Source organism: Lactuca serriola, chromosome 5, assembly GCF_051521515.1.
Source record: "Lactuca serriola cultivar US96UC23 chromosome 5, Lser_US96UC23_V15, whole genome shotgun sequence".
In the NCBI taxonomy this organism is placed as follows: domain Eukaryota; kingdom Viridiplantae; phylum Streptophyta; class Magnoliopsida; order Asterales; family Asteraceae; genus Lactuca; species Lactuca serriola.
The window spans coordinates 53,364,296-53,428,240 of record NC_136412.1 but is presented as its reverse complement, the minus strand read 5'-3'; the positions used below and the strand labels follow the sequence as shown (position 1 = coordinate 53,428,240).

At 40.1% G+C, this 63,945-nt stretch overlaps 1 protein-coding gene and 1 pseudogene across 1 annotated transcript; both read right to left on the bottom strand.

Moving 5' to 3' along the window:
• Positions 1 to 37,291: 37,291 nt before the first annotated feature.
• On the bottom strand, positions 37,292 to 39,811 carry LOC145052476 (putative UDP-arabinopyranose mutase 2). The gene is made up of 4 exons (XM_079000302.1): positions 39,364 to 39,811; positions 38,421 to 38,671; positions 38,008 to 38,176; positions 37,292 to 37,792 (listed from the first exon to the last, which is right to left on the bottom strand). The coding sequence occupies exons 1-4, from the start codon at positions 39,682 to 39,684 to the stop codon at positions 37,463 to 37,465; spliced, it is 1,071 nt and encodes a 356-aa protein (XP_078856428.1). The 5' UTR covers positions 39,685 to 39,811; the 3' UTR covers positions 37,292 to 37,462.
• A 6,058-nt stretch (positions 39,812 to 45,869) lies between these two features.
• Positions 45,870 to 51,403, bottom strand: LOC145049515 (ubiquitin carboxyl-terminal hydrolase 3-like; annotated as a pseudogene).
• Between the last annotated feature and the right edge of the window lie 12,542 nt (positions 51,404 to 63,945).

The following is a 63,945-nucleotide window of genomic DNA, read 5'->3' as shown; positions in this document are numbered from 1 at the left end:
GGATACCGACCAAAACCAGGTCACTAACATAGCATCATCCTATATACCAGGATACCGACCTAAACCAGGTCACTAACATAACATTATCCTATATACCAAGATACTGACCTAAACCAGGTCACTGACATAATATTGTCCCAATTACCAGGACGCCGATCTAACAGATCAATAAGCACATCAACAGTACAAGTACAAATATCAAATATAACTATCTCACAGATCATCGATCATAGCAATCTCTCATGACCAAGGCATCGACCTAACCAGGTCACTGACATACCAATCCTAACGGATCACAAGAGCATAACAACATACTGTCTATTCTGATACCAATCTAACAGATCATAACCACATGGAGCATACTATAACCAAGATAACAACTAAAAGGCTCGGCCTTGGTGCCTTAGACCCTATTGATATAGTGAGGATAACTCACCTGAAATTGTTGAGTGAAAAGATAAGACCAAGCTGCTCCAACCTTCGACACAATCGCCGCCACTGAACACTACCAAAGAACCAACTCCATAAATACCAATATTACCAAAGTACCCTTGGAAGTCAAACTGGTCAACTCTTGGTCCAGGTCAAAGTCCTCAGTCAAAGTCAACCTTCCTGGTTGTGACATCCCCATTTTTCACAGCCAGAAAAGACCGGTTTCGTTTATGCTTTGTAAAAATCAGAGTACTTCTTTTCATAAAAATGTTGCGGAATTTGTACCCAGAAAAACACGATAAATACGTTATCAAAACATTTTTGAAGAAACGTATTTTATTCATTTTAAAACGTTTGGGATGTTGTCGTCAATACAGAAACATAAGCATAAACGAAACTTACATTTATTTACACTAGTGATCTATATCTCTTTAATCTCTCAGTGTAATGTGACTTCATATCAACACGTGTGATATAAATAAACTGAGTGGGTCAGGTTGGGAAACCTGGTGAGTACATAGGGTTTTCAACCCACAATAATATAATTATTATGTTTAAACAATCAAACAATCAACCCAATTACCCATCCCCATTATCTTCTTTAGTCTTAAGGATCTACCCTAAGAATCAGCTATTCCTCGTTTATTTATTCCTAAGGATCATCTTAAGGGATCGGCACGAAGTCCATCGTTACCAAGGCTTATAGATTATAACCGGTGAACACGTAGTCCAAAACATCTGGTAAACACTTAGTTCAAAAGTAACTAGTGAACACACTTAGTTCAAAATACCTAGTGAACACACTCAGTTCAAAAATACCCAGTGAACACACTCAGTTCAAAATACCTAGTGAACACACTCAGTTCAAAAATACCTAATGAGCACCTAGTTCAAAAACACCTACAGGTTACGAGCCTGCTAGCGTTCCACTGGACTGTCTAGTATCGTCCATGGTCGTCATCTATACTACACTAGATGACTGGATCACTATCAACATTGATGTCTTTCATCGTGTTATCACACAACAACTATTTCATCTACCCATGTTTTACCCAACACATTTTGTAGACATAAAATACATATACAGTTTAAATCATTTAAAACATGTATAAAAAATCTTTCACCCAACATAGACAACAAGTATTCAAACAATATGCACACATAGCACGTAATTTATATTAAAATACTTCATATCTATGTGTAAGATGAAAGGGACTGTGCACTCACCTGGTAAGGTGGTGAGTCGGCACTCGGACAGCACTTCGTTACTCTTAAAATAATTATCCCTTGACGAAACCTAGTATCATTACCACTAGAGTTTAGTCTAACGTTAACCGCGACTAATTAATAGTCTAGCTATTATTACTATTATATAAGCGTTAGGAAACACTCTTATATAACTCATAATAATAGCCCAAATACTCATTATAAGTTCTTAATAACGTTACTATATTAAAACATAAGCTATACTAAAGATAGGGTAGGCATAACTCACTTACAGCGAGTTTTTCTCAAAACCGGGCGCTGCAGGGGTAGAACTTCCAAGCCGAAATCTCTTCTTCTCGGAGCCTTTTGGCGCTCCGGGACTCGCCTCTAGCCTCTATTTATAGGCTATCTGGGCCAATTCAGGTCGTGAAAAAGGGTGTTCACGTCGTGAGTTTTGCGTAGGCTCCAAGGCAAAGTCTGGTGTTGACAAGTGGCGCCGGACGCAGGTAAAACATCCAATCTTTAAAAATTCATAACTTTCGCATACGAACTCCGTTTTTGACGTTCTTTATATCCACGCGTAGGTAAAAAAAAGATCTACAACTTTCCTTTTGACTCCATTGGCTAATTCTTAACCGATTTTAAATTTAACAGTAGGAGGAATTTAGACTGCTAAATGACCGCGAAGAATTCGTAACTCCTTCATACGGAATCCGTTTTCGTCTATCTTTTTACTGTTGAGTTCCTATTAATGAGATCTTTAACTCTCATTAAGGTTGCATAAGCCAAAAACCACTCAAACTAAAATTCGAGATTCGGGTCGTGTACTACTATGCCAAATCTTAGAAGAATCATAACTTCCTCATACGAAGTCAGATTTGGGCGTTCTTTTTTTGTATGTTCTCGTTTTAATGTATACTACAACTTTTATTTAGATCACTAAGGCTAAAAAGTCCTCTATCTTAAATTCACTATTTACGTCTCCCGGTGCCGTGCCGGTTTTGCCGAAAAACTTCGACGGGCCATAACTTCTTCGTTATAACTCGGGTTTCAGCTTTCTTTATATGTACAGAACCCTTGAGACATATTCTAAAACTTGGTTAAGATTATTTATTCTAAATAATCATTTGTCAAAAACTCATTTTCGACCCCTATTATATCTAAATTGACTAGCCCGGATCTACGGGCATTACACTGGTTGACTCTACTCGCCGAGTCACCCCGTCGACTCGTTGAGTTCCCTTACCCAGAAAACTCTCATGACACAACTTAACTCGCCGAGTCGCCCCAAGACTCGCCGAGTCCAACGATCTTCGAGTCCCATCCTATTTAACTCACTGAGTCGCCAACCGACTCACTAATCCAAGGCTTTAACGAAAGGAGGTTGGGGTTCTGCGACTTGACTCACCGAGTCCAAGAACAGACTCGCCAAGTTGTTATTCCAACTCGTGGAGTCCATGCATGTGTTCATACAACTCGTCGAGTACACCCATGTGACTTGCCGAGTCTCTCCAGTTCTCAATCCATTCAGAGGCTTTTCGAGCCATGTTGAGGCTCCAATCCGTAGATCCACCCTTATATAATCTATCCCTCACATAAAGTTGCAAACTTTACATGAAACCAAAGAGATATAGACCCAAAACACACTAGGGCTTGGGTTTTAGACAAAAGGGCTTCACCAACAATTCAATAATCGATGCTTTATGAGCTAAACTCCACTCTACACTATCCATGTAGAGCAACTGCTATTCTCGAACTCCCATATACCCCGAGTCCGATCACATAAACAACAAGGCCCACGCACGACCTCCAGCCAACTCCATCATCATGATCAATACTTGGGGTTGGACCATATCAATTGCTATTGCATGGCGACATATCCACTTATTCTCCACATACAGATCCACTTAACAAATACAGAGTCTTCAGCATGACTGGACCCCCTTACCAGGCCTTCAACCTATCTGGACCACTCTCAGAACCTTCAGCATGTTTGGACCGCCCTCCCTGGCCTTCAGCCTGTCTGGACCGTTCCCTGAGCCTTCGGCCTGACTGGTACGCCTTCCGGCCTTCAGTCTATCTGGACCGCTCAAAACTGTCGTACGTCACCCTGAACCATCCTTCCCGGGGATCTCTCACATCGACCAACTACCTTACCTGAAACCATGGTCTGTTCCCTGCCCCACTTGTCTATCACTTGCTCCATTCATGCCCCACTCTCGGCTAACAACACCGTTGGATCCAACATTTTAATTAAAACGCCCATTCAGATCCATTCTCGGTCCCCAACTGGAGTATTTCCTGATCCAAGAAGATGAAACTTCGGATACAATCTGAACGGATGAGATCACCAAGATTCTTTGAATCCGTCCGAACCCTAACAATAACTTTCGGTCAACCAAGATACACCGGAGTCCTCAGCCTACTCTAGCAGCATGCTCAAAACGTGGAACAAATTTATTGAGTGCTAAAGCGTAGCAGCCTACTCAATACCCGAACATAGATCTACAAACATAAACAGAGTCTTCAGCATGACTGGACCGCCCTACCAGGCCTTCAGTCAATCGCCTACCTTCTCGGAAATGCGAGGTTTGTTCCCTGGCCCGCGTGTCTACCATACACGCTAAATAACCCACACTCTCGTGCTGAATGCACTGCTGAGCCCTAACATCTAACAAAACCCTCAATTTATCAATCCAAAACCTTCAGAGTCGAGCGCACCCTCAACTGAAAACTCGAACTGAACCCGATTCTTGACTAGGACCCCAACATGGTTACCCAACTTCTGCTATCAAGCATCCAGAAGACGTGTTCTTATGCTGGGGAGTTCAAACATGGTTACCCAACTTCTGCTATCAAGAATCCTTCTGCTCATCAGATTATGTACCGATAACATGTCTCGGTCCTGGAAAGCTCATCCAGCTCCTCTCCCTGCCATCGTTACAGCTGCCAAAGTTGTCGCGACAACCGTCTCAGTAATGTTTGCATGACGCTCGACAAAATACTCAACCATGGCGGTCTTGAAAGACCCAATCATCTTCGCAGTATGTCCCTGAACAATCTCGATTGTCTCCTCCCGAAGGATATCCCTGACACGATGCCCTGACAATGCTGGCCTATCCTGGCTGCCAGCTCCCGATCCTAACCTGGATCCGGTCACAAGACGTCTTGTGACCACCATTCTGGCAATACACCAAAAGGTCTCTAATAACCTATATAATGACATGGAATCAACTCCAAAACCCAACCCTAGGGGTTGTGACTTCCTTGCCACACGTATGGGTCTTGTGCTTTCAGTAGTACGGGCCCATACTACCTTCCACACCTACCCATATTTGTCTCAAGTGTCAACACAACACCCTAATAATATACAAAAATGTAGCGAGCGATTAAATCCTCACTCCTAGAGGAATGCTAAACATCTCATATCTGGCCTCCCGGCCTCTCACTACCCACCCAATCCATGAAACTTCCACTGACCCTGCAGCATTAGTGTATACTAGCCACACATAACATTGGACCCGATAGACTTTCGAATATCCAATTCTACCTTAAGGTCGAATCGAACATTCTCAGGCAATAAGATCTTGATTATGCACAGCCGTGATACATACACTAAACAACTACAGTAAGTATGTCAATTTCCTATAAGGAAAACCCTAGGCTAATAGGCATCATGAAATCAGGAAATTCTATCATGCAATCCCTGAAGATCCCTAGCCTAGTACTAGCATGTTGTTCTAACATATCACATAATCAAATAACTTGTGTGGTATTTTGGGGTCTACTTACTAGCTCTGGCTGATCGTACCCTTTGCATCCTCCTTTACTTATTTTGAAAACCTTTTGAAAACCATTTTGTAAATCCCTCCTTGATTTGAGACTGGATTCACATGAATGTTCCTCCACTTCACTCAAACCAAGGTCTGATACCAACTTGTTATGACCAAAAACTTGACCCAATTTAAAACATTTTATTTCATTCAAAAACCATTAAGTTCATACATCTTATTTTCAAAATAGTTTAAACATCAGAGTATCACTCAGAACCATATCACATGAATCATAAAACATGAGGAGCGGTACGATCATGCCTTCGCCTTGCCACAATCTCCTGAAGTACCTGAAACAATACATTGAACTGTAAGCCCGAAAGCTTAGTGAGTTACCTACAACGCCCCGATCCTCAGGTATTTCGTTATCATGAATTTCTAGATAAAGCTCAACTCGACGAGTTGGTTGACCTACTCGTCGAGTAGCAGCGGGGTGAGAACGTGTGTTTAGTGACCTACTCGGCGAGTCCACTATTGGGACTCGGCGAGTAGGAGTTGGCAGATGAAACCCTAAATCCCAGGGTTTGCGTCCTATTTAAAGGAGCCTCAACCTCCTTTGGGCTTCCTTACAGTCTTTGAGTGCCCTTATAAACCCTAATTCGTGTGTGTGTGCCTTGGAGTGGTTTTAAAGCTTGGAAGAGAGGATTTTGGAGAAGGGAGTTAAGAGTGCAAAGGAAATTGAAGCAAGAAAGGAGGGGGAAACGGGTTTTGCCTCAGCTAGCATCTTTTGAAGGTATCAAATTTCCATTCTTGCTTCCTTTTCTTTCCTCTTGTTGAGTTCTAGGGCTTTTTATGGATTTTCAAGTTGGGATGTTGAGCTATAGGCTAGATCTGAAGTTATAACTGCAAATCTGGACCCTCCTTGGGTGCTAGAGTCATAAAGTTGCTGCATTGGTTGTAGATGAAGTCCCTCTTGGACTAGAAGCTCCATTAAGAACTTAAAATAGACTTTTGGAGCCCATATAGACATGCATGTACATAAAGTTTGCAACTTTACATGATAAGTATGCCCTAGAAGCTTAGATCTGTGATTTGGAGCCGCTGCATGGCTCAAAACAAATCTGTATGGAAAGAGGACTGAATGGACCTGGCGAGTCGCAAGGGTAACTCGGCGAGTCCCATGAAGATGGTCATTGAGCTCGGCGAGTTGGATGAACAACTTGGTGAGTCCGATGAAGATCGCCATAAAACTCGACGAGTTGAAGAACAACTCGGCGAGTCGGATGGCTTTTCCCTTGGATAGACTTGCGTGTGTACCCGTCGAGTTGCAAGGGGGAAACTCGATGGGTGGCCCTTAAGGATCGATCGGGATTCGAAGGAACTCAACGAGTCACTCTGGTGGCTCAGCGAGGTGGGATGTGCTCCATGAACTCGGCGAGTAGAGGTCAACATGGACTGTTGACCTTGACTGAGGACTCTGACCTTGATCAGGAAGTTCTAAGAGGTTATGGGGTGTCTCATAAGGGTAAGAAAATATGAGTATATTGTGCTATGGTTATAGGTGGTGGAGCCAATGTCAAGTGATCCGATAGTTGGAGTTTGCATTCTATTGACATCTGCAAGGTGAGTTATCCCCACTATATCGATATGGTCTATGACACCAAGGCCGACCCTTTATGATTTACATCATGGGTTAGGATGGTTGCTTTGTTATTGCCATGTTAGATTTTATCCTGGTTAAGGATGGGTGTTATGTTATTGCTTTGCTAGAATTTATCCTGTTTAGGATTGGGTTGTCATACTAGAGATCGGTAGTTATGGTATGTTGCATAAGATTCTGATCTATAGGATCGGAATCAGGATAGATAGTATGTTATGCTTTTATGATCCATGAGGATTGGTGTGTTAGTGACCTGTTAGGTCGATACTCTAGCTATGAGTGAAACTCTATGATTGATGGTCAATGAGATAGATATGTTTGCTATGTGTACATGCCGGTATATGATAGTATGCGTACATGGTTAGTTGCTTGTTGGTTGGGTTGAGGTGGTCCTGCTTTGTGCTGAAGGCCAACACACCCTCTGAGCGGTCCGGGGAGACTGTAGGCCCACGTGGTGGACCAGTCATGCCAAAGGCTTGGGAAAGATTCAGATAGACTGTAGGCCCAGTAGGGTGGACCAGTCTGGCCGATGGCCCAGTATGTATATTGTTTGATTGATCGTTATGGCTATGGTTCTACCAGTGTGGTATTGGTATTTTGGGGGTAGCTCACTAAGCCCTTGGGCTTACAGTTTTCAGTTTATTGTTTCAGGTACTTCAGGAGAGCGAGGGAAGGCGAAGGCGTGACCGTACCGCTCCTCATCCTCATGATCCATTTTGGGATACTCTGATGATAAATGAATTGGAAATGTTTTGTAAAAAAAATTACTATTTAACTCTTTTGTTAGTATTAAAAGTCTAAATTTTCCATAAACTTTATGGGTGTTACAAGTTGGTATCAGAGCCTTGGTTTGAGCGAATTGGAGGAGCACTCGTGTGAATCCAATCTCAAACCGAGGAGATTTTTGGGAAATAAGTTTTTAAAAAATGGTTTTCAAAATAAAGGATGGAGGATGCAGAAGGTACGATCAGCCGGAGCCTGTAAGTATGCCCCAAAATACCATACAGTTATTTGATATTCTGATATGATTAGAACAGCATGTTAGTACTAGGCTAGGTATTTTCAGGAATCACATGATAGATTGGCCTGATTGTATGATACCTATTAGCCTAGGGTTTCTTGTATATGGGATTGACATCATAACTGTAGATGTTTAGTGTATGCACCACAGATGTGGATAGTCAAGATCTTATAGCCTGAGAATGTCCGATTCGACATTAGTGTAGGATCGGATATTCGAAAGTCTATCGGGTCCAGCACTATGTGCAGCCAGTGTACACTAGTGCTGCAGGGGGTGATGGAAGTTTCATGGATATGTGAGTGGTGCGGAACTGCAGGATCAATTATTAGTTACGCGATGTCCCCTGTTAGTGAGGGTTGAGCGCAGATTATGGTAAATACAGTTTAGGGCGTTGTGGTGATACTTGACACAAATATGGGTAGGTGTGGAAGGTAGTAGGGGCCCATACTACTGAAAGCACAGGAACCATACACGTATCAAGGAAGTCACAACCCCTAGGGTTTGAGGGTAATTGGTCTTCCGTCATTATATGATCTGTCTGAGACATTGAGGTTGTTTGCAGTATGGTGGTGACGAGACGTGTTGCTTCGGGGTCCGGATCAGGATCAGGGTCAGGAGACAGAGGATTGGAGGTGCCAATAGCACCTAAGCCTGTGGTTCAGATTGGGACTGAGGAGTTGGATGCCTGGATTCAAGAGATCATGCACGATGAGATTGCTGCTGCATTCCGAGCGCAGCTGCCAGAGATGTTTGGGTCAATTAAGACCGCGATGATCGAGTACTTTGATGAGCGGCATGCCGCTCTAGCAGAGACTGCTGCCGCTGCAGCCACTTCGGCTGTAACTGCTGTAGGGATTTGAGGAGGAGGAGCCGGCAGGGCTTTCCAGTACCAGGACTTCGACAATACGAAGCCCCCAACATTTGATGGTATGCAGGATGCTATTCGGGCTATGAGGTGGTTATCTGACGTGGAGGGATGTTCCTTCACGTGTTCATGTCCTGCTGACCAGAAGGTCAGGTGTGCCCTGAACCTGCTGAGGCTTGGGGCGAAGGACTGGTGGAGGTTGACGACTGGGTTGTATACTGATGATCAGAGGGCTGTTGTTACCTGGGATCAGTTCCTGGATATGTTTCGCACCCGCTACGTTCCGCGCGTGGAACGGGAGCGGCTTGCTCAGGAGTTTTTGACCTTGAGACAGGATGGGGAGTCTATGATGGAGATTACCCGTATGTTCACGGAGAGGGCTATGTTTTGCATGGGCTTTGCTTTTGAGTAGTCTCAGATGACTCGTTATCTGAGTATGCTCAAGACGGATATTCGACAGTTTGTGTCTACTCAGTGATGTGATACCCTCCTAGACCTACAGGAAGCCGCACGGCGGCGTGAGTTGGAGATAGAACCGCAGCTTAAGGAGCAGCGTCAGGCACCGACACAGTCTCAGTCGGCGCCTAAGAGGTCTAAAACTGCTGATACACGGTCCAGGGGTCATCAGAGCCGCACTTGTGGAAAGTGTGGCAAGGCTCATTCAGGGGTTTGTCGAGCAGGAGGAGGGTGCCACAAGTGTGGCAAGGAGGGGCACTATGCTAGGGACTGTCACCAGTCCGCCCCTCCAGCAGATATGAGGATTTGTTTCCATTGTCATCAGGTTGGTCATGTGAAGACCAACTGTCCGCAGCTCGCCGTCAAGCCGGCGCAGGGTTCCGTGCCAGCTACTGTGAGGATTGGGGATGGGAGGCCAGTCAAGATGGAGCCTCCGAAGGCTCAGGGTTGCGCCTTCCTGCTCACGGCCGAGGAGGCGAAGGCAGCACCGGATGTGGTTACTGGTATGTTTCTATTCTCTATCTCAGTTATTGTAGTTGTGTTATGCTTATTGGTGGTACCTATGATCAGGTACGGTTTTAGTAAATTCCTTGCCTGCTTTGGTTTTGTTTGACTCGGGGGCAAGTCGGTCGTTCGTATCTCAGACCTTCTCTAGAGGGTTCAGTGTGTTGATAGATGATCTTGAGTGCCCATTGCGAGTTTCGATATCCAACGAGCACGGGGTTTCTGCTTCATCGGTCTACCGGGGATGAGAGTTGGAGATTTTCGGAGTGTCTTTCCCGATAGATTTGATTCCTATCCCCATGGGGGATGTATGCGTGATTGTGGGAATGGATTGGCTTAGCCGTTTTGGCGCCATGATCGACTGTGAGGGTCAGCGGGTGGGGGTTCGAACCCCAAGTGGGGGAGAACTGGTGGTATATGGTGAGGGCACCAGGTCGGGATCAGGGTTCTGTTCGGCGGCCAGGGCTCGACAGTATATTCAGCACGGGTGTGCCGGTTGTTTGGCATATGTGGTAGATACGCGGGTTAGAGAGCAGCTCTCAGTTTCAGAGGTCCCTGTGGTTAGAGAGTTTGCTGATGTATTTCCAGAGGAGTTACCTGGAGTGCCTCCGATGAGGCAGGCTGAGTTTAGGATTGATCTAGTGCCAGGTGCGGCCCCTATCGCCAAGGCGTCGTACCGTTTGGCACCGCCAGAGATGCAGGAGTTGTCATCTCAGTTGCAGGAACTGCTGGGTAAGCAGTTTATTTGTCTGAGTAGCTTACCCTGGGGAGCACCGATCCTCTTCGTCAGGATGAAGGATGGTTCGCACAGGATGTGCATTGACTATAGGGAGTTGAATAAGTTAATGGTAAAGAACCATTATCTGCTCCCGAGGATAGATGATCTCTTCGACCAGCTACAGAGTGTATCTTGGTTTTCCAAGATTGATTTGAGATCAGGTTACCACCAGGTCAGGGTGAGGGAGGAAGATGTGGAGAAGACCGCGTTCCGGACTCGTTATGGTCATTACGAGTTCGTGGTGATGCCGTTTGGACTCACCAACGTGCCAGCAGTGTTCATGGATCTGATGAACCGAGTCTGCAGACCGATGCTCGATCGATCGGTCATTGTGTTTATAGATGATATCTTGGTGTATTCCAAGACCCGAGACCAGCATGAGGAGCATCTCAGGGAGCTGTTGGAGGTGCTGCGACGAGAACGGCTTTATGCCAAGTTCTCGAAGTGTGAGTTCTTGTTGCGGGAGGTTCAGTTCCTTGGACGTCTCGTTAACCAGGATGGGATTTTGGTCGATCCGGCCAAGATGGAGGCGGTTATGCAATGAGAGGCTTCGAGATCTCCCTCAAACATCAGTAGTTTTCTGGGCTTAGCAGGGTATTATCGGAGATTCATTCGTGATTTCTCCAAGGTTGTTGTACCCCTTACTCGTCTAATGAGAAAGGGAGTGGACTTCCGGTGGGGCCTAGAGCAGCAGAGGGCGTTTGAGACCCTCTGGCAGCGGTTATGCGAGGCACCAGTGTTGACACTCCCCGAGGGAGTGGAGGATTTTGTGGTATATTGTGATGCGTCCATCGCAGGCTTAGGAGTAGTCCTAATGCAGAGGGGGCGGGTGATAGCTTATGCATCACGGCAGTTGAAGCCGCATGAGACGAGATACCCCACACACGATCTTGAGTTGGGAGCGGTGGTCTTCTCTCTCAAGATTTGGAGGCACTATCTGTACGGGGTCTGTTGTACCATATACACGGATCACAAGAGTTTGAGGCACATTATGGATCAGCCGAACCTGAATATGAGGCAGCGCAGGTGGCTAGATGTAGTTAAGGACTATGATTGTGAGATCCTTTACCATCCTGGTAAAGCGAATATGGTCGCGGATGCCCTGAGCCGCAAGTCAGCTGGGTCTTCTACCCCAGCCAGATGTATGAGGATAGCGGTGGATTCCCCACTGATGGGTTTGGTCAGAGTTGCTCAGATCGAGGGTATGAAGCCGGAGAACAGGAAATTAGAAAGGATTAAAGGCAAAAGCGCCCGATTTGTTCAGGATAGCCGCAGGCTACTGACCCGATATGGTCAGGTTTGGGTTCCGATGACCGGAGGAGTTAGACAGACAGTGATAGAGGAGGCTCATAAGTCTCGTTTTTCTATTCACTCGGGGGCTACCAAGATGTACCGAGATTTGAGTTTGAGTTATTGGTGGCCTGGTATGAAGCGAGATATCGCTTGGTACGTTGAGAGGTGCTTGACCTACAGAATGGTCAAGGCCGAGCACCAGAGGCCGCATGGTAAGTTGCAGCCCCTGGAGATACCCATGTGGAAATGGGAACGGATTACGATGGATTTCGTCACAAAGTTGTCGAAGACGGCAAAGGGATTCGACGCTATATGGGTCATCGTGGATCGATTGACCAAGAGTGCGCATTTCCTAGTTATTCGGGAGAGTTCATCGGCGGAGAAGTTGGCCGACCTATACGTCCGCGAGATTGTCTCTTGCCATGGGGTTCCAGTTTCCATAGTTTCCGATCGGGATGTCCGATTTACTTCCCGTTTTTGGCAGAAGTTCCACGAGGAACTAGGTACGAGACTGCATTTCAGTACAACATTCCATCCGCAGACTGATGGGCAGAGTGAGCGGACCATTCAGACCCTCGAAGATATGTTGAGGGCGTATGTCATCGATTTCGGTGGGAGTTGGGATTCCCACCTACCGCTTGTGGAATTCGCCTACAACAACAGCTATCATTCCAGTATTGGTGCCCCGCCTTTCGAGCTATTGTATGGGCGGAAGTGTGGGACCCCAGTCTGTTGGGGCGAGGTTGGGCACAGGGTAATGGGTCGAACGGAGGTAGTCCTGCAAACTACCAAGATGATACAGTAGATTAGACAGCGGTTGCAGACCGCTCAGAGTCGACAGAAGAGTTATGTCGACCGACGCCGATCTGAGTTGGAATTCCATGTGGGTGACATGGTTCTCCTGAAGGTCTCACCATGGAAGGGTATGATCCGTTTCAGGAAGAGGGGAAAATTGGGTCCCCGATTCATTGGGTCGTTCAGGATTGTTGCCAGGGTTGGCAAGGTGGCTGATAGGCTAGAGCTTCTGGAGGAACTTAGCCGGATCCACAGCACATTTCATGTTTCGCAATTATGGAAGTGCGTCATGGACCAGGAGGCAGTGGTATCGTTGGATGACATTCAGGTCGATGAGCGCCTGAACTATGTGGAGAGGCCTATAGCTATCTTGTAAAAGAAGAAGAAGATTATGCGGAACAAGGAAATACCTTTAGTAAAGGTGCAGTGGGAGCATCGGAGGGGATCCGAGTGGACGTGGGAGCCGGAGGAGGAAATGCGCGAACATTACCCGACATTGTTTTCTTCGGCAGACTTCGAGGACAAAGTCTAGTTCAAGTGGGGGAGAATTGTAACGCCCCGATCCTCAAGTATTTTGTTATCATGAATTTCTGGATAAAGCTCTACTCGACGAGTTGGTCGACCTACTCGTCGAGTAGCAACGGGGTGAGAACGCGTGTTTAGTGACCTACTCGGCGAGTCCACTATTGGGACTCGGCGAGTAGGAGCTGGCAGATGAAACCCTAAATCCCAGGGTTTGCATCCTATTTAAAGGAGCCTCAACCTCCTTTGGGCTTCCTTATAGTCTTTGAGAGCCCTTATAAACCCTAATTCGTGTGTGTGTGCCTTGGAGTGGTTTTGAAGCTTGGAAGAGAGGATTTTGGAGGAAGGGAGTTAAGAGTGCAAAGGAAATTGAAGCAAGAAAGGAGGGGGAAACGAGTTTTGCCTCAGCTAGCATCTGTTGAAGGTATCAAATTGCCATTCTTGCTTCCTTTTCTTTCCTCTTGTTGAGTTCTAGGGCTTTTTATGGATTTTCAAGTTGGGATGTTGAGCTATAGGCTAGATCTGAAGTTGTAACAACAGATCTGGACCCTCCTTGGGTGCTAGAGTCATAAAGTTGTTGCATTGGTTGTAGATGAAGTCCCTCTTGGACTAGAAGCTCCATCAAGAACTTAAAATAGACTTTTGGAGCCCATATAGCCATGCATGTACGTAAAGTTTGAAACTTTACATGATAAGTATGCCCTAGAAGCTTGGATCTGTGATTTGGAGCCGCTGCATGGCTCAAAACAAATCTATATGGAAAGAGGACTGAATGGACTCGGCGAGTCGCAAGGGTGACTCGGCGAGTCCCATGAAGATGGTCATTGAGCTCGGCGAGTTGGATGAACAACTTGGCGAGTCCGATGAAGATCGCCATAAAACTCGACGAGTTGAAGAACAACTCGGCGAGTCGGATGGCTTTTCCGTTGGATAGACTTGCGTGTGTACCCGTCGAGTTGCAAGGGGGAAACTCGACGGGTGGCCCTTAAGGATCGATCGGGATTCGAAGGAACTCGACGAGTAACTCCGATGGCTCGGTGAGTTGGGATGTGCTCCATGAACTCGGCGAGTGGCCGAGTACACTCGGCGAGTAAAGGTCAACATGGACTGTTGACCTTGACTGAGGACTCTGACCTTGATCAGGAAGTTCTAAGAGGTTATGGGGTGTCTCATAAGGGTAAGAATTCAATAACTGATGCTTTATGACTTTCTGGACCAATACAAGTCTAGATCTGAAGTAGCAACCTCAGATCTGGACTCCAAACCCGAAGTGGATCTCAATCATACCAAAATGGCCCCAAATCTCATTCAAGAATAAATCTAGAAGCAACAAAGGAAAGGTAACAGCTCATTACCTCCAAGATGTGCCCAAAACTGCAGTAGATTCTGGATCTACACTACTTTCTTGATGCAACCCTTTTTATCTTCAAGTTTCTCCCACTAGAACACATCTTCAAAGCTTCAATCTCCCTCCAATGGCCTTATACACACGAGCTAGGGTTTACTGGATCTCAAAGGGGGCTAAGGGAGATGAGGGGAGGACATTAAGTCCTTTAAATAGGGTGCAAACGCTAAGATTAGGGTTTTTCTCATCCCAACGCCAACTCGTCGAGTCCAGCTTCCGACTCGGCGAGTTGGTCACTTAATTCGCGACCCAAACCCGCTCCGACTCAGCGAGTAAGCGTACCTACTCGTCGAGTCCCTGCTTCGAAATTACACTTTAAACTCATAAATTGTACTTCTGAAATTCGGGATATTACAAATTGTAGCTTGGATCGAAAACCCTTGTGTTCTCGGTCTAGCATTGGGTTTGGGCCTTAGGTTTGTTGTCTATATATATATATATATATATATATATATATATATATATATATATATATATATATATATATATATATATATATATATATATGGGGTGAGGGGTAGGCCTGGAGAAGAGTCACAAGTGATGGAGCGTTTTTGCACTTGATTGGGATTCCGCACCATCAAGTGGATCGGATTGATACATCACACAAAATTTGAGACTTACACTTGGTATCAAAGCTTGGATTGTATCAATCTCATTGGCAAGATCTGGAGCGTTTTTGCACTTTTTCTTGAAGGATTTTACGTTTTTGGATAGTATTTGACAAAATAGTGGGGATTTTTTTTTCGTGTTTTTCATAAAATGAGTTTTTGGTCAAGTTTTGGAGCTAAAAAGGTGAAAAATTGCGTTTTTTTGGTTGTAACCAACGAGGGGTGGTGGCGGATTGCGGTCAACAACTAGGGTTTGCAAGGGTTTGCAGTCGGAAACTCATTTGAGGTCTGAAGCGTTTACAGCCGTGAACCGTTTACAACTTCGGACATTGCGTACATGTTCGGTCAGCAGTCTCGCACGTGTTCGGTCCTCTCTTGTTTGCAGTCAGCAGGAGTTTTCGGTCTGCAACAATTATTCAAAAATTTGGGGTGTAGCAAGGATCGAACCTGGGTCTCTCACACATACAACCCAATTCCTTACCGATCCATCTAGCAAGCCACATGTTATACGTCTTCCCGGTTTAGTTCAAATAGCTTCGCAATTTCGGTTCCTATTTTTGGGTTTCTTACAATTTTGGCCCAAAATTCAGTTTTTCAAATTTTAAAGTTTCATTTTCAACTCAAAATTTTGATTTTTATTTTTGAATTTCTAAATTGACTTTTGACCTCAAAAATTGACTTTGACTTTCAATTTTGACTTTGACTTTTTTGTTTAACTTTCAAGTTTTCACATTTAGCTTTTCGGTTTGACTTTTTAAACTTGAATTTTAAGGTTGACTTTTGAGTTTTATAGTCAAAGGGCATTTTTGTTAAAGAAATGAGTTCCGTAAACATCCGTGTCAATGAAGTTTCATGCTCTCAATCTTGTGAAACTACGATTAAGTTTCTTCGTGAACAAATCAATATATTAAAAAGAGAAAATGAGGACCTTAAATATGAAGGCTATACCCTAAGGAAAGGCCAAAAACCCCTAAAAGCACAACTAGAGGCCAAAACCAAGGACTTTAGAAAACTTCAAGAAAAATACAACAATAAATGTGTGAATTATGATTATGTTAAGGGAAAACTTGCCAATTTCAATGCCGAACTTGATGCATCAAAAGCTAAATATAAAGATGTTGAATTCAACTTTAAGAAATTTGATGTGTCAAGTGAGGTAGTTGCATCCATGATAGAGAAACAATTAACATTTAAAGATAATCAAGCCAAGGGTCTAGGGTATCATAGTGTTCCACCTCCTTTCAATGACAATTATAACCCACCCCTTGAGACCAACGAGGAAGAAATACCTAGAGCTGTTCACTATTTGGATAAAAGCAAATTGTCCAATTGGACAATTTGGATTGCACTATTTGGTTCGGATATTCGGATTTTTGGATTGGTTTTCAACAAAACCGAATTATTATTTTGGATTTCGGATTGGTTTTGGTTTAGAAAATAAGAATCGAATAGTCCAAAACAACCGAATAACAATTTGTTATGTATTTATTTTCAATATATCTATAATTATTTATTAATTTTATAATTGTTTTTAAATAAGATCAAAAGGTTTTACCTAATAAAAGACATTAATATGTACTTTCTCTCAAAAGTTTTTTATTTATTAAATAATAACTATAATATGCATTCGTAGTTGTTTATAAATTTAAATCACAAATAAATAATTTGTTTTTGCTTCTTTTGTAAAATTAGATCATATTACTGGTGGGTTTTGAGCATTCTAACACTTCCTAAGTGTACATGCAACCCTAATAAACCTTGGATCTATGTTTGTCTAAGATACATGCAGATAATTATTTTTCCAAGGTTCATATCCTAACTAGCATGGCATGGGGAGCTTGAATCAAATAAAGCTAGTAGAAATACTTACCTTGTAGTTGTAGTTGATTCCTTGGAGTTTTAGAGCCTAGCACCAATAGTGTGGATGCCTCAAATGGAAATCACAAATCACCACAAACTTGGAACTTTGAGAGAATAGTCACTACTATCTTGAAATTGGCCCTCTTGTTTTTCTCACTCAACTAGTGTCCACTAGTCTATTTCAAGAACCAAAGCCCCATTTATATAGTGTGGTGGATTAGGGTTACATCCATGTAAACCCTAATACCCATGTCTCTTCATTTCCATGAGATCCATGGGTTAAAGCTCCATGGAGTATCCATGGACTTTCCATGCAAGCCTAGCCCATTCCAAATAAGCATTAGCCCACACTATATAAATATAGAAGCCCATATTTAATTAGTAATATCTTTGATCTCTAAATTAATCCTAGATTAATTATAGATCAATACTAATTAAATAATATGATCTTATATTAATATATTAGAACTTATAATATATTAATAAATCATAACTTGTACTATTCTCAAACGATTATCCATAAATTGTCCGGGTGAAGTGCAACCCAAATGGACCATGCCGGGTCGAGTCAAGTACATACCAAATATAGTTATGGACTTAGACACTATATCCAACAGTCTCCCACTTGGATAAGTCTAATAACTATAGTTGCAAGTATGACTTCAGGAACCGATCAGCAATCGTAGCTCTTTAAACTCTGTTGAACTAGAACGCGCCATTTTAGATAAGTGATCATATAATCCTTTGTTCTAGATATCAGTCGGACAAATACATGGAACATGGTCTTACTTATTGTCCAGCATTTGTTTCCCGATTTCCGATTTGTTTGACATAGAACTTAACTGAACACATCAATTTAGTTCTGACCGGGCCCGGTACATAGGTCAAAAAAAATCATCGAGGGGCCCATATATCGCTTCTAATCCTAGAAGGAACAGATAAACTTCGACTCATAAGTTTGTTATACCACTCATTGAATTATACACAAAGGCACGTTTTATAACATCGAGTTACCAATGCGTTTTCGTACAATCAATGCATAACCAACTCGTAAGTAACAAATCATATCTCTAGGTTTGAAGACTTATATGATATTACCGTCTCACGATCACTCGAGATAAAATTCCATGAAGTGATTCCAGTGAGCGTAGGTTGAGTCCAATGCTCAGAACTTATGAGCACTCATGATTGTTGTAGCCATGTCCAACACCTTAGACCTCTGCAACCAATCATGACAGTCTTGATTCATACCTACTTCCGACATATGACCGACTGTGGAGGTTTGAATAATATGATATACCAAACATAATTATTCTGGAAGTCAAAACATGCAAACGAAATACAGTAAACGATCGACAAGAGATAGCAACACTTTACTCATAAATAAAACACCTTTTATTCATCATCTAATGTCAATTACACTTTACAAATTTCATAATTTATCTAACTACTAAAACTTATATCATCCTTCAGCCCTATGCTCCGAGCATGCTAGATATGCTTAACCCTACTCAGTCCCTTCGTGAGGGGATCTGCTGGGTTCTCATCCGATGATACCCTCTTTGCCACGAGGATTCCTTCTTCTATTCGATGTCTGATGAAGTGATATTTTCTGTCAATGTGTCTGGATCTCCCATGATCTCTTGGTTCCTTGGCTAAGGCAACCGCACTATTGCTGTCACAGAAAATCTCCATTGGCTCTTTTATAGTTGGTACAACTCCAAGGTCTCCGATGAAGTTCTTTAGCCATATAGCCTCCTTTGCTGCCTCGCTTGCTGCTATATACTCTGATTCACAAGTGGAATCAGCCACTGTCTCCTGCTTGGAACTCTTCCAAGTGATTGCTCCTCCGTTTAAGGTAAAGACCCAGCCCGACTGAGAGCGGAAATTATCCCTATCAGTCTGGAAGCTAGCATCACTATACCCTACAACTCTCAAGTCATCACTCCCGCCGAGAGTAAGGACCCAGTCCTTAGTCCTCCGCAGGTACTTGAGGATATTCTTTACCGTAGTCCAGTGTGCCTTTCCAGGGTTCCCCTGATACCTGCTAACCATGCTCAAAGCAAAGGCTACACCAGGTCGAGTACACGTCATAGCATACATGATCGATCCTACAGCTGAAGCATAAGGTAGTCGACTCATTTCTGCTATCTCAGCCTCAGTACTAGGGCTTTGTGTCTTACTCAATCTGGCATTACTCTGAATGGGTAATTCACCTTTCTTGGAGCTATGCATGTTGAATCTTTTCAACACTTTGTCCACATAGGTGCTTTGACTAAGTCCAATTAGTCTTTTACTCTTGTTTCTCAAAATCCTTATCCCTAGGATATAGGCAGCTTCACCAAGGTCCTTCATAGAGAAACACTTCCCAAGCCAGGACTTAACTTCCTGCAAAGTTGGGATGTCATTTCCTATGAGTAGTATACCATCCACATACAACACCAAAAAGCTAACTATACTCCCACTAGCCTTGACATACACACAAGATTCATCTTCACTCCTACAAAAGCCAAATTCCTTGACCTTTTTATCGAAGCAAAGACTCCATCTGCGACGTGCTTGCTTTAATCCATAAATGGATTTCTCAAGCTTACACGCTTTATTAGGGTACTCGTTGCTGACAAAACCTTCTGGCTGACTCATGTAAACATCTTCAGTCAACTTTCCATTAAGGAAAGCGGTTTTGACATCCATTTGCCAAATTTCATAGTCATGAAATGCAGCTATGGCTAACATAACCCTAATAGACTTAATCTTGGCTACTGGAGAAAAGGTCTCATCATAATCCACTCCAGGAATTTGAGAGAAGCCCTTTGCAACCATCCGAGCCCTATAAGTGTGTACATTACCATCCATGTCGTTCTTCTTCTTGAAGATCCATTTGCACCCTACAGTCTTACGACCTGGTACATTCTCAAACAAGTTCCAAACTTGATTGTCATACATGGATTGTATCTTGCTATCCATAGTCTCTTTCCATTTAGCAGACTCAGGGCCTGCCATGGCTTCCGTGTAGCTGTTAGGTTCATCCAGACCTACTAGTGTCTCATCACTAATAATTGTCTCACCTTCCGCAATAATATGGAAACCATAGTAATGCTCAGGTGCATTCCTAACTCTCGTGGAACGCCTCAGAGGTACAGACTCGTCAATTGGCTCAACAGGAGTTTCCTCCTCAAGTTGAGGGCTAGGGTTTGAAGTTCCTTCACCGCTTGACTCTTGAATTTCTTCAAGATCAATTTGCCTCCCACTGTCTCCTTGGCTTATAAACTCTCTCTCTCAAAAGACTCCTCTTCTTGCTACAAAGACCACATTATTACTAGGTCTGTAGAAGAGGTAACCAAAGGATCTTTGTGGGTAGTCGATGAAAATACACCTCTCGCTTCGGGGTTCTAGCTTATCATGAGTCTCGCGCCTCACAAAAGCCTCGCAACCCCAAATATTGATGTGGTCTAGGTTGGGTACTTTACCAGTCCACATCTCGTGAGGAGTTTTGGCAACTTTCTTTGTAGGGACTAGATTAAGAATATGGGCGGTAGTCTCTAAGGCATACCCCCAAAACGAGATTGGTAGCGAAGCTCGACTCATCATGGAATGAACCATATCCAACAAGGTTCGATTACGCCTCTCAGCTACACCATTCAACTGTGGTGTCCTGGGAGGTGTCAATTGTGTGACAGTCCCACATTCCCTAAGATAGTCAAGGAACTCTGAACTAAGATACTCACCACCTCGATCGGATCGAAGCATCTTAATGTTCCTGCCTAATTGATTCTCGACTTCCTGTTTAAATTCCTTAAACCTTTCGAAAGTCTCTGACTTATGCTTGATTAAGTAGACATATCCATATCTACTGTAATCATCAGTAAAAGTCAAATAATAATGATTAGCATCCCTTGTGGCATGTTTGAATGGTCCATACACATCCGTGTGTACAAGGTCCAACAAACCTTCACCCCTCTCACAAGAGCCTGTGAAGGGTGTCTTTGTCATTTTCCAAGTAAGCATGATTCCCAACTATCATCTGACTTTAGGTCAAACGACTCCAAGACTCCATCCTTTTGGAGTTGGCCTATGCGTTTCTTGCTTATATGTCCAAGACGATAATGCCATAATGATGCTTTATCCAAGTTATTATTATTAACAGAATCAATACACAATACATTATTTCCTAAGTTATCAACCACAGATACTATTTCATACACGCCATCACAAGGTAATGCTTTAAAATAAAGAACATTATTAAAGAAAGCATTAATCGAACCAACTTCATTATCAAATGAAAAGGTGAAACCTTGTTTATATAATGCATGAAAGGAAATAATATTTCTTGCCATTTCTGGCGAATAACAACACTTATTCAAATCTAAACTAAACCCACTACTTAGCGATAAAGTATAAACTCCAATCTTGGTGACAGGTGAAGCTTTCCTATTTCCCATGATCAACTTTATTCTTCCTTGCTCCACATCCTCACTTCTTCTTAGTCGCTGTAAATCAGAACATATATGAATACCACAACCGGTATCAAGGACCCAAGAATTAGAATGGGGTGATTTGATAGATAAGATAGTGTAAATACCTGCATGGTTGGGTTTAACTTTCCCATGCTTCACATCTTGCTGGTACTTTGGGCAGTTCCGCTTCCAATGTGCCTTTTCATGGCAATAAAAGCATTCAGCCTCTTTTGGGTCAGAATAAGGAGTGATGAAACCTTTCATGGTTCCACTTGAAGAAGAGCCATCAAGGGTCCTAACCTTGGTACCCTTCGAAGAACTCTTTCTCTTCTTCCCTCGTCCTTTCCCGATTGCCAAGACAGGGGCGGAGTTGGTAGGAGTAGGAGTAGTAACAACCGCCTTACCCTTAAGACCACTTTCCGCGGTCTTTAAGAGTCCTTGAAGTTTGATGAGAGTGACCTCTTCCTTGTTCATGTGGTATGTCATGCGGAATTGATCATAACATGAAGGTAAGAAGTGCAAAATAATATCTATTGCTAGCTCCTCGGGGAAGTTCACATTAAGCTTCAGCAAACGGTCCACAAATCTTTGCATTTTCTGCATGTGGCTTGTGATGGGTTCACCATCCTTCATGCGAGTTGTTATCATGGAGGAGATGATTTCATACCTCTCTTGACGAGCACTTTGATGGTATCTTTCCATCAAGTCTTGGTGCATCTCATAGGGGTAGAAATCTTCATAGGATTTTTGGAGATCCGCGGTCATAGTGGCCATCATGATGCATGCCACTTTGGTGGCATCCCTTTCATGTGCCCTAAACTCAGCGATCTCTTGAGGAGTAGCAACTGTCTCATCAATCTCCTTAAGCTCCTTACCGAGGACATATTCCTTGTCCTCGTAGCGAGTAATCATTCTGATGTTTCTGATCCATTCATTAAAGTTGGATCCATCAAAAGTGACTTTCCCACACAAGTTCATAAGAGAAAAGGAGCCACTAGGATTAGAGCCAAAAGCAGCGTTGTTTGCAGACATCTTGTAAGAGAAGAAAGAAAGAATTAGTTTAGATATAGAGATAGTCCTTAATAAAACACCCAAATGTAATATTAAGGCTAGGACCCAATCACAATATATTATACTTAGAAGAGGTATGCAGCAATCTAAGTAATAACATATTTGAAAGGTAGGTGAATGAAGATTCACCAATTTCCACCAAAGTCGAAATATTAAAAATATTTAATTTGGTTTTTAGAAACTCCTAGATTCTTTTGAGATTCAATGAACTTTTCAAAGGCATGTTTCAATCTCGAGTGTGCCCTCCAAGTTTTGTGACTGGGATGCCGAGGATCACAAAACGAGGTGTGAAGTAACCATGCAAATTACTTGGTACCCTTAATAAATTACCCCTCAATCGATGTGCCGGTTAACCACACACGCTCCATCGATACTATGATAAATATTAAGTCACCCTTTACCTACCTTGTTAAGTCCAAGTTAGTGTGCCGGTTAACCACACACGCTCCACTAACGACTTAGACAAAGTGTAAAGTGTAATTTCATGGATTAGCACCTTATTCACATTTTTCCTAAAGTAACTAAGATTGGGAATTTAATAAAACATTTAGTTACTTTATAATATTCATCATACTTTTAATGAGAATTTATAAGTCCTTATCTTACCCGTTCGGCTAACGACCCTCCACCAGTCAAGCAAGCGGTGGGTGAGAGTGGACACCCATTAAGTTGCCATTTTATAGGCAACAACCTTATACCCACCTTATAGACCGGCTTCGTGAATGAGGCGTACTAGTGGTAAGACGACTTTAATCTTATACATATATATTATTAACTTATAATATTATAAGTATAAGGGTTGAATTTTAACTTTTAAAATTCTAAGGGTTGGAACTAAAGTTTTTAATATGACTTTACTTGTTCCAAAACTTGAGGGCAGGTTTTGTAAACTTTCAAAACTTTTCATTTCTTGTAATTTATGAGTTTAATAGAGTAATAAAAATGAAGACTCTTCATTTTTCTAACTCTAGTGTTCTTTTAATGGTTTTAATTCAAGTGACTTTTGGTTTTCCATAACTTGAGGACAAGTTATGGACTCAATTAAAACACATAATGATCATGAATTAACCTACCACATAGGTTACAAATAATTCCTATGATCATCTAAACATCATAAGATCAAGAACATGAATATGAACACTTTCATGAATCAAAAATTACACATAAAACTTTGTAATTTTGATAACAAGTTGTTGTAAATGGATTAGCAAAGACATTACACCATCTAAAACAAGTTTTCAAGTACCAAAACAGTTTAGGGTGATGTTTCTAGTCCATTTCCAGCAACTAAAGTCGAAAATCTACACTCTGTGGCTCCTACTCGCCGAGTGCATGAACCTACTCGGTGAGTAGGTTGAAGATACACATGAACTCGGCGAGTCCCCCCATGGACTCGGCGAGTTCATCAGGCAGACAACAAGTTTTTTGACTTTTTCCAATATTTTGCATCAAGTATCAAACAAACAAGCCTAGGCTTTGATACCACTGATGGGTTTTGAGCATTCTAACACTTCCTAAGTGTACATGCAACCCTAATAAACCTTTGATCTATGTTTGTCTAAGATACATGCAAATAATTATTTTTCCAAGGTTTATATCCTAACTAGCATGGCATGGGGAACTTGAATCAAATAAAGCTAGTAGAAATACTTACCTTGTAGTTGTAGTTGATTCCTTGGAGTTTTAGAGCCTAGCACCAATAGTGTGGATGCCTCAAATGGAAATCACAAATCACCACAAACTTGGAACTTTGAGAGAATAGTCACTACTATCTTGAAATTGGCCATCTTGTTTTTCTCACTCAACTAGTGTCCACTAGTCTATTTCAAGAACCAAAGCCTCCTTTATATAGTGTGGTGGATTAGGGTTACATCCATGTATACCCTAATACCCATGTCTCTTCATTTCCATGAGATCCATGGGTTAAAGCTCCATGGAGTATCCATGGACTTTCCATGCAAGCCTAGCCCATTCCAAATAAGCATTAGCCCACACTATATAAATATAGAAGCCCATATTTAATTAGTAATATCTTTGATCTCTAAATTAATCCTAGATTAACTATAGATCAATACTAATTAAATAATATGATCTTATATTAATATATTAGAACTTATAATATATTAATAAATCATAACTTGTACTATTCTCAAAAGATTATCCATAAATTGTTCGGGTGAAGTGCAACCCAAATGGAACATGTCGGGTTTGGTCAAGTACACACCAAATATAGTTATGGACTTAGACACTATATCCAACAATTACAATTCTATGTCCTTTTAAAATGTTATGGCTTTTGAAAACCGAATTATAAAACCGATCCAACCGAATTGTAATTGGATCGGATCAGATCGGATTTGAATTTAGTTTGGACCATTTTGATTTATATTTTGAAAACCGAAATCAATTTAGATTTAATTAATTGGATCGGATCGAACCGATCCATTCAAACGAACACCCCTAGAAATACCTGCTCAGTATAGCCAAACCACTATTCCAGCTTCAGTTAAGACTGAACAATCTGGGCCAACTGAGGGTGTTGAGATAAAAGATACTAATGATTCTACTTCCTGTACAGGTAAAGTAGTAGAGGGTGACGAACAGGTGAACAAACTAATTATAGTTATACAAATTCTGTTGACTGTCAAACCAATGACTCCTTAAACTCTGAATATGTTGCTTCTAATTAACCTGACGTTGGTAAATACATGCCACTAGAACAAGTGAAACAGCCGGCTTGCTGCAAGTGTGCTTGTGGGAACAATCAGAGACATGGCAAGGGTGTGATACAAGGGACAGGCAGAAACAACTTCCAAGTAAAGAAAAAGACATGTTTTCACTGTGGAACACCTAGACACATTGCCAGAAATTGTCCTAATCGTGCATACGTTCCATACTATGCACATGGATGGGAGAATGCGCCAAGAGGGAGATCTTTCAAAAGAAATCCTTCGAGACCATGTTCAAACAATGGTGACTGGAATGCAAAGAAGACCAAGAAATCAACTCCCAACAACAAGAAAGGAATGCCGACCAAGAAGCAAAATTTAAGAGATGCTCCTGTGAAACCAAGACCGGTTAGGGTAAAGCCATCTCAACGGCTGACTTCAAGTTCAAAAGCAAGTACTGAGCCACCCATCCGATCGAACAAGAACTGGTTAAACCCGACTACAAATGGGTTCCAAAGGTTCATTCTCCCAAATCACCTAATGATTCTAACGTTTCTTCATCTTCTGTTTGTGATAAGCAGGATATGTCATGGGAGAGAGCACCTTGCACAAATGACAAAGGTCAATCCAGTTTCAAAATGGATTGGGTTCCAAAGACCAACTGATCCTGCTCTGTGCTGGAGCAGCTATGGAGGCATATCATCAGACTTCGGTTTGTTGGTAGTGGATGTTCCAAGCACATGATAGGGGACATCTCTCTACTGTATAACACTCAGAACTTAGTTTGAGAGTATGTCTCCTTTGTGGGAAAGGAAGAAAGGAGAGGATCACACATGGGGTTTGTGCTTAACGATGTGAAGAATTTTTGGATCTGTTCTGAGATTGAAATATGGGTGTTGTTCTTAGACCTTCTGGATGCAAATTCAATTGTTGACTTACAGTTTAAGTTTTCTTCTTGATACTCCTAAGTTTTTCTTACAATGATTCCCTTTGAAGATAATTTTTTATTTTCTTATAGTCTTTTGTTAGTAGGTATTGTTTAGGGAAGTGATATGAAGTCTAATGCTAAAGGGCAATATGAAATTCGTGTAATGCACTGAAGCCAAATTGTCTAGACTTTGTGTTCAATGTGCTGGTAGGCACAAAGGATTCAAAAGGACTAGACATAGATTGACAATGAAAGGACTTTACAGTATGGACTTATATAGTTCTATTTGGACTAACAATATAACGATCGGGTAGATTGAGCAGTGAGATAAACATGGGAACCTACAGGATACACTAAAAATCATATATATATATATATATATATATATATATATATATATATATATATATATATAATTGTGGCTTAACATTTCCTCGATGTATGGACTCATGTCCTTAATTCGGGTACTGATAGGGCGACTAGGGGGTTTTGATAAAGTAGGTCTGTAGGAAATTATTTTCTTGCCTTTTATCTGTTAGCCATATGTTGTCTCCTTTGCGCGATTGGAACATATCCGACCTAGAATGCAACATATGCAACTCTATTTCTATGCATCTTCTTGTCTATGCAATTCTTTCTATCTGTTAGCCATATGATGTCCCATCTGCGTGATCGGAAGATCCGACCTCGGACACAGCATATGCACCCTACTATCTCTCTAACCCTCTATCTATGTTAGTCATATGTTGTTCCCTCTACGTGATTGGAAAACATCTGACCTGGGATACAACATATGCACTTTTATATCTGACTTCTTTCTTAATGATTGAATACTCTCCTAAAGTAAGAAGTTATTTGGAAGTTCTTGATTACTGTGGTCAGGAAGTGGGGAACACGTTCTAGTACATCTGAAATTGAACCATTTAATAGGTTGTCTGTAGATCTCACTATTGAATTTAAGTGGACAACAATATCCTTGGTCGTCGTCAGCTAAATGGTCAATTTAGGAATAAGATCACAATGTATGGTCACTTATAATCTGTCAAATTTGTCCATATCCTTTGTGTTTAAGTGGACCACAATACTGGTGATTGACCAGATCTAGACATGCAAGTGTGTGCTGATAAACGATATTGAATTGCTTGACAACTTTGATCCCAAATATTTTTGTTTTTGTTAAATTTGTTCATAGTTTTCCTCTATGCATAAATTTTAGGGGGGAATTAAAAAAAATTTAAAAAATCAAAAATCCAAAAATATTGTCATTTCCGTTTTATTTTTTTCAAAAAAATCAAAAATCCAAAAATATTTTTACTTCTATTTTTATTTCTTTTTCAGAAAAATATGAAAAATCCAAAAATATTGTGTGCTTAGTTTGTTTTTAATTTTGTTTTTATCTCAAATTTCATTTGTCTTGAAAGGTGAATTCAGATGTAGATGAGACTGTATCGAGATTTTTTTAGTCAAGTCTGGGTCCTTGAACAATTGTGGTGAGAAGGGTTTTCATAACTTTGTGATCCACGTGGACTTTTAGTTACGTTTACTTTTCAAGACGCATCTGGGATCATTAAAGAATTCTCATTCGAAGGAACAAGAAATGAAGATTATTCTTTCAACATTCAATCTTTCAAACCTAGAAGCAAGGTGAACTTGTACTTGAAGATTATGTGACATATTGCATTGAAGCCTCCTCAATCAATTTGCTGCTATCTTGTACCTGCTGAAGTGATCTAGCAGATTCATTCTCTGTTGTTCTTTCTGAAGATTCTCAAGCTGAAAGCGCAGATTTTCAAGAATCCATACAAGAAGCCTCCACACCCAACATGCGTTCAAAGTCAAATTTCGAAGAAAATCCCAATTGTTCAGGATGAAGTCATTCACCTAGAAGATTCAGTTGTTTATCTTGAAGTTGTGAAGAAATAGAAGATAAAAAGCTGAAGTCAAGCTCCAAATGAAGATTGACAAGAAAATCCAGCTACATTTTTAGGGGGAGTTTGTTAGGTCAAAGAAAAGAAAGCTATAAACCAAGGGGGAGATTGTTGGGTCAAAAATATGGTTTATACTTTACTTTTCTAGGCAATTGTATTTTTCGGTCTACGACCAAAAACGGCTTTGGGTTTAATTGTAGCTTGGACCGAAAACCCATGTGTTCTTGGTCTAGCATTGGATTTGGGCCTTGGGTTTGCTGTCCATATATATAGATGTAGGGGTGAGGGGTAGGCCTGGAGAAGAGTTACAAGTGGTGGAGCATATTCTAGAGATAGAAAGTTAAAGAGAAGAAGAGTATGTGTGTGTGTGTGTATGAATCTCTTGTAAGATCATCAATCTTATCATCAATACATCATAAATTCATCTTATTCTTCTTCTTCTTCTTCTCCATTTGATCTTGCATCATCCACTTGATTGGGATTCCACACCATCAAGTGGATCAGATTGATACATCAGACAAACTTTGGGACTTACATCAACCTCAGACATTCGACCTTCTTGTGGCCCACCTGATGCAGTGAAAATACATTGGAACTGATTCCCAAGGGCACTCCCTACTAAAATGACCCATTTGACCGCAACTAAAACATCCTCTTCTTGCATCCCGACAGCCTCCCTCGTGGGTCCTCCCATACTTGGCACAATGGCCCCGACCCTGTTGGCCTCCCAAACGCGAATACTAAGTCCTAAGCCTCTTCGTCAGACCCCCTGCGATCTGAATCTGCTCTGGCTTCCTCTTCCTGAGATGCTCTGGGTCAATCTCTCACTCTCGGGCTCTAGAAATCACATCATTTAGGGTCTTGCACCCTGACAAAATCATAAACTCCCTGATTTCATCCCTCAACATATCATGATACCTCACCTTCTTTATTTCCTTGTCCACCGCATACTGCATGACCAACAAGGCCCTCTCCCGAAACTTGGCAATGATCTGTGCCATAGTCGCAGGAGTCTGACGAAGGTCCTGAAACTCTCTCTCCAGCTTCTGCACCTTAATTTCTGGTGAAAACTCCTCCTTGAATCTCGTGACAAACTCCTCCCAGGACATGGCCACCACGGCTGCAGATCCCAACGCACTAATCTCATCCAACCAATCATGGGCTCAGTCCCTTAAGAGACAAGATGCAAATCCCACCTTCACCCCCTCATGGCAGAAGCTCATCCGTTGAGCATTCTCCATGTTAGCGATCCATCGGCGGCTAGTAATTGGATCCTTAGACCCAAAGAACTCTAGAACTCCACAAGCCTTGAACTGCCGAAATGAGGGAGTTTACGGTCCCAATTGTCCTGCCGCGATCTCAACCCAAAAAGCCCTGATTCGCTCATCTAGCAAGTTCATAATCCCATAATTGTATGCATCCTGATGCTCCTCTATAATCTCCAAGATTCCCTCCTTGAACGAATCGAAACTCATTGGAGTCTACTCCAAAATACAGTAGGTGATCTCTGACGCAATAAAACCCGCATCCGCTCATCTATCGGATCGATGCCAGCACCTGAACTAGAACCAGATCCTCCTCCGCGAGTACTCATCACCATGTTGAAAAGCAACCATACAATAATCAGAACATACTCAAAGAATCCTCATCCCACATGCTTCCTGTATTCTCCGTGGCTCCCCTCGATTCAAGTATGGATCCTGTGCTTTCAATAGTAAGGACCTAATACTACCTTCCACACCTATCCATACTTTCCTCAAGAGTTATCTCGAATCCTCCAAGTCACTGTCTCAAACTGGTACTCCAAGTATGCTTGATATGCGCATATTTAGCTATATATTTAGTATAAATTTTTATTATTTATTGGCTAATTTATTGCAATTATGGACAAAAGGTACTTAATTGTGTTTAAATTGTATTTTCAGTCCAAAAGATATGCTCGGAAGCAAAAGGAAGTAGGAGATGCGATCGGAAGCTCGGGAACTGAAGAAAGAAGAAAAAAGAGCCAAATCCTGAAGGACTCGACGAGTCTAAACGACTACTCGGCGAGTACCCACGAATGTTCGCGAAGCAAAACACAAAGTCCTTGTCGTACACAGATTCCACAAAGGGGACTCGGTGAGTCGGTTACCTATTCGATGAGTAGACCCTGTTTTCTGAAATCTATAAATAGAAGTCAAATTCCCGAATTGAGGCTCTCTTTGGAAACCCTTGGAGGCTAAGTTGCGATTGAAGTTACTACTGGAGCCCTAGGAACTCGAAGATCAAGTCTAAGCATCCGATTTTGGGAAGATTAAAGGCAATTCAAGTATATCCTTACTTTAACTTTTGATTGAACCATGTTTAAACCAATGGATTTCATTTTTGAGTTTGTTTTTACTGTAATTATGAACTAAAACACTTGTCTTCTGTTTAGGGTAGATGATTTTGTGAATATGGATTGATTTTATGGTTAGGATTAATTTAATTTGGTGATATTGTTTTGTTAAGCTTGTTAAAGAACCTTATGTGTTAATTACAACTATTTCCAGTTAATTAACCAGCATATTAAGTTGCATGAACATCTCTTAATTGCTAATTTCGTATGATCTATGTGAGAACATTGTTATATGCCTAGGAATCGCGAATGTGAAACTAGGGTTAACTAGAAAATAGATAAATTAATGTGTGAGCTTGTGTGACGAACCATCAACAAGAGGTTAATTGAATGATCAATTTAATTAACCATTACAAGTCTTACTTAACCCGAACCAATAAACTAGGAAATTCATTAATTTAGACAAATGGCCACTGCTTGAATTAATCTATTTTCTAAGGATTAGTAATAGCGAACGTGAACCTAATCACCTTAATCGGTAGCCAAAGAAAAAAATTAATCCATTGCATTAACTATAAAATCAACCATAGGATCAAATGATTCAAACCTAAACAGAAGTCCTCTTTATCATTGAACTTAGTTGAATTTTATTTGCTTAGTTGTTAATTGTTTTCTTTAAGTGTTAGTTGAGTATTTAAGTTTCTAGTCTTGCAAAACTAGAGAAAACGCTCCTTTTATTACTTTTTTTTATTTAGATAATCCTAGTAGTTAGTCTTATAATTTTCGTTCCTTGTGTTCGATACCCTGCTTGCTTAAACTATACCACTAATTGACAAGTACACTTCCTTTTGTGTGTCTAATTTATATTTAAAAAAAGTAGGATAAAACTAGTTAGTTTCACACACATCAATGCTAAATAGCACAACCAAACCCTCTAAAGCACTTCCTAGGCTCTCATAGGTTCCTCATCCTCACCCTGCCATCATTTGCTGAAAAACTCCCACTAATGTTAGCTAAATACTTCATGAATACAATCACATGCAACAAAGCTTAGATAATTCTTCGAGTAAAAGACTCAACCCTACAACGATTAGACTCAAACACAATCTGTGCAATAAGGCCAAATTTGTCACTCTGAGATTATTTAAGATTTATAGCATTTGACGTATCATATTCACTTAATAGTTAAATCACATCACTAAGAGTTCTACAAAGCACAAAGAAAGCAGCATTCATGCAGTAACGCTCCAAGATACAGAACAAACAAAGGACACCCCAAAATCACTTACTACAACCCATGCTAGGAACTTCCACTCTGACTGCCCATTGCCTTATGAATGAAAATTATACACAATACAGGATCAGATAGACTGTCGAATAAAAGACTATACCCTAGGACCCCAACCAAAAAAGGAACGGGGAAATAAGGCTAAATCAGTCATTATGGGGCTATATGATCCTAATCGTATATAATTTTTAAAGCATACGCTTAGCAATAAGTTCTATCAATACATATTCCAAATCAATCATAGCATCCAATTCCTTATAAGCTACGAGGCATCATGTACCAAGCCAATCTATCATGCAATTCATGAAAGTATCCCCGACTTATCCTAGCATGTAAACATTCATATTATATAACATAGCAACATGTATGGGTATTTGGGAAATCACTTACTTGAGCTCGGTTGATTACACGCATCACACCCATTTTTCTTTATAAAAAATCTTTTTAGAAATCATTTTCTTTTAAAAGATTTTATAAATCCTGAGTTTGAGTTCAGACACACTCGAGTGTGTGCCCGAATCCCTCAAACCAAGGTTCTAATACCAACTTGAAACATTCCAAAAATCATAAGGTAAAAAAATTCATTTTTAATTCAACACAAAACATCATTTATTCTTATCAACCATTTAGAAGTACGTCAAAGTAGAATAATTATCAGGGTATAATTCCTAAAATCATAAAGTGCAGAAACATGGATGGCTGCACTGCAATTAACCCTGGTCCTTTCCTTTCGAACTGGAAGTACCTGAAACCATAACCATAGAGACCGTAAGCACAAAGCTTAGTGAGTTCCCTAAAATACCACATACCATTGGCCTAGCCCTCACTTAGGATAATGGTCCTATCCCTTCCTAACCAATGGGTCTAGCCCAACATACAATGCAAGAGTCACAAAGACAGCTAGCATCCAACATAACATACATTGGGCTAGCACTTCCTAATTCATGAGCCCAACCCAACATAAAAACAGGCCCATTTTGTCATACAATGGGCTTAGCCCAACATACCATGCACGAGTCACAAAGACATCTAGCATATAACAGATCCTTGTGGGTTGACATTGGTGCCTTCGACCCACGGGTACAGTAAGGAGACTCACCTGAATCATGAATAAGCTAAATGACAGCTAAAAGCCTTGCAACCGCTACTACAACGCTCCTATCATGTCATACAGGTTCCAACCTTAGACTACGCACTAAAACTAGCTATCTTGACCAAAAGTCAACCCAGGTCAAAAGTTAATGGTCAAAGTCAAAGTTAATAGCCCAGAATGTCAGTTATCTAGCTTCATGTCATGACCAACCCTTGGTCACATCGTGAGAGCTTACTCATTCCGATTCCAACTCATCTTAACTCAACTCAGCCAACTCAAACATGAAAAGTCACTAGAGCTGATCTCACGTCGTGAGCAGCCTCCTCTCACATCTTGAGCTCCAAGAAGCTGAGCCTACAACAATCTCGACTCGAAAAGACCTGAGCTGCTCCTCCATGATCTCCATGATACCCTCCTTGACGGTACCAAAGATCATCAGGGTAGCGCCAAGGATGCCACGTGTAACCTCAGCTGCAATAGATCGCGCAACCTCTCATCAATAGGCTCTGCACCGGATCCTAAACCCGAACTTGATCATGATCCTGAACCTCGAGTGATCATCACCATCCTCAATTGAAAATACCACTTGACAAAATTATAAGGAATTTGAAGGGGATACCCCTCACCGGTCTCCTTAGATCTTCTAAGTCCAACATTGGTTCGGGTACATGTCATGTGCTTTCAGTAGTACAGGCCCAATACTACCTTCCACACCTACTTATACATTCCCTAAGGCTATACTTGATACCTCTAATTCACCCAAAACAATAACATAACCCACAGAATACCGCATAAACTCTAATTATAGGCTGCCCTATGCATGCAAGTTATATACAAAGAGAATCACATAGACTGTTAAATAAAGCTCCTATCCTAAACCACAGCCAAACAAGGAACATGAATAATGCATATTCATCATTCTAGGGTTGTGCGATCCTAAACATATACAACTTTGAAAGCATACACATAGCAATATCCATTCAATTATCAATTTCCAAATATAACTATAGCATGGCTAACATGTTGGGGAAAACACTTACTTGAGCTCGGCCAATTATGTGCATTGCTCTCTCCCCCCTTTTCTTACAAAGAAATCGATTTCAATAAATTTTAACTTTTGATTTCTTCATTGAAAACAATTTTATCATTTCCTCAGTTTGAGTTCTGACACACCCGAGAGTGTGCCCAAATCCCTCAAACCAAGGCTCTGATACCAACATGTAACAACCCAAATTTTCAAATAAAAATTTTCATTTAAATATTAAAACCCACGTCCCTTAATTATAAATTCCAATCTTAATTTACTTCTCAAAAATCCATTACATCGATTAATTATTCAAAAGATCAGAGTGTCCATAACTAAATATTGGAGAGTGCGTGTTGCACCATCATGCCGGGCCCTTACCCTTTGATCCAGAAGTACCTAAAACAATCAATAAACTGTAAGCTAATGCTTAGTGAGTTCTCCATAACATATACCATATAAAAACACATAAGTCATGCATACAAACATATAAGGATGCCATGGAAACCCTCCATAGTCTTACTCAGGGTGTCATGGGAACCCCCACATGGTCCTAATTAACTGCCATGAGAACCCCCACATGGCCTTGACTAACTGCCTTGGGAACCCCCACATGGTCTTAACTAATTGCCATGGGAAACCCACATGGTCTTCATGTACATACATAACACACTGATAGCACATTCGCAAATAACCACTTTAGCTAAATAACATGGGCCGGCCTTGGTGCCTTTGACCCATTGATATGGTAAGGAGACTCACCTCAATACTACACGATAGTCGGCTAGGTCTGAACTCTGAATATCAGATTTACACAAACCCTAAAACAAAAACCCCTTAAATACAACTCAAATGCCCCAAAACCTTTATAGGTCAAACTTGGTTAAAGACTAAAGTCAAAAGTGAAATTCAATGACCTGAGTTGACTTAACTCGCCGAGTTGCCCTTCAACTCGTCGATTTCTCCACTAACTACACGGGTCGGGAAAAATCCTATCAACTCGTCAAGTTCAGTAATAAACTCGCCGAGTTTGCCAGAAATCCAACCTCTTTATGCATTAAGCTACTTCCATCGAATCCAGGGAGTCCCAATCTCAAATCTCTTCCAAAATGATGTCTAGAAGGGTAAAGTTTCCAACTTTACCCTTAAGAACCATCCATAAAGAGCCAAACTCAAACCCTAGGTTCATTAGAGTGAGTCTTAACCCATTAAGCCCTTAAACTCTCACAACATAGTCCCAAAACATAGTTTTGGAGTCCAAAGGTTGGAAAGTCACCATGCAAGCTAAAAATACACTCTAGAGATTAATAAAGTCTTAATGAGGGACTTATTGCATGAATGGGACCTAGAAACAAATAAAGTTTGCAACTTTAAGCCAAGAGAAGTCATGAAGGGGTCAGACCTAACATAATAACCCCTGGAACCTTCAACATCATGGACACCCCAACCAAAATCCCAAAATCATGCTAAAACTTCAAACAAAGAGATGTAAATGATAATAAGGCAAGGTGCTGACTTTATACCTCAAAAAGGCTGCTTTTGATGAAGAGTTTCAGGATCTAAAGTCCTCCTTCCAAGCTAGGCACTTTCAATTTCAAATCTCCTTCCAAGAAATCACCAAAATCAAGTTTCCAGGCTCACCACAAACTCACACACTCAAACTTGCAAGGAGATACATGAATCTAGGGTTTCTGGTAAGTAGGCTAGCCAATGAGGTTAAAGTTCTTTAAATAGGGTGCAACACCCTAAATTTAGGGTTTCATCCCAGCCGCCAACTCGTCGAGTTGGGACACCCCGACTCACCGAGCTGGGTCATTAAAACCCACGACCACAATCCTTCTCAACACGACGAGTTGGATCTCCCCAACTCGTCGAGTTCCAACAAAAATTTCAAAATTTAAAGAATAATTTATACCTGAACCAAGCATTACAAATCTCCCCCACTTGAACTAGATTTCATCCTCGAAGTCTGTTGATGCAAAAATGTCAGGATAATGCTTTCTCATCTCGTCCTCCGGCTCCCAGATCCATTCGGAGCCTCTTCGATGCTACCATTGCACCTTTACTAACTTCACTTCTTTGTTCCAAAAGGCTTTAGTTTTTCTGTCCAGAACCGTAATGGGCTTCTCCACATAATTCAGACTCTCATTAACCTGAATATCATCTAAGGAAATGACTATGGCCTCATCAGCAACACACTTACGAAGCTGAGATACATGAAAGGTGTTGTGAATCTGATTGAGCTCGTCCGGTAGGTCCAATCAATAAGCAACCTTGCCAACTTAGGCAGAAATCCTAAACGGACCAATCAATCCTTAAAGTGAGGTTGTTGAAAGAAGTAAATAAAATAGTTTAATGGGTTTATTTCATCGACGAGGATGGAAGAATGAAAAAGAAATTGGTTTTAAGTGAAAATGTTTCCACCCCTCATAAAACTTGTAGCACAAATACTCTTTCTTGGCGAATGCACAACTAATCAACCTAGAAAAAGTTTAAGGTTCTTTTGCAAATATTTATTTTAACTTAAAAATGGGTTAGCTTTTCTCATTTATTTTTCTTGGCAACGCTATAAAGATTTTCTGTGTGTTGCGTTGCTTTTACCTAGCGTCATTTTTGAAAAATAATTTTAAAAAAGAATCGTTTCAGGAGTTTGGGCTTTATATGAACAAGTGAAACATCTTGCATCTTTTGTAGGTTGTCTCCCTATTTAAATTCATATTCAACTTCCTTCGTTTGCCCGCTGGATATAACATGACTCGTGTGGAATTCAAGAATAAACTTTACAGTTAGAAAGTCAATTTATCCATGAGTAATGAGTTTACCCATTGAAGGTAGAACCACTCTTTTGAAATGGGTTCTAAGAAGTCTTCACATTTATTTTATGTCAATTTCAAAGCCCTTCAACACAATTCTTAAGTTTTCAGAAAAATTTGAGATGTCATCCTTTTATAGTGGAGCTGAGTTGGAGAAAAAGAAAATATGTTGGATCAAGTAAAGGGAAAAAAGTTAACTTCTATAGAAGAGGGTCTTCGCAATGTGGAAAATGAAAATATGTTGGACCACGTGGAGAAAAATGCTTTTACTCATACATTAGTTCAGAATTTGTAAAAAAGTCATATTGTCTGTGGGTTCGGTTCTAAAGGTTAGTGACAACTTGGTATGCTTGTTCAACCACCCAAAATACACGTTGTTTGGTCTAATATCATTAAATCGATCACTTTCCAAATGATAAAAGGAATTTTTTAAGATCTTTGACCAAGTTCTTTGAAAAGTGAAAAGCACGATGGCCTCTTGAAATGTTTCAATCAAAAATCTTAATCAATAATGCAAATCAATAACAATAAAAAACACTATGTTATAAAAGAGGGAAACAAACCTAACATCCTCCATAATCAATAATAATCCATACCGCAAAAAAGAAAAAAGAAAAAAAAAACTCATAATAATATCTTGTATAAGTGAAAAATCAATAGTAGTTAAACACTTGAACTAAACTTGAAATTGGTCTATTTCCCATTAGAAAGCTTCTGAGAAGTAGAAGGGTTGAGCTCATCCCATGCTTCAATCCATGTGAGCATGGCATCAGCTAACTTGTTGAAATAGTCATCAATCTTCCCAAGTTTAGCCTTCACCTGTTTTGAAAGCTCCTTGTAGCAACTCTGAACTGTGGTGCACTCTTTTGGCAGGGTGGCAGCTTGGAAAAATGGGATCAACTCCTCTTGCCAGTAGATTCCTTTGTATTCCTTCTTCAAGTTCACAAACGGGTTGCTAGCCTTACTGTGCCATATGTATGGCAACCCTGTCTTCACACCTAACCCTAGGTGGTCGCAGATCACCTATACAGGTTCACCAAATACTTTTTTACTTAATACAGAAAGAACGACTAAATACAGAAAAAACAGGTTTACTAAAAAGGAAAATTTTCAGAAACATCCCCTTATATTTTCAGCCTTTTACAGTCTTTTTGACAAGAAAAAACATAAAAGGTTAAGAGCTTTTTTGAAACTTACCATTTAAAAAAAAAAAAAAATTGAAACATCATTTTATTTACCTTGATGCACCAACCAGCCCACATGTCGTCGTAGCGCCCGATTGGCTGACCGTCACCCATGAGACCGAAGTACATTGCCGGACCGATCAGCTCACGGTCAAAAGCAAGATTCATTCCGCACATCGGGAAGAGGGTTCCCTTTGGTATGGTCATAACCGCGTCCACAAATCTATTAAAATGTAACCACAAAGGATTAGACTTTAAAAAATATTGTTACTGAAAAATACTAAAAGACTAAGACTGTCTACCAATGGGCTAGACTGGATATAAAGTCTAGCCCATGGATGGTCGGTCTGTTCCAAGAGGTCATCCAGAAATGGCCCTGCAGGATGTAGGGCCCAAAGTGGATGACCTATTTTATGGAACAGATCCGCGATTGTGGAAAAAAGACAAAAAGGGACACGGTCACACACCTAGTGTTCCTTTCACGAGGCTTGACGAGTTGAGTGGGGGCATCATAATCCGGTATGTTGAGCCAGAGGCCGTGAGAAACGGCGGTTGAGACCCCCTCGCGAAGACTAAATGGATATCCACGGACGAAATCGGCACCTTCCCTGTATGGATCGTAGAGGGTGTTGAAGAAAAATGGAGTTGATGGAGATAATAGGTTCTTGATGTGTTGTTCAAGGGCATTGATGTCATTTCCGGATGGATCTTTAGCAACCTATTGAATCAACATCAACAAAACAATGTATATTACTAACATTTCGTTGTAGCTCAATAACGTCAAAAAATCAAATGTCTAAAATACCCTTTTTATATGTTGTAAGCATCATGCATTTTTCTAACACTATACAAGATGATCCACCATGGCATTACATATGTACATACAAATAAATGCATACATAGCTAAGAACATAGATCAAACTTAGGAACGGACAAAATCGCTAGTGAAAAGAGCAAAGTTCCAATTTAGTACAAATAAAGATCCATCACAACTGTTACTTAACATGGAAATCATGGCATAATCAGGGGTTTCTCAATCAATCGGGACGTCAAAAACACAATTGATTGCATATAAAGCAAAATTTGAAACAGAAAAAAGCAGATCTGCGGTCAAAACCCTAAAAGACTTTCTTAAAACCCTAGATCGCCCAAAATTCTATCGAGCCCAGATATAATCAAACAATTTTCAATTTTCGTTCAAATTTAAACACAAAATTGAACGAATCGAAACACAAAAAACTGGATCTTGTGGAATTTATTTCGATCTTAAACCCTAAAACTAGTTAAATTCCCGAAATTGATCAAATTTAAACATAGAAATTGAACTTTACGCAATAAGAAATTTAAAACTAAAACACATCAAGAACATGAAAGCAATATAACGAAAATGGGGGACAAAATGTGACTTACAAAGCAATCATCGTCAATGGTGAAGATATACTTCTTCTTGGAGACCATATAACCAAAGCAACGACAAGCAGAATCTTTGAAGGATATGCAAGAAGCCTTAGGTCCCAGAATTCTGTTGATGTCATTACGATTGTAGAGTTCATAATCGAAACCTTCAGGTACTTTGATGACTTTTGAAGGATCACCATCTTGTACGATAATCAAATGGTAGGGTTGGAAGAATGGCCTCCACATCTCGAGGAAATCGAGGTTTCTGATTGTGGGTATAACAATATCGAGTTCATCTTTCAACAAGGGGGTGGGGGTTACAGAGGAAGCCATTCTCGTTGATAGAGAAAGACGAAGATGAGATCGATGAAGGGTTGTTTGTGGGAAGAAACGTAGAGGAAGAAGGGTATAAGTAGAGGAAGATTTGTGTTTGGACTTTGGACTTTTTGATGAAGGAGAAAATGTAGGGGCGATTCAACAAGTAAAATTGGAAGAAAAAAAAAAGTAGTCGACAAATAGTTGTACCTTAGGCATTATGATATGCACGTTGTTTTATATTTGCATTTTGCTAAAAGGGTACGATTATAATGTAAGTTGTATGCAATGTTCGGTTATTTTTGTTTTTTTTTTTTTTAATTCTAATAAAGCATGCATTACAAACTAAATATGATGCATAAGAATTCTTTGTTGAAACTAAACTGAAAGGCCAAACGGTTTTAGATTCGGGAGTTCTTGCTATAGTCGAACATTCCAAAAAAATACATAAACTAGGTGATGAAAGTATTATTATAAGGATTCTAATATTCTATTAGTTATATACCAATATATCAACAAAATTACATAAACTAGATGTTAAATACATGGGTGGCCAAGGAGGTCTTTCGGCATGCATATAGAAAATAAGTATGTACAGGGCGGACGCAGGATTTCATAGTAGGGATTGCACGGGAAGATTAGGGGTTGCACGATAGTAGAAAAAATAAAAAAATTTAAGAATTTCGAAAAATTTTCCACTGCGGCCGAAAAATTTAGGGGTTGCCGGTGCCACCCCGGAACCCCCCTAAATCCGCCACTGAGTATGTGATAGTTTTTATCAAATTAAATTAAAAGTTTTCTAGTTAATATATATATATATATATATATATATATATATATATATATATATATATATATATATCATAATAAATAAGTACTTTTCTATCATGTGTCATTCTCTAAGCCCTCTCCTAGCTTATTTTTCCGCTCATTTTATCAAACTAAAATCCCGAAATTATCTCTCTCGCCCTTATTTGTTCATTTACCAGTTAAATACTTTCCTCTTCAATTTTCATATTTCAATAGGAAAATCAGGAATTTATCTTCTAAATCTTCAGTCATCCTCAAATCTCGGTCCCTTGATTAGCTGTGATTTGGGTTTCAAATCCCTAATTCACTCAGTTGTAAAATCAGTCGCCCCTTTAATATTTCAACATTCTTGCTTTGTAACCTCTAATTTCCATCCGACTCCTTTTCTTTGATCTTTTTGGTAAGCTCCGATTGCGGAACAAGAGGATGAAGCGATGGTAAAATTTGAAGTGGATGACAGACCGATTGGGAGAGAGACGAATAGGTCTGGCAATCGTGTCGTGTTCGGGTTGACGTGTCGCGGATTGGCGGGTTGGCGGGTCAAAATATGTCAACCCAAACACGACCCATTTAAATATACAGGTCACGGGTTGGCGGGTCATGGGTTGACGGGTTTGAAACATAAACCCATATATGACCCGCCAACCCATTTATTTATATGGGTTCACAGGTTGGCGGGTTCGTGGTCTGAATTTTATACATTTAAGTTTTAAACATCCAAATGGAAATTAAAAACATTCATAGAAACATGTTACAAACTTAGCCTTATAGGTTACGACTTACGACTTTAGACCATCTACAACGAGTTAACATGTCAAAATAGTCAAATGGTCTATGAATCAATGGTATATATTATATAATACTTATTAAATATTAATACTTGATACATAAATACATTTAGTATAAAATAATTTTTTTATTAATAATATAAACGGGTTGGCGGGTCAACCCGTTTATTTTTTGAGAAACTCATATATGACCCGTTTAATAAACGGGTTGGCGGGTTTGTAGTGGTGTTGATTATGATGGCATGTGCGGAATTAGGAAAGATCTAGTGATTCATCATACAAATTCAAGAACACAAGGAGTAAATAAATCTTTGTAAGCTCTTATTAGATCTAGAAAGAATATACAAAATGGGTTTGTACAAGTTTTTCTCTCTAGTCTAACACTCCAAATGGATTCACTTACATAATGGGAGTCACTCACTTCCTATTTATAGGAAAGACTCAACCCATTTACACATACAAAGAGGAAAGCCTAAAACACTACATCCAAGCATGACTTTGCACCCTAACATTCTCCCCCTCAAAGTTAGGATTAGATGTCCGGCTTCAATCTCCAACGAGCTAGCGCGATCAAGACCAAACTCCCTCTCGAAGTAACACCGGTCTTCAAATCCGCAAATGAATATTCGACAATCTGAGAAGCTTCGAATACCCATCATTCTCCCCCTTTTTATAATAAAAAAATGATTATAAAACTCACTAAGGATGAGAAGCGCCCGAGGAATAGTCTTCACGATACTCCCCCTTGATGTGTATCAAAAATGAATCACCAAAAATCTTGCACGGAAAAACAATCACGAAAAAGCCACAAAAAATTTCCAATTTATGAAAATTTTTGACTTTTTGGGTGAAAGTTGCAAGATTTTTCAAAAACCGGGTAGAAATTGTCACTCTCTGAAACTTGCAGGGACCCGTTGCGCCAAAAACAATCAAATATGCGAAACTCTAGCCCATTTGCGAAACCGGGCATAAAGCGTAAATTCGCACAAACTGCAGGGACCAGAACTGAAAATTCTGCAATTTCTCAGCTTATATTACCCATATGCGAAGTTGGGGGTATAAACTGCCAATATTACGAAACTGCAGGTACTCATTTTGAAAATTTCTGCATTTTCTTCAAACTTGCGAAACTGGGCTGATTTTGCCATTTCGTGAAAATATAAGGGGCCAAATTCGAAACTATTTGTTTTCTTCCCCAATTCACGTTTTACAGTGAAATACTTCGCACGTTCCAGTCAAATTCTTCGCATATTAAGTGTCAACTTCCCAAATCACTTGCAAAAACAAATGCGAATGAACAACTTCCGCATACTGAAACATGAATGCGAACAAAACACTTTGACCTTCAAAACCCAATCATCCAATTTTAGATGCGAAGCCTAATCAATACAACCTCAAATGCGAACTCAATTGAGACCCAGATGCGAATATTCTTGGCCTTCAAACCAGTTAACCAAATGCGAAATCATGTTTGAAGAATCAACAATCGACATCAAAATTTCTTTTGGTTCCAGTCAACTATCGAACCAATAGCATATCAAAATCATTCAATTCTTCAAATGTTGACTCCAAAATCTTCCCAGTTCATTCCAAAACTATCACAGATCCATCGACTCCAAATTAATCTTTAATCGTTCAACCCTTCGATTTCATAGCCTTTGAAACACAGAAATCGACATACAAACCATGATTCGAACCTCAAGGCTCCATCTTCCAAATAAAACGTGTTCGACATCAAGCCTTTTTATCCAAATAGCCATTTGATTTTCAAATCATGTTCAAGAAGCAAACATGAACGAACTCATTGTGTTCGACATTAAGAACACAATCCCAATCACTTTCAAAATTAAACCCAAATTTAACTTGATTTCGACATCTTCATCCCAAATACAACCTGTATTAACAAATTTCGGCCTCTAATTCATCGATTCATCTCTTAAATCTCGACTTTGACTTTTTCACAGTTTGACTTTTCGAAGTCAACAATCAACAAACAAGAAATTGATGATTCAAACAACAAATTTTGGATCAAAACATGATTATCCGACTGTTCTTCATCACATTCATGTGTTCTTTGTACAAGTTCATCAAAATCAAGAACCAATTTGACAATTACTTCACTTGAACTTGTAAAAAATCGACTTCAATATATTCCAAATCATATGAAATCGAGACTCGTTTTCAGATTAGCATTCAACATCGATCAGAAAAAAATGAGAAAACGAGATTAAGAACTCAATAACAATTGATTATGAAGATGATGAATCGATGGTACAAGTACGAGATGTGTGTTGTAAGAACGAGATCAGCAACAAGGTTATTGAATTAACTACTTCAACCGACTGGGCTCACACAATTGTAATGGATTAAACACATTTTGGGCTGAAAGATTGATGAACAATATGATCGCGATTTGGGCTCACGATGAGGATCAAATGAATTTTGGATCAATGAACAGTAGACGCAAATTTGATTTTGTTTTTAGTTAGAGTTGATCTTAAAAAAAATTATTGGATCATCAATGGGGTTAAAACGGATTAGATCCAACGAAGCAAGTCGATCAAAAATGAAAAACGAAAAATATGAATCGAAATCATGGACGTTTTGGAATCCATTTAAGAATTTGAGATACCTTTTTGACGAATCGAGTTCCGTTTTCAACGAACGAATCAAATTTGGAAGATCTTGGTTCTTTTGTCGGAATGAGAAAATCTCCAAATCGAACATTGTACCACCCACCATGCGAGATGTATAACTCGTTCTTCGTGTACTTTATGTTCTTCAACGATCCAAGAACATCTTCAAAGAACCACCCAACACTTTTGGGTTTTGAATTCAAATTCAATACAACATTTGGAGATTGTTGCTTTGGAACCCAAATTTGCTTCACAAATTTCGGCTTCACAACATCTGACGATTTTTGTGAGTAAACCCGCTTGTTTTTGCGATTGATCTTCTTCTTCTTTTTCTTTCTCATCTTTTTGCATCTTGAAGACTTGATCTCATGAACAAACCCACTTTCCACAACATCAACTTTGTGAATTTGAATCAAATCTTTTGGAGTTTGATATTTGTGATTTTTTTGCATCACCGGCTTCCGATAAGGAATCATTCCTTCAAACGAATCACAAGAACACAAAATATCATCGGTTTGAACTCCAATCAAACAAAAAACTTTTTCAACTTGAAAATCAACTTGAACTCCTTTTTCTTGAACATCATCATCATCAAGAACACCATCCCAAGCTTCACGACAATCTGCATAATATTCAAGCTTATTGCTTCCATATTTGCATTCAGCACGAGAAATTCCTTTTATGACTTCTCCATCTCTTCTATTTCTTCGTCTCTTTTGATATGTTGTAACCAAACGATAAAACAAATGTTTGGTTCGAAAAATTGGACAACTAATTAATTCTCCAACTTCATTCTTTTCTCCATTTATAACAATATCATATTCACTTTTCAATCCAACAGTTAAGCTATAAAGAAGATATTCAAATGAGCATTCACTTTGAACATCTTCACTATGTATCATCCATTTCTCCATAATTGCTTCTTTTCTTTCGAATCAAATGATATGAACTTGGGTTTTCTAGAGAGAGAAAGTGTAAATCAAGGAGATCTCTAGAGAGAGAAAGTGAAACAAACAAGTATTCTAAAGAGAGAAAATCGAATTATGGATCAAATCAAGGAAAAATTCGATTTCTAGAACACAAAACACTCTCAAAACACGAAGATCCAAGATCATAAAATGAATCACCAAATCAAGAAAGCCATCAAGGATCAATTCTTGATCAAATCAAGAACACCCGCTCTGATACCAATTGTAGTGGTGTTGATTATGATGGCATGTGCGGAATTAGGAAAGATCTAGTGATTCATCATACAAATTCAAGAACACAAGGAGTAAATAAATCTTTGTAAGCTCTTATTAGATCTAGAAAGAATATACAAAATAGGTTTGTACAAGTTTCTCTCTCTAGTCTAACACTCAAAATGGATTCACTTACATAATGGGAGTCACTCACTTCCTATTTATAGGAAAGACTCAACCCATTTACACATACAAAGAGGAAAGCCTAAAACACTACATCCAAGCATGACTTTGCACCCTAACAGGGTTGGCGGGTTGACGGGTTGAACAACTCTACCCAAACCCATTTATTTCGTGTCGTGTCATGGGTCATGTCGCGGGTCGTGTCGAGAATTGTCAGCCCTAGAGACGATCACCAATCGACCAGGATCTTCCACCACCTCTCCCTCTGTCGCCTCAAGAAAATATCGCTCTTCTCAATATAGGGGACAACCGAACGATCGGTGACACAACGGATGACCATTGACCCCAACTGCCATAAGGTGATTTGAATGAAACATTAGTTTTTTTAATATCGGGTATCACTTAAATATTTTGGGAGACAACAAAGCGATACGTCGGCATCCGTTCTTCATTTTTTATCGAACCCAAAATCCTTCTTCCTCCAAGAAGTAAGTTCTTCACTCCAATTTGTAGTTGAATTTTGTTTATTTTTGTTGATTCTGTCCAGAACAAAAGAAAAAAAAAAGAAAAAGGTAAAAATAGCATAACATACGATCGAATTTGATTCAATAGGTGATGTTGTTATTTCCAACAAGGCTCTCATAAAACAAGATGTATCCATGGTTAGTGTTGCTTGCATACTCCTAAGCCGAACTAAATGAAGTTTGAACTGCTGAATCATCAATCATCTCCACATTCTCATCATCAAAGAAGTGCCGATGGTTGTGGCTTTTCACCAGACTCGCATAATGCCCATGGTTGGGCCCACTGCCAACATGGACCATCACCACGAATAGAGATTACTCACAGTCAGCATCTTCCATGGTGTTTGTTAGCTTCAGCTCAAGGGGAAACACAACACGGTATGACAACTTCTTGTACCTTCCCAGCTGCTCCATGTATTGAAACGTTTCAAATGTATCACTAGAATATGCAGTTGTTTCTTGATCTTCATCCTCTTTTGTGCTTCCTGCAAACTATGGGCCCCCACAAAACATTTTTACACTTCATAAAAATGAAAACCATTATCACAAAAATAAAATATTGTTGAGAAAGAAAGTAGAGAAACCTGCAGCAGTTATCACATAAAAACTTATCCTCAGCATTTAAGGTCTCAGTGGAACTGAAATTCTTTAGGCAACTTGTAATGGAACTGTTTTGCTCAATATCAAGGCTCAGATCTAAGAATATTTCATCTCTTGCAGTTACAGTCTCACATCTTAAACACTTTGTTTCATTTGTCAGTATACCCTGAAATTCAAAAAATAGGACAACCTCATCATATAATACCACATCATAATTTCACTAATTTTATTTATGCTTTACTGATAGGGTTTTATGCAGAAGAGTCACCTTACTTTGGGAAAATCACAAAGTATTTCATTTCCTATAAAAATAAAATAAAAAATGATTTTTTTGTTAATTTGGGCAAAATGTTAAATAATCGAGACTTTTCTGTCCAAAAAAAATGTAGGACCTGAAAGTTTTTATGATAAACTAGGATAATAGCTTTCATTGGCGATGCTATAATATGATCTATTAATGATTAGTAGAGTTGTTGAATAAACCTGAAAGTTTTTGTGAACCCATGTAACCAAGGGCTCCTTACTTAGACCATTAGCCTGAGGCATATGTATACCATTGGCAATCTTTTCAGGAGGTAATGATGATGATTTTGATATTGTTTTCTGGGAGGTTAAATGTTTTAGAGATATTGTTGTGTGATTGAATTTCTCATTTGTCTGTGAGGGGGAAAGGATGAGTGTAATAACCTTATGTTAGTTAACAGATATCAGTAAAGGAATTTACATTTGGACTCTAAGTTGTTTAACAACATACACATCTAAAAGACTAAAGTGACCTCCATATTGTCCTTGAATTGATTTACCATGAATGCATGTTTGATCACTTGAATCCAAGAAAAGATTTTTTTTAAAAAAAATCAAACTGAAATTGTACAATTTAATAAAAGAGAATTTCTAATGGGTAAAAAAATTATATTATTGCCACTTATGACTTAAAATGAAAGTACAACACACAGTTCTAATGTTATTACCCTGAACAGATTTACCATCAATGCATGTTTGATCATTTGAATCCAAAAACTAATTTAAAAAAAAAAATAAACAAATGAAAATATGGTGTAATTATAGAGTACAAATCCCCCCCCCCCCCTTTTTAAAAAAAGTCAAGAAAAGTAGTTTGCTTGTATGTTTCTATGAGTATAGGCAAGAAAACAAAAAAAAATGAAAATTTGTTGTAATAAAAACCATTATAACCCCACCCTGTGCCATAAACTTATTTGAGTTGGTGGTCATCGGAAATACCATTTGATTTTATCACAAATGGCCGCTATAACCGGTGCTGTCAAGAAATAGCAACGTACTCTCAGTATTAAATTTTAAAATAAACGAAAATGGAGAATGCAGGGGCAATTTAGGTATACTGGTATTTTTTTTCTTTAATCCTATTTTTCCTGTTATTAAAGAACAACGAACATTAGCCTAACTTTTAAACTTACATTAGGTTGACATGAATTAAAGGGGAAACAAAAGGGTCAAAATGACAATATTGAACAAAAAAATATATATTGTTTTAATTGTTTCATATCAATGTACTTTTGTTTTTTATGTTTAAGTCGGCAAATTACGAAAAAGTATTTTTGAATCAAATCAAGGTCATTTTGACTCCAAATTTCTTCAACTTAACAGTTTAGGAAGTATAATGCCAAAATGGAATGTATTTAAAAAAAAAATCAAACTTTCTATGACCTTAATATTAAAATTTTAAAGTAAACATAAATGGAAGTTGCAAGGGCAATTTAGGTATATTGGTCTGCTGTTTTAATTTTATTGTATTTTTCCTGTTATTTAAGAACAATGAATATTAGCCAAACTTTTAAGCTACAATGAATATTAGCTAAACTTTTAAACTGTATATTTGGTTGACATGACAAAAAAGGAAAAAAGATGGTCAAAATGACAATTTTGAACAAAAAATAATTTGTTTTAAGTGGGTAAATTACGAAGAAAAAAAAAAGTAAAAATGACCAAATTGGACAAAAAGGTCATTTTGAGTAAAAAATGTCATTTTGACTCCGAATTTCTTCAACTTAGCGGTTTAGGAAGTATAATGCTAATATGAGACTTATTTAAAAATATCAAACTTTCTGCTTGTGGTCTCATTTTGTGATTACAGGTGATCTAAACTAAAGTAGAATAATGAATAATTTATTTTTATATAAATGTCTAAAAATATAGCATTCTATTTTTAAAAAAATGCTACCCTTAGCTGTGAACTTATCCAATTCACCTGGTGTTATTTTTTAACATCTATTTTGCAACTGCTTTTAATAATTGTTTTCATTTTTTTAGTTTTTTTTTTACATGTATTCATAGAAACATAAAAACACCAAAGTACCTTGCTTCATTGTTATTTTTTTAAAAGGGGCAAATTTCGATCAGATGCAATTATGTATTTCTCATGCATGGAGTGTTTATGTAATTTTGTATTTGTCATACCAATTGTATGAAATGTGTGTATGTGTTGTAAATAAAATGAGAATATGGTCATTGTTATTATAAAGTATAAAATTTCCCTTTTTAAAAAAATAAAATCATGAAATCGTACTTTGTTGTTTATATGTTTCTATGAGTAAAGGTAAAAAAATGAAAATTTGTCATTATAAAATTTTAAAGTAAACAGAAGTGGAGAATGCAGGGACAATTTGGGTATATTGGTGTATTATTTTATTTTATCATATTTTTCCTGTTATTAAAGAACAAACATTAACGAAGCATTTAAACTATACATTGAGTTGACATGAAGAAATGATCAAAATGACAATTTTGAAAAAAAATATTTTTTATTTTAATTGTTTCGTATAAATGTAAAGCTATTTTTTATGTTTAAGTGGGCAAATTACTTAAAAAAAAACCCATTAAAAATGATCAAATTTGACAAAATGGTATTTTTGAGTCAAAATAAGGTCATTTTGACTCGGAATTTCTTTAACCTATTAGTTTAAGAAGTATAAGGCTAAAATGAGACCTATTAAAAGAAAATAAAATTTGTGCTTATGACCTCAATATTAAAGTTTTAAGGTAAACACAATTGGAGGTTGCAGGGCAATTTTGGTTAATAATGTAATTAGTTAGTAAATTTTATGTAATTTAAGAAAAATGAAAAATACCATAATTGCCAAATGAAAAAAGATAAATGAAAATAATAAGAAAAACCCGCTTTAGAAGATTGCAAATGACAAAAACATTCATACTTATTAGGGTAGATTCTTTATGGTTTCATCATATTTTCAAAACCATGAACTTTACTTTCTTTAGTTGTTAAATAACAAACAAATATTTTTTTGTTATATTTTTTTCATAAAATTAATAGTTAGTTAATGTAACTTATTTTGCTTTGATAAACATTTAGATAGAAAAGAATAATTTAATAATATATATAATGTATTTTTGTCATTTTATATTTATATTTAAAAGGGTAAAAAATATTTGTCAAACATAATGGATGTTTTAAAGTTGTTTTACTTTAATAACGTATAATATACATAAGTTATGAATATTGTTTTTCCTTTTCAACTATGGTTTCTACGAGTTTAAATTTATTATAAGTCGTTTCATACAAATAATATGTTGCATTATATAAACTCACGACTTTTATAAAATAGGTGGATTTACATGTGTAATTAAATAGTTACAAATTACAAAGTTATTAAAAAATACAATACTACAATTCATAAGTTTTTCTAAATTAATGATATATTATTTTATTATATAAACAATTTTTTAATTCTATTTAAAATTATTACCCTTGGGTTCCACAGGTTTTAACCGTGTGTGTGTATATATATATATATATATATATATATATATATATATATATATATATATATATATATATATATATATATATAAAGCAACTTAAGGAATAGTATAGTAATATAGTTTAATCAATTTGGGTTTTGCCACACTTCTTTAGCAATTTTGACAGTTTTGGTCGCTCTTTAATTTTTTCAAATTTTTGCCACAAAAGTTTCAATATTTTGCCACTTTTGGTAATATGTGCGGTATGCTCTGGGGAACTCACTAACCATTAGCTTACAGTTTGTGGATTTGTTTTAGGTACATCTGAGCCCAAGGGCAAGGGCAAGGCTTGATGGCGTGGCATGCACTCTCATTCGAGCGTTTTATGGGACACACTGATATTTTGAAATAAAGTTGTAATTGATATGGTTTTTAAAACAATTGTAACTGGTTTTTTTGAATGATGGAATCGTGTTTTGGATAATTAAAAATGAAAATTTAGGTCGTTACAAGTTGGTATCAGAGCCTTGGTTTGAGGGATTTGGGCACACTCTCGGGTGTGTCGGGACTCAAACTAAGGAAATGGTAAAATTGTTTTCAAAGATAAAATGAAAAGCTTTTAAAGAAAGGAAAAGATGAGAGTGCAACGCGCGTGATCAGTCGGGCCAAGTAAGTAGTTCCCCAATATGTTAGCCATGTTATACTGATATTTGAGCTTTGATGATCGTATGGAACTTGCTATGTGTATACTTTTAAAACTGTATACGATCGAGAGCTTATAGTCTTAGAATGATTGATTTGACCTTATTTCCTGTTCCTTATTTGGTTGTGGTCCTAGGGTAGAATCTATTATTCGAAAGTCTATTTGATCCTTTTCTGTGTATAACTTGCATGCATAAAGGCAAGCTGTTATGACCGGTATGATTGATGTAAGTAGTCCAAATCTTAGGACAGCCTAGGATTTGAGATATGCGATAGTCTGCAGGATATGGTTTATTTTGGGACGAAGTGGAGTTGTCAGGTAGAGCCTTGGGGAAAGGTACAGGTAGGTGCATAAGGTAGTATTGGGCCCGTACTACTGAAAGCACAGGACCTGTACCCAAACCAATGCTAGACCTGTGAGCTCTAAGGAGGACTGGTGTGGGAAGATCCCTGTTATGGACATCTTGATCATTATGTTTTATGGTATTGCAGTTCAATATGGTGGCGATACGACATTGAGCTGGTGGATCAGGATTAGGATCTGGATCTGGGTCGGGCGATGGTACCGAGCCCATCGATGAGAGGTTGTGTGAGCTCATCGCAACTGAGGTTACGAGGGGCATTCTTGACGCTACCCCAGTTATCTTTAGGATGGTCAAGGAGGGTATGATGGAGATTATGAAGGAGAGGCTTAGGGGATTTAGAGCCGATATTGTTGCGGGCCAAGTCGGGGCTCGAACTCACTCGTTCTGGGAGTTCAAGGCGTGCGGAGCGCCAAAGTTTTTCGTGGTCAGTGACCCTATTGTTAGCCGACGTTGGATGGTGGATATCAAGAATGCCCAACGCACGAGTTCTAGCTCGGACGCGGCAAAGGTGGGTTTTGCTTCTTGTATGCTGAGAAATAAAGACCGAGATTGGTGGGGCGAGGTTACTAGCCAGGTAGGAGGAGCCGGTATGGCTGAGATGACATGGATCGAGTTTGTTAGGTGGTTTGATTTGGAGTTTGCACCACTAATTGAGGTACAACGACTTATGAGGGAGTTTCATGACCTTCAGCAGACCACCAAGACTGTGGCGGAGATCACCAACAAGTTTCAGGAACGAGCATTATTGATTCCATAGTATGCTACCGATGAGGACATGCGGAGGACGAGGTATCATTCCATGTTGAGGGATGATATCTGGGAGTTTGTGAGTTTCATAGGGTGCAAAACCCTTAATAAGATGGTTGAGAAGGCCCGTGAGCGGGAGATGGAGTTGGAATTCCGCAGCAAGCGGAAGCCTGAGCAGGTTCAGACAGCAGTGGGTCATGCTAAAAAGCCTAAGACCTCGGATTCATCGAGTAAGGGCCAGTAGGGCCGTGGCCGGTGTGCCAAGTGTGGGAGATCTCATGGTGGAGTTTGTCGGGGGACAGTTCTGACATGTTATACATGTAATCAGCAGGGCCATGTGAGCAGAGATTGCCCCAAAAACGGCTTGATTTGTTTCCAGTGCAACAAATTGGCCATAAAAGGCCGATTGTCCGAGGTTGCAGGGACGGGGAGGAGCGGTGGTGGCACCTGCGTCTACCACATTAAGGAATACTGATGGTCGCCCTGCTAAGGCGGATGCTCCGGTGGTGAAGAGCTGTGTGTTTCAGTTGACCACCGAGGAGGCTCGGGCAGAGCCAAACGTCGTGGCTGGTATGTACTTACTTACCTGCTCTTTATTTATTTATTTGCATTGCTTATGTGTATATCATGCTTATGTATAGGGACCTTTTTGGTCAATGGTATGTATGCTCATGTTTTGTTCGATTCAGGAGCTACCCGATCGTTCGTGTCTCTTGCGCTTAGCAGGAAGTTTCGGGACGCGCCGGGAACCTTGGATTCCCCGCTCGAGGTGGAGATTGCAGATGAACATACAGTGAGTGCTACGAGGATGTATCGGGACTGTGTCCTGAATGTTTTTGGAGACAGGTTTCGTGTCGATCTAGTTTCGATACCGTTGCGGGGACTAAAGGTGATTGTCGGGATGGACTGGTTGGGGGCCAACGGGACCATGATTGATTATGAGCGCCATTTAGCGAGGTTCGAAACCCAAGTGGGGGAGAACTGTTTATACAGGGTGAGAGTGTAACACCCATAAAATTCATATCAAATTTAAACTTTCAAAAACATGTAAAATACCAATAGTTATTACGAAAGGTTTCCAAAATAGTTTCATATCATAGCTCCCATAAATCATAATCATAAATCGAGGGAAGTGTACGATCACGCCTTTGCCTTCCTGCGGTCATCCGCCGAACTTGAAACAATAATCGATAAGTGTAAGCTTGAAAGCTTAGTGAGTTACCCCCAAAATACCAACCTCATATAACCATAACATATTATACAACAAACATAGAACAACCATGTATCTAAAGTCTACAGAGTGACTGGTCTGCCCACATAGAGCCTTCAGTCCACTTGGTCCACTCTCTGAGTCTTCAGTATGACTGGACCGCCCGCATCGGGCCTTTAGTCTATCTGGCCCACTCTCCGAGCCTCGACACGTCTGGACCGCCCTCGTGGGGACTTCAGCCTATCCGGACCGCTTGTCGGGCCTTCGGCCTGACTATGTACCCTTCTGGGTCTGCAGTCTATCTGGTCCGCCCTGGGTATGTTGGCCTACAGCATGAAGCAGGACCCGCCTCAACCCAACCCCCATACCAATCAATCATGTGCACATAACAAATAATCATATAACAGTCCATATATAAACAAACCGATCTAACAGAACATATAGCATAACAACATCCTAACCAGGATACCGACCTAAACCAGGTCACTAAACATAGCATCATCCTATATACCAGGATACCGACCTAAACCGGGTCACTCAACACAATACCGCCCTAACTACCAGGACGCAGATCTAAAAGATCAATAAACATAGCAAGCAAATACCAATACACAATCCGAGAAAGGGTTGGCCTTGGTACCTTAGACCCTGTCGATATAGTAAGGATAACTCACCTCAAAATGCCGATCTGAAGAGATGAGATCAAAACTCCCGACCACCGCTACGAACACCACCGCCTAAAACTTCATTGAAACCATAACCATCAGAGCCCAAGTTACCAAAATACCCTTTGAAGTCAAACTAGTCAACTCTTGGTCAAAGTCACAGTCCTGGTCAAAGTCAACCTTCCTGGTTGACCCTACTCGCCGAGTTAACCTAGGGACTCATTGAGTTCATGAACTCAGAAACCCCACAATTTGCGACTTGACTCGCCGAGTCACCCCATGACTCGTCGAGCCCTTCAATCCGAGTCCTAGCCTGTCCAACTCACTGAGTCCACTCAACTCTCTAATCTGCATTATAACCAGATGGGTTAGGGTTTGTGACCCAACTCGTCGAGTCCAATAACAGACTCGCCAAGTCTACTAAGCCATCCCCATTCAAACAATTTCAGACCATCTCACTGCTTCCAACTCATAGATCTGGACTCTTAGGGCTAGTTTCACATGTAAAGTTTCCAACTTTATGTGCATGTAAGGCAATATAGGCTCAACACAAGCTAGAAAGAAGGTTCAAGACAAGAATGCTCTCAAATGAGCAAAAAGGCTGCTACTTTATTCCTCCATGGACCAAGATAAGTCTAGATCTGAAGTTGCAACCCCAGATCTAGTCCCAAAACCCAAAATGGATTCCAAACATGCTAAAAAGCCCCAAATCCTCATCCATGAAAAGATCTAGAAGGGTAAAGCTTAAGGTAACGACTTGTTACCTCATAAATATGCCCAATATGAAGTAGATTCTAGATCTACACGAGTTCCTTGATGCTAGCCTCTTGATCTACAAGTTTCCTTCACTAGAATCACCTTCCAAAGCTCAAAAACTCTCACCAATGGCTCACACTCAATTTTAGGGTTTACTGACTCTCAAGGGTATAAGGAGGCTGAGGGGAGGACACATGATCATTTAAATAAGGTGCAAACCCTAAGATTTAGGGTTTTCTCTTCCCAGCACTGACTCGTCGAGTCTAGCCACCGACTCGGCGAGTTAGGTCACGTATCACGTGCCCAACATACGTTCCGACTCGACGAGTTAAAGCTCCAACTCGCCGAGTCTACTTTTCCATTTACACATTACACCCCTGAACTCTTGCTTCCAAACTTGGGATGTTACAGAGAGGGCCTCGTAGGGGCCAACTATCTGTTCAGCTGCGAGGGGAAGGAGATTTCTGCAACATGGATGTATGGGATTTATGGCTTATATCTCAGATATGAGGGTTGAGACCACGACGGATGTGGGCAGTGTGCCGGTTGTACAGGAGTTTCGGGATGTCTTTTCCAAATAATTACTAGGAGTGCCTCCGGAGAGGTAGGAGGAGTTTCGCATTGATTTAATGTCGGGTGCCGCTCCGATAGTGAAGGAACCATACTGGTTGGCACCGCCCGAGATGCAAGAGTTATCTAAGCAGCTTCAGGAGCTGCTAGATCGAGGGTTCATCTGTCCGAGCAGTTCCCCGTGGGGAGCACCGATCATGTTCATGAAAAAGAAGGATGGATCACACAGGATGTACATTGATTACCGAGATATGAACAAAATAACAGTGAAGAACCGTTATCCGTTGTCAAGGATCAATGATTTGTTCGATCAGTTTCAGGGTACGTCTTGTTTTCCAAGATTGATCTTCGATCGGGGTACCATCAGATGAGGATTCGGGATGAGGACATACCGAAGACAACTTTCAAGACTCAGTATGGGCACTACGAGTTTGTGGTGATGTCGTTTGGGCTCACCAATGCCACAATAGTGTTCATGGATCTCATGAATAGGGTATGTAGACCAATGTTGGATCGATCGGTTATCGTTTTTATTGATGATATTCTGGTCTACTCTAAGACCAAGGAGCAGCACGAGCATCATCTGAGGGAGGTATTGGAGACCCTGAGGGCAGAGAGGTTGTATGCCAAGTTCTCCAAGTGTGATTTTTGGTTGCGGGAGGTACAATTTTGGGGTCACATTATCAGTTGGGAGGGTATTTCTGTTGATCCAGCTAAAGTAGAGGCAGTGATGCAGTGGAAAGTACTGAAGAATGCTTCCGAGATCCGTAGCTTCTTGGCCCTAGCGGGCTATTATCGGAGATTTATCCAGGATCGATTTCTCCAAGATTGTTGTGCCCTTGACCCGCTTGACCAAGAAGAATGCAACCTTCCGATGGGGTACGGATCAGCAGATGGCTTTTGAGACCTTGAGGCAAAGGTTATACGAGGCTTCGATTCTGGTACTACCCGAGGGGTTAGATGATTTGGTGGTATACTGTGACGCATCGATTTTTGGGTTAGGTGCAGTACTGATGCAGATGGTGCATGTGATAACTTACGCCTCGAGGCAGTTGAAGCCTCATGAGGCGAATTACCCTACTCATGATCTGGAATTGGGGGCAGTGGTGTTCGCCCTTAAGATCTGGAGGCATTACTTGTATGGAGTGAGGTGCACCATCTATACTGATCACAAGAGCTTGCAGTATTTGATGGATCAACAGAACCTCAATATACGACAGAGGAGGTGGTTGGATGTGCTGAAGGACTATGATTGTGAGATCTTATACCATCCTAGAAAGGCCAACGTGGTGGCCAATGCTTTGAGCCGCAAGGCAGCAGGTTCCCCGATTGGGAATGTTTGTTTGAGGATGACTATGATCTATCCATTGTTGGATATGATCAAGGGGGCTCAGGTCGAGGGGTGAAGAAGGAGAACTGGAAGTTAGAGCGGATTCGGGGACAGTATCCTTTGTTTTTCAAGGATACCTGTGGCCTTTTGACACAATATGGCCGAGTGTGGGTACCGGTGACTAGAGGAGTGAGACAGAAGATAATAGAGGAGGCTCAGAAGTCCAAGTTCTCTATACATCCAGGGGCTATGAAAATTTATAGAGACTTGAGACTGAGTTATTGGTGGCCTTGCATGAAGCGGGAGATCGCCTGGTTTGTGGAGCGGTACTTAGGGATGAGATTTAGAACCGGAAAACCGGACCGGAACCGGAACCTTTAGATCTGGTTCCAGTTCTGGGTTTAAAAATTATCTTTATCCGGGTTCCGGGTAATCCGGGTTTGGGTCCATCGGGTCCGGGTAAACCGGGTCTAAAAACCAGAACCGGTGTTAGGAACCGGAACCACTTTTAGGGCCGGAACCGGTTTTTGAGAAAATTTTAAAAGATGCATATCTCATTCGTTTCAACTCCAATTGACATGAGGTTTTTTCCAATACGTAGTTTAGAGTTTGTACATGATTTTAGACTATAAATTTGCCATTTTTAGTTTTATATTCATCAATTTAGAGTCCCCCAAAGTCGAGATATCAAAGCTGGAAATTTTTAGTTTCTTAGTTTTTTTGTATTCGGTGAATGTTTTAAAACATGCATATCAAATTCGTTTGAAGTCGGATTGACATCTGGTTTTTTCCAGCTTTTAGTTTACATTTTCTAAATGAGTTTAGACTATAATTTTGTCATTTTTGGTTTAATATTGAATGATTTACAGTCCTCCGAAGTCGGGATATCAAAACTAGAATTCTTTAACTTTTCATCTATTTGTTTTTGTACTTTGTATTCTATGAAAATGTTAACACATGCATATCTCATTAGTTTAAAGTTGGATTGACATGCGGTTTTTTCCAAAGTGTATTTTAGAGTTTGTACATGATTTTAGACTATAATTTTGTTAGTTTTAGTTTCATATTCAATGAGTTACAGTCCCCCAAAGTCGGGATATCAATATGAAAGTTTTCAAAGTTCAACCCACGAAGTAGTAATTAATTACCGAAAAATTCCAGTTTTTTTGGTTCTGAACCCACTTTATCCGGTTCCAACCTACCCACTTTGATGTTTTCGGGTTTTCCGGTTCTAGACCCACTTTACCCGTTACCATACCTGGAACCGAACCGGAACTGGATCCAATATACCGGTCCGGTTTCCAGTTCTAAAAAATCCCGTTAACCGGTTCCGGGTTTGGACCCACTTTAATCCCTAGTTGTACTTGAACTGCAGGAAGGTCAAGGCCGAGCATCAGCGGCCTCACGACAAGATTCAGCCGCTACCCATTCCCATGTGGAAATGGGAAGAGATCACTATGGACTTCATCACGAAGTTACCAAGGACGGCGAGGGGTGTGGACACCATATGGGTAATCGTAGACAGACTGACGAAGAGTGCCCATCTTATTCCGATCTCTGAGAGTATATCCACCGAGAAGTTGGCGGATGTTTATGTGCGGGAAGTGGTGGCTAGACACGGATTGCCAGTATCAGTAGTCTCTGACAGGGATGTTCGGTTTACATCCAGGTTTTGGAAGAAGTTCCACGAGGAACTGGGCACTCAGTTGCATTTTAGTACCGCGTACCACCCCCAGACAAACGGCTAGAGCGAGAGGACGATCCAGACACTGGAGGATATACTGCGAGCATGTGTGTTGGATTTTAGAGGGAGTTGGGATACGTACCTTCCACTAGCAGAGTTTTCATATAATAATAGTTGCCATGTCAGTATCGACCAACCTCCATTTGAGATGTTGTATGGCAGGAGATGTAGGACTCCGATTTGTTGGGACGAGGTTGGACACTGAGTCATGAGGAGCATTGAGGTGGTGCTCAAGACTACCAGACTGATTCAGCAGGTGCACGATCGGCTGCGAATCGTGCAGAGCTGTCAGAAAAATTATGTTGACCGGCGGCGATCAGATTTTGAGTTCCAAGTGGGGGATTTCGTGCTATTGAAAGTGTCTCCCTGGAAGGGGGTCATCAGGTTTCGAAAGAGGAGCAAATTAGGGCCACGATATATAGGCCCTTTCAGGATTACAGCACGGGTGGGCAGGGTAGCACATCGCTTGGAGCTGTCGGATGAGCTTAACCAGATTCACAACACTTTCCATGTGTCATAGCTTCGGAAGTGTGTCACTGACGAGTCTACAGTCGTTTCTCTGGACGACATTCAGGTAGACGAGAGCGTAAACTACATTGAGAGACCCGTTGTGATTTTGGATAGGAACACCAAGGGTCTTCGGAACAAGGAATTGAAGCTGGTAAAGGTGGAATGGTAACACTGAAGGGGCTCCGAATGGACATGGGAGCCGGAGGAGGAGATGCGGGAGCATTACCCCGATCTATTCACATTTGTAAATGAGGGAGAGTTGTAACACTCCAAATCAGGTATTTCCTTTAAATCCCTTGAAGATTTTAAAAATTCCATAATAAGTCCCTTAAGTACGTTGGGCGTACTCATTGGTACACTTAGCGTACTATGTATGATTGATCGTGGAGGGACAGCACGTACGTTGGGCATACCAAAAGTATGTCGGGCGTACGTGGCGGATGTTCAAACCCTAATTCCCGGACTTGAGACCTATATAAGCATCCTTATCTTATCTGAGCCTCACCCTAATAAGCCTCATTCACCTTCAAACATCTCTGAAAACCCTAATACCATTTGAGAGTGTGTTTTGAGCTTAAGGAGTGCATTTGTGGCCATTTTAGTGTCCATTCAAGAAGATGGAGTTGTCAAGCAAGCTTGGAGTGGCATTGGGCATCAAGAATCTGCATCTACTTTACCTTGAGGAGCTTCTGGAGGTATAAAGCTTTGATCTTTCCATCTTATTCATTAGATTTAGCTAAGGTTTTCTAGTTTTGTCCTTTTTGTTGGTTTTGGATCTCCTCTTGTGAGTTGAACAACTCTAGAGGCTTGAAATGTTAGATCTGAGGTCCTTTGGTCCATTCATAGCATAAAAATGAAGTCTTGATGGGTGTTTTGATCTCATGCATGGATTAAGACCCTTGGAAAGGTCTTAATGGGTTGGTGGGAACATATGAGACATGCAAAGGCCTAAAGTTGCCAACTTTATGCCCTAGGTCATCTTAATGATCTTAGATCTGACTATTGGACATGAGAAAATCGAGTATTAAGCACTTAATGGAAGAAAGTGCTTAATCTGTTAGTACGCTGGGTGTAACTTAGCATACGCAACGCATACGGCCCAGGGACTCAATACTTTGCGCATACCAGGGTGGTACACTAAGCGTACGCACAACAAAATAGACTTGGATTTGTTTTTGGCCTTTGGGCTTTTAGGCCTCAATTAGTCATTGGGCCTGGTCATGTTTGGGGGTTAGTGGACCAGTTTATCTGTTTTGGACCATGGATGTTAAGATTGGGCCTTATTGGGCCATGAGGCCCATTAATGGTTTTGGATATGGACTTTGGGCCCATTAAGTAAGGAAGAATTTTTGGGCCATTGTGAAAGGACTTGGAGATTTGGGTTCTCCACTTAGATGGTGTATGATCCTAACATTGAGTAATATTATTATTGCTCAACATGGGTGTCTATGGACTATTAGGAGAGCAGCCTTCGGATTCTATAGATGGAGGTGAGTCTCCTCGCCAAACCAATGGTTCTAAGGCACCAAGGTCGGCCCATTAATTGTTATGTGATGTGTTAGTGGGTTATGGAATATGTGATATGTTGGTTATTTGTGAAACTTGCATGAAAGTCCTTGGGGGGTTCCCGAGGCACCTAGGTGTAAGACCTTGGAGGGTTTCCAAGGCATCCTCGGTAAAGACCTCAGGGGGTTCCCAAGGCATGTGTGCTAAGACCTTGGGGGTTCCCGAGGCACCCGGAGTAAGACCCTGGAGGGTTTCCAGGGCATCCTTGGGCTAAGACCTTAGAGGCTTCCCGAGGCACCCGGAGTAAGACCCTAGAGGGTTTCCAAGGCATCCATATATGTTGTATGCATGGCTTATGTGGTATATGTAGCTTTATGGCTAATATGATATGTGATATGTGGATTGTATGTGCGTTATGCTCTGGGGAACTCACTAAGCATTAGCTTATAATTTGTGGATTTGTTTCAGGTACATCTGAGCCTAAGGGCAAGGGCAAGGCTTGATGGCGCGGCACGCACTCTCACTCGGACGTTTTATAGGACACTCTGATTTTTTGAAATAAAGTTGTAATTGATATGGTTTTGGAAACAATTGTAACTGGTTTTTGTGAATGATGGAATCATGTTTTGGATAATTAAAAATGAAAATTTTATTTTGAAAATTTCGGTCGTTACATATTCGTTGTTATGAACTGATAATTAAGATTTATAAGTGATTCCAAGTCATATATTGAGTGATCTACTTACGGGAGAGGTGTCTAGAAAGTTCACGTCGGCTTGGTTGTTGGATTTCAGTAAGACTATATGTTGAAATGGTCCTGTCTCCCAATTGTCTTGCATGGCTCATAATTATTTGATAAAACTATCAACGTTCATTATAATGATTGATAGGTATAGATTCTTTCTAGTCATGTAGAATATTAGACTAAGTCAGAGTGATAATGGTACTAGGTCACGTCAAAGGAAGGTTCGGTTGCTAGAAGCGAAGCTCTGCTCGAATTTTCTAGTCATCCCTTTAGAAAGTGAGTACATAGTTACTTCCAAGCTTACACATAGATATAAGTATTCTAAATGCTCAAATGCTATGTGCGTTATCTTTATTGTGTTTAATGTAGTTGTACAAATATGATTACTACTTGATTTATTGGTATGTTTAACACACTTAATTAGATGATTGGGTAGTGCGCGGCTGTACAAAATAATAAATAAGAGGTTGTGATATGGTTGTGTGAAATAGTGGTTGTGATAGGTTAGAGAGAGAGAGAGAGTCGTGTGAGATAATAAGTCATGTCTATCATGTCTATCACAAGTACTTTTTTATGTCGTGCTAAACCCATGTACTTTTGTACTATCGTGCTAAACCCAAGTACTTTTGTATTGTTGTGCTAAACCTAAGTACTTTGTACTGATGTACCTGTCGCGATTATACAAAAAGTATTAATGTATTGTCGTGTTGTCGCGAGTATTATCATACTATCGTGCCTAATCACCTAGGAATTATAGTTGTCCGTTGATAAAGATCCTTTAGGAGAGATCCCTCAAGATCATCATAATAGGATTAGTAAGTGAAAGTGATGGGAAATGGGGTAATTGGGCTATTTGAATGTTGATGGTTATATAATTAAGAATTATAATATTGTAGGGTTGAAAACCCTATGTATCTCACCAGGTTTCCCAACCTGACCCACTCAGTGTCTTTCTATCACTGGAAATAATAATGATGATGCCTGAGAGATTTGAGGAACTTTAGACTATATTAAGATATTGTAAGTCTTCGTTTATACTTATGTTTCTTGTATCAGTTATGACATCCTGAGTTTTTAATAAATCAATGAAAAGCATCCCTTTAGGAATATTTAATGGAACAAATTTCACATTTGTAAATTAAAACTCTGATTTTTAAAATAAGCATAAATTGGTCTTTTTTGACCGTGAAAATTGGGGATGTCACGCTTGGTATCAGAGCATTAGTTTAAGCGGACTAGGAGTAAGAATTTATTTCTAGACTTAAACTTGGAATGCTAAGCGATGGTCGTAAGATGAGTGTCTAGTATATTTTAGGTAGTACACCTGAATAGACATGAGCACTAGGTTACTTTGGGATAGATGCCTAATTTGCTTCTATGTGCTAAATGATTTACACATGCTATAGCTATCTTTCTTAGGATGCCTTTAGATGCTTTAGGATGTTCGCATCTATGGTCTATTGCCGACCGGATCTGGAAATTTTATGTGTTTAGATTTCTAAATGTTTAATTACAGTATTAGAACTGACATATAACTTTTTGGAGTGATGAGGAGATTTATACGTTTATCTTCCCTATCTATATTCTCGTCATTATACATTGAACACGTGATTTGGTGTATAGAACGTCATGGTGAGGACACATATTGGGCTAGGAAATAATAACAAGAGTCGTTGGCCTGAGCCCCAAGCAGTTAAGCGTGCACCTAAAGTAGTGCCGGTAGCTGAACCTATCACAATGAAAATGCTTAGAGCTCTATTAGCCGAGCAAAGAGAGGAAATGAGGCAGCTGATCATTGAAAATGGACTAGAGTAATTAGTTGGGCTTTAGGGTAAGGCCCATATTAAGGATTAGGCCCAATTTGGAAAATTGGGCCATAGTTTGGCCCTAGATGGTTGTATGATATTAGGCCCTTAGAATGAGACATGTTGGACTGGACTGAACAATTGGGCCTTAAGGGAAGTCCATGTAGAGGTTTGGGCCCAATTTGGAAAATTGGGCCTTGGTCCATTATTAGACTTTCAGGCCTTTGGTTTGGGCCTTGGGCTTAAGTCAAGCTAAGTTACGGGGTAAAGTAGTCTTTTACCCCAAGCATGGATTATGAATATGTGTTAGAACCTAATTATTAATTGGGTGTTATTTTGATATCGACAGATCGGGAATCTGTCAGCGAGCAGCTATGGTTCTGTCAGCGGGACTTCAGCAGTGTGAGGTGAGTTTTCCTTCCAGTTGGAACGGGTCTACAAGCACAATGCCGGCCCGTTTAGTCACTAGTAGTTTCAGACTTCGGTCCGATGCAGTAGTTCAGTGTGCTTGATGTCTTTGTGATTCAAGCATGTTTGTGTGTTATGTGTTCCAGACTTCGGTCCGAATCAGTATGCATTATATGTGTTTATGCTAGTAGTTATGATTATGCTATGCTATGTTCAGTCAGTTTTCGGACTTCGGTCTGATACAGAGGGCAAGGCCCTGGTTAGCTTCCGGACTTTGGTCCGATGCAGTTTCCGGACTTCGGTCCGATGCAGAGAGCAAGGCCCCGGTTAGTTTCCGGACTTTGGTCTGATGCAGTTTCCGGACTTCGGTCCGATGCAGAGGGCAAGGCCCTGGTCAGCTTCCGGACTTCGGTCCGATGCAGTTTCCGAACTTCAGTCCGATGCAGTTTCCGGATTTCGATCCGATGCAGTGGGCAAGGCCCAATACGTGCTTTATATGTTATCGTATGGTATGTGGTAGTTCGGGGGAGCTCACTAAGCTTTGTGCTTACAGTTTTCAGTTTTGGTTTCAGGTACTCAGTTTTCAAAAGAGGAGCTCGGGAAGATTGTAGTGCACACACCATTTGTTCAGTCTGGGATGTTTATACTCTAGTATACTTGATAGTTGTTATAATATTTTGAGATACATTGCTTATGATTTTTATATGATGCTTATCGATTATGGTTTTTATTATTAAATTAAAACGAATATTTTAG

What these genes read in the sequence shown, in the direction of transcription:
- LOC145052476 (XM_079000302.1), bottom strand. Translation starts at nt 39,684, where the DNA reads ATGGCTTCCTCTGTAACCCCCACCCCCTTGTTGAAAGATGAACTCGAT. An exon ending in CCATTGACGATGATTGCTTT is followed by an intron (nt 38,672 to 39,363) that starts GTAAGTCACATT and finishes TTGATTCAATAG; the next exon opens with GTTGCTAAAGATCCATCCGG. An exon ending in CCTCGTGAAAGGAACACTAG is followed by an intron (nt 38,177 to 38,420) that starts GTGTGTGACCGT and finishes ACATTTTAATAG; the next exon opens with ATTTGTGGACGCGGTTATGA.